The sequence below is a fragment of the Loxodonta africana genome, unplaced genomic scaffold (assembly GCF_030014295.1).
Source record: "Loxodonta africana isolate mLoxAfr1 unplaced genomic scaffold, mLoxAfr1.hap2 scaffold_85, whole genome shotgun sequence".
Taxonomy (NCBI): Eukaryota; Metazoa; Chordata; class Mammalia; order Proboscidea; family Elephantidae; genus Loxodonta; species Loxodonta africana.
Genome location: NW_026975592.1, coordinates 49547 through 121635, shown reverse-complemented (window position 1 = coordinate 121635; position 72089 = coordinate 49547). Strand labels below are relative to the sequence as shown.

The window sequence follows — 72089 nt, the reverse complement described above, 5'->3', positions numbered from 1 at the left end:
ACGTATTGGATGCTGGTTAGAGCATATACAACCTCCTGGGGAATATGGCCTTAACCCTGCAAGGTATTGCCACCTAGCTGGTGTCATAATTGTGTCTTTAGAAGGCCATTCCATTATTCTATCAAGCCAGTTGCCTCAGTTTGATGGGGAACATGGTAAGACCAGTGAATTCCATGAGAACAGGCCCATTGTTGCACTTCATGTGCTGTGGAATGAGTCCCTTGATCTGAGGTGATACCATGTGAAATACCAAGACAGTAGATAAGATATTCTGTAAGTCCATGGGTGGTATTTTTGGCAGAAACACTGCGTGCAGGGAAAGAAATCCATATCCAGAGCGTCTATTCCAGTAAGAACAAAACACTGCCTTTGCCATGATGGAAGTGGTCCAAAGTAACCAACAACCTACCACCACGTGGCTGGCTTATCACCTCGAGGGATGATGCCATATCAGGGACTCAGTGTTGTTTTGTCCTGCTGGCAGATTGGGCACTCAGCAGTGGCTGTAGCCAAGTCAGACTTGGTGAGTAGAATTCTATGTTGCTGAGTCCATATATAACTTCCATCCCTGCCATCAAGGCCACTTTTGTCTTGAGCCCATTGGGCAATGATGGGAGTGGCTGGGGAAAAATGATGACTGTTTTTCACAGAACATGTCATCCTATCCACTTCACATTAAAATCCTTCTCTGCTGAGGTCACCCTTTGATGAACCTTCACATGAGACACAAATATCTTCACTACTTTGGCCCATTCAGATAGGCCTATCTGCATGTCTCTTCCCCATAACTCCTTGTCTCCAATTTTCCAATCATGTTCCTTCCAATTCCCTGACCATCCAGGCAAACCAGTGGCCTCAGCCCATGAATCAGAACACAGTCAAATGCCTGACCATTTCTCTTTCCAAAATGCAATGGTGGAACAGGAACATGGTAGACATTTCCGTTTCAAATTGGAGGGAAAAAAGGGTAACAGGCACCAAGCAAGCCAGCAGAATACTTTACATTAGTTCTCAAGGCTTAAAAATAATCCTCTGTTCTCTGAGCCCATTTAGACACTTGTCCTGCACCCCAGACTCTGGGTGTTAGCAACACTCTCTGGATTCTGGGAGGAGGTTCCTTGGCCTTCAGCTCCGCTTTTCAGGCCCATTGGAACAGCAACTCTGCTTCCTCGACTTTGGGTGGCCTCATTTGTCTAGTCCTTCTGAGTGGTGACACTACCCCCTCAGCCCTGGCTGTGCTCATTCTTCTGCCCCTTGGGCATGGCATCCCTGCCCCCTCAGATTTGGGCAGCACACCCACCTCCATCCTGCTGGGACAAGTGAACAGTGGCCCTACACTCTGGAACCAAGTTGGTGAAGATCTTACCCTTTAAAACCTAAGAGACTGTAACTTCACCCTTTTAGATGCCAGAGGCTAAGGCAATGTTCTCCAGGAGGCTGTATATGCTCTAAGCCAGTGTTCAATATATGATGGTGTTTCTCCCATAGCCAGGATTCTTGGGAATCAAGGGGTGCATATGAGAATGGCACCACTCACTATTATACCTCAAGCTTTTAAAAGCCCAGACACTACTCATTTTACTAGAATTCAGATCACTATTTTCGTGAACTGTTACGCCAGTACATTGAGTTGTCCCAGGAAACTATAGTCTTAAGCCTGAAAACCCAGCAAATCAACGTTGAAAGGTGTTTGGTTATGTGTGTGGAGTATTCATATTTTTGTCTTCAATGAATATATGTGCCTGCACCCACATTTTTGTATTTACACATACCGATAGATACCTCTCAACTCAGCAGCAGTGGGTTATAGATACTTCTATCTGTTTTCATGTATGTACACACATATACCTACTCATACATCAATTTTCCTATATCTAGCATATGTGCTCAAACATTCTTTTTTTACTTTGGTTGTAATGTGCTGACTATATTCACATTCAAGGCCACTTTTCTCATCACTGAAAATAACTAGTCTCTGCTACATAAACCTTATTTTCCCTAACCCCTTCCCTGGTAACCATCAATGAATATTGGTCTCACTATATCTGTGCTTGTCATCTTATAAAGGAAGGACCATACAATATTTGTCCTTGTATGCTTGATTTATTTCGCTTAGCATTATAACTTCCTGATCCATCCATGCTATAATACGATTCATGGACGCATTTTTTTTTTTTATGGTTGCCCAGTATTCCATTGTATGTATGTGCCACAATTTGTTTATCAATGGATCCTTTGTTGGGCAATTCAGTTGTTTCCATTTATTTGCTATTTTGAATAAAGCAGCAATGAACGGAGCTGGGCATATATCCACTTGTGCCATTATTTTTAAGGTTTTATGGTACACACCCCCTACATGTCTGTCAGTTTGTTGGACTGTCAGAGCTTGCATATTGCTGTGATGCTGGAAGCTATGCCACCAGTATTCAGATACCAGCAGGGTCATCCATGTCAGACGGGTTTCAGCAGAGCTTCCAGATTAAGACAAACTAGGAAGCAGGACCCGGCAGTCTACTTCAGAACAGAATTAGCCAGTAAAAACCTTATGCATCCCAGCAAAACACATCTGGTATAGTGCCGGAAGATGAGACCGCAAGGTTGAAAGACACTCAAAAGACAACTGGAGAAGAGCTGCCTCCTCAAAGTAGAGTCGACCTTAATGCCCTGGAGTCAAGCTTTTGGGACCTTCATTTACTGACGTGGCATGACTCAAAATGAGAGGAAACAACTGCAAACAGCCGTTACTGTCTGGAATATGGAGTAAGTGAAGTGTGAATCTAGGAAAATTGGAAATTGTCAAAAATGAAATGGGATGCATAAACAGCAATATCCTAGGCATCAGTAACTGAAATGGATTGGTATTGGCCGTGTCGAATCAGACAATCATATGGTCTACTGTGCTGGGAATGACAACTTGAAGAGGAATGACATTGCATTCATGGTCAAAAAGAACATTTCCTGATCTATCCTGAAGTACAGTGCTGTCAGTGATAGGATCATATCCATACATCTACAAGGAAGACCAGTTAATATTACTATTATTCAAATTTATGCAAGAACCAGAGGCCAAAGATGAAGAAATTGAGGATTTTTACCAGCTTCTACAGTCTGAAATTGATTGAATATTCAATCAGGATGCACTGATAATTACTGGTGATTGGATTGCAAAAGTTGGAAAAAAAAAGGACAAATAGTTGGAAAATATGGCCTTGGTGATAGAAATTATGATGGAGACCCTGGGATAGAATTTTGGAAGATCAACAACCTTTCCATTGTAAATGCCCTTTTTCACCAACATAAATGGCTACTATACATGTGAACCTCACAGATGGAATACACCAGAATCAAATTGACTACATCTGTGGAAAGAGATGATGGAAAAGCTCAATATCATCAGTCAAAACAAGGCCAGAGGTCAGCTATGGAACAGACCATCAACTGCTCACTTGCAAGTCCTAGTTGAAACTGAAGAAAATTAGAGCAAATCCATGAGAGCCAAAGTACAACCTTGGGTATATCCCACCTGAATTTACAGACTATCTCATGAATAGATGTGACACGTTGAATACTAACGAACGAATACCAGACCAGTTGTGGAATGACACCAAGGACATGTACCTGAAGAAAGCAAGAGGTCATTAAGAAGACAGATAAGAAAGAAAAGACCAAAATGGATATCAGAAGAGACTCTGAAACTTGCTCTTGAATGTCTAGCAGCTAAAGCAAAAGGAAGAAATGATGAAGTAAAAGAACTGAACAGAATATTTCAAAGGGCAACTCAAGAATAAAAAGTATTATACTGATATGTGCAAAGAGCTGGAGATAGAAAACCAAAAGGGAAGAAATTGTTTGGCATTTCTCAAGCTGAAAGAACTGATGAAAAAATTCATGCATCAAGTTGCAATACTGAAGGCTTCTATGGGGAAAATGTAAAACGATGCAGAAAGACTCCAAAGAAGATCGAAGGCATACACGAAGCCATTACACCAAAAAGAATTGGTTGATGTTCAACTGATTCAAGAGGTAGCATATGATCAGGAACTGATGATACTGAAGGAAGAAGTCCAAGTTGCACTGAAGGCTTTGGCGAAAAACAAGGATCCAATGATTGAGGGAATATCAATTGAGATGTTTGAACAAACGGATGCAGCACTGGAAGCACTCACTCCTCTAACTTCCGAGAAATTTGGAAGACAGCTACCTGACCAACTGACTGGAAGAGATAAATATTTATGCCTATTCCCAAGAAAGGTGATCCAACAGAATGTGGAAATTATCAAACAATATCATTAATATCACACAAAAGCAAAATTTTGCTGAAGATTATTCAAAACCAGTATATCGACAGGGAAATGCTAGAAATTCTGGCTGGATTCAGTAGAGCACATGGAACCAGGGATATCATTGCTGATGTCAGATGGATCCTGGCTGAAAGCAGAGAATACCAGAAGGATGTTTACCTGTGTTTTCTTGACTCTGCAAAGGCATTGGACTGTGTAGATCATAGCAAATTATGGATAACATTGTGAAGTATGGGAATTCCAGAACACTTAATTGTGCTCATGAGGAACCTGTACATAGATCGAGAGGCAGTTGTTTGGACATAACAAGGGGATACTGAGTGGTTTAAAGTCAGGAAAGATGTGCATCAGGGTTGCATCCTTTCACCATACCTATATAATCTGTGCGCTTAGCAAATATTCTGAGAAGCTGGACTATATGAAGAAGAACGGGGCATCAGGATTGGAGGAAGACTCATTAACAACCTACGTTATGCAGATGACACAACCTGTCTTACTGAAAGCGAAGAGGACTTGAAGCACTTAGGGATCAAAGACCACAGCCTTCAGTATGGATTACACCTCAACATAAAGAAAACAAAAATCCTCACAACTGGACCAATAAGCAACATCGTGATAAACTGAGAAAAGACTGAAGTTGTAAAGAATTTTATTTTACTTGGATCCATAATCAATATCCATAGAAACAGCACTTAAGAAATCAAAAGACACATTGTTTTGGGTAAATCTGCTGCAAAGGACCTCTTTAAAGTGTTGAAAAGCAAAGATGTCACCTTAAAGACCAAGGTGCACCTGACCCAAGCCATGGTATTTTCAATCGCATCATATGCATGTGAAAGCCGAACAATGAATTAGGAAGACCAAAGAAGAATTGATGCTTTTGAATTGTGGCATTGGCGAAGAATATTGAATATACTGTGAAGTCGCAAAAGAATGAACAAATCTGCCTTGGAAGTGGTAGAACCAGAATGCTCCTTAGAAGCAAGGATGGTGAGACTGCAACTTACATGCTTTGGACATGTTGTCAGGAGGGATCAGTCCCTGGAGAAGGACATCATGCTTGGTAAATTAGACAGTCAGTGGGAAAGAGGAAGACCCTCAAGGAGATGAATTGACATGGTGGCTGCAATAATGGGCTAAAGCATAACAATGATTGTGAGCATGGCACAGGCACAGGCAGTATTTCATTCTGTGGTATATAGAGTGGCTATGAGTTGGAATCGACTCGACTGCACCTAACAACAACAGGATACATACGGTGGTTAAGAGCTTGGCTGCTAATCAAAAGGTCAGCAGTTCAAATCTTGTTTTATTGCACTGGCTAGGACTTCCAGTAGAATGTTGAATAAGAGTGATGATAATGGGCATCGTTGTCTCATTCTCTTTCTGAACGGGAAGACTCAGCCTTTTTCCTTTCAGTATAATGTTGGCTGTTGTTGCTGCATATATGCCCTTAATTATGCTGAGAAATTTCTCTTTTCCTATTTTTCTGAAGCTTTTTTTAATCAGAAAAAGGATGCTGAATTTTATCAAATGCATTTTTCCATAAATTGATATGATCATGTATTTATTTTCCTTTTTTTTTATGTTGTGGGTTAAACTGATTTTCTAATGGTGAACCACCCTTGTAATACTAGTACAAATCTCAATTTATCATGGTCTCTGATTTTTTTTTATATGTTGCTTAAGTTTGCTGACTAGAATTTTGTTGAAAAGTTTTGTATCTATTTTCATAAGGATATTCATCTGTAATTTTCAATTTTCATGATTTCTTTACGTAGTTTGTGTATCGGGTAATGCTGGCTTCATAGAGTTTGGTAGTTTGGTAGTGTTCCTCTTTATTTTTTAAAAATAATTTTTATTGTGCTTTAAGTGAAAGTTTACAAATCAAGTCAGTCTCTCACATATAAACTTACATACACCTTTCTACGTACTCCCACTTACTCTCCCCCTAATGAGTCAGCCCGCTCCCTCCTTCCAGTCCCTCCTTTTGTGACCGTTTTAACAGTTTCTAACCCCCTCTACCCTCCCATCTCCGCTCTGGACAGAAGATGCCAACGTAGTCTCAAGTGTCCACCTGATGCAAGTAGCTCACTCCTGATCAGCATCTCTCTCCAACCCACTATCCAGTCCAATCCATGTCTGATTAGTTGGCTTAGGGAATGGTTCCTGTCCTGGGCCAACAGAAGGTTTGGGGACCATGACTGCAGGGATTCTTCTAGTCTTACCCACCCAGCCCAGTTCTAGTCTTAGTCAGACCATTAAGTCTGGTCTTTTTATGAGAATTTGGGGTCTGCATCCCACTGTTCTCCTGCTCCCTCAGGGGTTCTCTGTTGTGCTCCCTGTCAGGGCAGTCATCAGTTGTGGCCAGGCACCATCTAGCTCCTCTGGTCTCAGGATGATGTAGTCTCTAGTTCATGTACCCCTTTCTGTCTCTTGGGCTCTTAATTACCTTGTGACATTCTCCTTTGATCCTGGTGAGCTGAGACTCATCGGTGTATCTTAGATGGCTGCTTGCAACCGTTTAAGACCTGAGACGTCACACTTCAAAGTGGGATGCAGAATGTTTTCTTAATAGGATTTATTTTGCTAATTGACTTAGATGTCCCCTGAAGCCATAGTCCCCAAACACCTGCCCTTGCTCCACAAACCTTTGAAGCATTCAGTTTATTCAGGAAACTGCTTTTGGTCCAGTCCAGTTGTGCTGACCTCCCCTGTATTGAGTGTTGTCCTTCCCTTCACCTAAAGTAGTTATCTACTATCTAAGTAGTAAATAACCCTCTCCCACACTCCCTTCCTCAGCCCTCTCATAGCCACAAAAAAATGTGTTCTGAGTTTAAACTATTTCTCAAAATCTTACAATATTGGTCTTATACGATATTTGTCCATTTGCATTGGACTAATTTCACTTAGAATAATGCCTTCCAGGTTCCTCCATGTTATGAAGTGTTTCATAGATTCATCACTGTTCTTTATCGATGCATACTATTCCATTGTGTGAATATACCATAATTTATTTATCCATTCATCCATTGATGGACACCTTGGTTGCTTCCAGCTTTTTGCTATTGTAAACAGTGCTGCAATAAACATGGGTGTGCATATACCTGTTCGTGTAAAGGCTCTTATTTCTCTACAATATATTCTGAGGAGTGGGATTGCTGGGTCATATGGTAGTTCTATTTCTAGCTTTTTAAGGAAATACCAGATCCATTTCCAAAGTGGTTGTACCATTTGACATTCCCACCAGCAGTGTATTAGTGTTCCAATCTCGCTGCAGCCTCTCCAACATTTATTAGTTTGTGTTTTTTGGATTAATTGCAGCCTTGTTGGAGTGAGATGGAATCTCATCGTAGTTTTAATTTCCATTTCTCTAATGGCTAATGATTGAGAGCATTTCCTAATGTATCTGTTAGCAGCCTGAATACCTTCTTTAGTGAAGTGCCTATTCATATCCTTTCCCCAATTTTTAATTGGGTTGTTTGTCTTTTTGTGGTTGAGTTTTAGCAGAATCATGTAGATTTTAGAGATCAGGTGCTGGTCGGAGATGTCATAGCTGAAAATTTTTTCCCAGTCTGTAGGTGGTCTTTTTACTCTTTTGGTGAAGTCTTTAGATGAGCCTAGGTGTTTGATTTTTAGGAGCTCCCAGTTACCTGGTTTCTCTTCGTCATTTTTAGTAATGTTTTGTATTCTGTTTATGCCTTGTGTTAGGGATCCTAACATTGTCCCTATTTTTTCTTCCATGATCTTTATCGTTTTAGACTTTATGTCTAGGTCTTTGGTCCATTTGGAGTTAGTTTTTTTTTTTTAATTAACTTTTATTGAGCTTCAAGTGAACATTTACAAATCAAGTCAGACTGTCACATATAAGTTTATATACACCTTACTCCGTACTCCCACTTGCTCTCCCCCAATGAGTCAGCCCTTCCAGTCTCTCCTTTCGTGACAATTTTGCCAGCTTCCAACTCTCTCCATCCTCCCATCCCCCCTCCAGAGAGGAGATGTCAACACAGTCTCAAATGTCCACCTAGTATAATTAGCTCACTCTTCATCAGCATCTCTCTCCTACCCACTGTCCAGTTCCTTTCATGTCTGATGAGTTGTCTTCAGGAATGGTTCCTGTCCTGGGCCAACAGAAGGTTTGGGGACCATGACCGCTGGGATTCCTCTAGTCTCAGTCAGACCATTAAGTATGGTCTCCTTGTGAGAATTTGGGGTCTGCATCCCACTGTTCTCCTGCTCCCTCAGGGGTTCTCTGTTGTGCTCCCTGTCAGGGCAGTCATCGGTTGTGGCCGGGCACCAACTAGTTCTTCTGGTATCAGGATGACGTAGGTCCCTGGTTCATGTGGCCCTTTCTGTCTCTTGGGCTCTTAGTTATCGTGTGACCTTGGTGTTCTTCACCCTCCTTTGAAACAGGTGGGTTGAGACCAATTGATGCATCTTAGATGGCCGCTTGTTAACATTTAAGACCCCAGATGCCACATTTCAAAGTGGGATGCAGAATGTTTTCATAACAGAATTATTTTGCCAATTGACTCAGAAGTCCCCTTAAGCCATAGTCCCCAAACCCTCGCTCTTGCTCCCCTGACCTTTGAAGCATTCAGTTCATCCCGGAAACTTCTTTGCTTTTGGTCCAGTCCAGTTGAGCTGACCTTCCATGTATTGAGTATTGTCCTTCCCTTCACCTAAAGCAGTTCTTATCTACTAATTAATCAGTAAAAAGCCCTCTCCCAACCTCCCCCCCCCTCGTAACCACAAAAGTATGTGTTCTTCTCAGTTTATATTATTTCTCAAGATCCTATAATAGTGGTCTTATACAATATTTGTCCTTTTGCCTCTGACTAATTTCGTTCAGCATAATGCCTTCCAGGTTCCTCCATGTTATGAAATGTTTCACAGATTTGTCACTGTTCTTTATCGATGCGTAGTATTCCATTGTGTGAATATACCACAATTTATTTACCCATTCATCCGTTGATGGACACCTTGGTTGCTTCCAGCTTTTTGCTATTGTAAACAGTGCTGCAATAAACATGGGTGTGCATATATCTGTTTGTGTGAAGGCTCTTATTTCTCTACGGTATATTCCGAGGAGTGGGATTTCTGGGTTGTATGGTACTTCTATTTCTAACTTATTAAGAAAACGCCAGATAGATTTCCAAAGTGGTTGTACCATTTTACATTCCCACCAGCAGTGTAAAAGGGTTCCAATCTCTCCACAGCCTCTCCAACATTTATTATTTTGTGTTTTTTGGATTAATGCCAGCCTTGTTGGAGTGAGATGGAATCTCATCGTAGTTTTAATTTGCATTTCTCTAATGGTTAATGATCGAGAGCATTTTCTTATGTATCTGTTAGCTGCCTGAATATCCTCTTTAGTGAAGTACGTGTTCATATCCTTTGCACCACTTCTTGATTGGGTTGTTTGTCTTTTTGTGGTTGAGTTTTGACAGAATCATATAGATTTTAGAGATCAGGCGCTGGTCGGAGATGTCATAGATGAAAATTCTTTCCCAGTCTGTAGGTGGTCTTTTTACTCTTTTGGTGAAGTCTTCAGATGAGCATAGGTGTTTGATTTTTAGGAGCTCCCAGTTATCTGGTTTCTCTTCATCATTTTTGATAATGTTCTGTATTCTACGTTCTCCCTATTTTTTCTTCCATGATCTTTATCGTTTTAGTCTTTATGTTTAGGTCTCTTATCCACATGGAGTTAGTTTTTGTGCATGGTGTGAGGTATGGGTCCTGTTTCATTTTTTTGCAAATGGATATCCAGTTATGCCAGCACCATTTGTTAAAAAGACTATCTTTTCCCCAATTAACTGACACAAATATCAGCTGCTCATATGTGGATGGATTTGTATCTGGGTTCTCAATTCTGTTCCACTGGTCTGTGTGTCTGTTGTTTTACCAGTACCAGGCTGTTTTGACTACTGTAGCTGTATAATAGGTTCTGAAATCAGGTAGAGTGAGGCCTCCCACTTTCTTCTTCTTTTTCAGTAATGCTTTGCTTATCCGAGGCTTCTTTCCCTTCCATATGAAGTTGGTGATTTGTTTCTCTATTACATTAAAAAATGACATTGGAATTTGGATCGGAAGTGCATTGTATGTATAGATGGATTTTGGTAGAACAGACATTTTTACTATGTTAAGTCTTCCTATCCATGAGCAAGGTATGTTTTTCCACTTAAGTATGTCCTTTTGAATTTCTTGTAGTAGAGCTTTGTAGTTTTCTTTGTATAGGTCTTTTACATCCTTGGTAAGATTTATTCCTAAGTGTTTTTGTCTTCTTGGGGGCTACCGTGAATGGTATTGATTTGGTGATTTCCTCTTCGATGTTCCTTTTGTTGATGTAGAGGAATCCAAGTGATTTTTGTATGTTTATCTTATAACCTGAGACTCTGCCAAACTCTTCTATTAGTTTCAGTAGTTTTCTGGAGGATTCCTTAGGGTTTTCTGTGTATAAGATCCTGTCATCTGCAAATAGAGATAATTTTACTTCCTCCTTGCCAATCCGGATGCCCTTTATTTCTTTGTCTAGCCTAATTACCCTGGCTAGGACCTCTAGCACAATGTTGAATAAGAGTGGTGATAAAGGGCATCCTTGTCTGGTTCCCATTCTCCAGGGAAATGCTTTCAGGCTATCTCCGTTTAGGGTGATGTTGGCTGTTGGCTTTGTATAGACGGCCTTTATTATGTTGAGGAATTTTCCTTCAATTCCTATTTTGGTGAGAGTTTTTATCATAAATGGGTGTTGGACTTTGTCAAATGCCTTTTCTGCATCAATTGATAAGATCATGTGGTTTTTGTCTTTTGTTTTATTTATGTGGTGGATTACATTAATGGTTTTTCTAATATTAAACCAGACTTGCATAAAAAAAAAAGACTTGCATACCTGGGATAAATCCCACTTGGTCGTGGTGAATTATTTTTTTGATATCTTGTTGAATTCTATTGGCTAGAATTTTGTTGAGAATCTTTGCATCTATGTTCATGAGGGATATAGATCTGTAATTTTCTTTTTTTGTGATGTCTTTACCTGGTTTTGGTATCAGGGAGATGGTGGCTTCACAGAATGAGTTAGGTAGTATTCCGTCATTTTTATGCTTTGAAATACCTTTAATAGTAGCGGTGTTAACTCTTCTCTGAAAGATTGGTAGAACTCTGCAGTATAGCCATCCGGGCCAGGGCTTTCTTTTGTTGGGAGTTTTTTCATTACCGTTTCAATCTCTTTTTTTTGTTATGGGTCTATTTAGTTGTTCTACTTCTGATTGTGATAGTTTACGTAAGTAGTGTTTTTCCAGGAATTCACCCATTTCTTCTAGGTTTGCAAATTTGTTAGAGTACAATTTTTTGTAATAATCTGATATGATTCTTTTAATTTCAGTTGGATCTGTTGTGATGTGGCCCTTCTCGTTTCTTATTCAGGTTATTTGTTTCCTTTCCTGTATTTCTTTAGTCAGTGTGGCCAATGGTTTATCAATTTTGTTAATTTTTTCGAAGAACCAGCTTTTGGCGTTGTTAATTCTTTCAATTGTGTTTCTTTTCTCTAATTCATTTAGTTCAGCTCTAATTTTTATTATTTGTTTTCTTCTGGTGCCTGATGGATTCTTTTGTTGCTCACTTTCTATTTGTTCAAGTTGTAGGGACAGTACTCTGATTTTGGCTCTTCTTCTTTTTGTATGTGTGCATTTATCGATATAAATTGGCCTCTGAGCACTGCTTTTGCTGTATCCCAGAGGTTTTGATAGGAAGTATTTTCATTCTCGTTGCATTCTATGAATTTCCTTATTCCCTCCTTAATGTCTTCTATGACCCAGTCTTTTTTCAGGAAGGTATTGTTCAGTTTCCAAGTATTTGATTTCTTTTCCCTAATTCTTCTGTTATTGATTTCCTCTTTTATGGCCTTGTGGTCTGAGAAGATGCTTTGTAATATTTCGATGTTTTGGATTCTGCAAAGGTTTGTTTTATGACCTAATATGTGGTCTATTCTAGAGAATGTTCCATGTGTGGTAGGAAAAAAAGTATACTTTGCAGCAGTTGGGTGGAGAGTTCTGTATAAGTCAATGAGGTCAATTTGGTTGATTGTTGTAATTAGATCTTCCGTGTCTCTATTGAGCTTCTTACTGGATGTCCTATCCTTCTCCGAAAGTGGTGTGTTGAAGTCTCCTACTATAATTGTGGAGGTGTCTATCTCACTTTTCAGTTCTGTTAAAATTTGATTTATGTATCTTGCAGCCCTGTCATTGGGTGCATAAATATTTAATACGGTTATATCTTCCTGGTCAATTGTCCATTTTATCATTATGTAGTGTCCTTCTTTATCCTTTGTGGTGGATTTAAGTTTAAAGTCTGTTTTTTCAGAAATTAATACTGTTACTCCTTTTTTGCTTATTGTTTGCTTGATATATTTTTTTCCATCCTTTGAGTTTTAGTTTGTTTGTGTCTTTAAGTCTAAGGTGTGTCTCTTGTAGGCAGCATATAGACGGATCCTGTTTCTTTATCCAGTCTGAGACTCTCTGTCTCTTTATTGGTGCATTTAGTCCATTTACATTCAGCGTAATTATAGATAAGTAAGTGTTTAGTGTTGACGTTTTGATGCCTTTTTATGTGTGTTGTTGACAATTTCATTTTTCCACTTATTTTTTTGTGCTGAGACGTTTTGGTTTGTAAATTGTGTGTTTCTCATTTTCATAGTAGTTGAATTTATGTTTGCTGAGTCGTTACGTTTTTCTTGGTTTTTATTTTGAGTTATGGAGTTGTTATAACTCTTTGTGGTTACCTTAATATTTACCCCTATTTTTCTAAGTAAAAACCTAACTTGTATTGTCCTCTATCGCCTTGTATCCCTCTCCATATGGCGGTTCTATGCCACCTGTATTTAGTCCCTCTTTTTGATTATTGTGATCTTTTACATATTGACTTCAATGATTCCGTGTTTTGAGCATTTTTTTTTATTTAATCTTAATTTGTTTTTGTGATTTCCCTATTTGAGTTGATATCAGGATGTTCTCTTCTGTGACCTTGTGTTGTGCTGGTATCTGATATTATTGGTTTTCTGACCAATTTCCTTTAGTATTTCTTGTAGCTTTGGTTTGGTTTTTGCAAATTCTCTAAGCTTCTGTTTATCTGTAAATATCTTAATTTCACCTTCATATTTCAGAGAGAGTTTTGTTGGATATGTGATCCTTGGCTGGCAGTTTTTCTCCTTCAGTGCTCTGTATATGCCATCCCATTGCCTTCTTGCCTGCATGGTTTTTGCTGAGTAGTCTGAACTTATTGATTCTCCCTTGTAGGAGACCTTTCTTTTATCCCTGACTGCTTTTAAAATTTTCTCTTTATCTTTGGTTTTGGCAAGTTTGATGATAGTAAGTCTTTGTGTTTTTCTTTTTGGATCAATCTTAAATGGGGTTCAATGAGCATCTTGGATAGTTATCCTTTCGTCTTTCATGATGTCAAGGAAGTTTTCTGTCAGCAGATCTTCAACTTTTCTCTCTGTGTTTTCTGTCCTCCCTCCCTGTTCTGGGACTCCAATCACATGCAAGTTATCCTTCTTGATAGAGTCCCACATGATTCTTAGGGTTTCTTCATTTTTTTTTTAATTCTTTTATCTGATTTTTTTTCAGCTATGTTGGTGTTAATTCCCTGGTCCTCCAGATTTCCCACTCTGCATTCTAATTGCTCGAGTCTGCTCCTCTGACTTCCTTTTGTGTTGTCTAATTCTGTAATTTTATTGTTAATCTTTTGGGTTTCTGCATGCTGTCTCTCTATGGATTCTTGCAACTTATTAATTTTTCTACTACGTTCTTGAATAATCTTTTTGAGTTCTTCAACTGTTTTATCAGTGTGTTCCTTGGCTTTTTCTTCAGTTTGTCTTATTTCATTTCTGAGGTCCTCCCTGATGTCTTGAAGCATTCTGTAAATTAGTTTTTTATATTCTATATCTGATAATTCCAGGATTGTATCTTCATTTGGGAAAGATTTTGATTCTTTTGTTTGGGGGGTTGTAGAAGCAGTCATGGTCTGCTTCTTTATGTGGTTTGATATCAACTGCTGTCTCCGTGCCATCACTAAGATATTGTAGTGATTTATTCTATATTTGCTCACTGAGTCTTATCTTGTTTTGTATTCTTTCAATATACTTGGATGGGCTACTAGATTGCGCTGTCTTGATTGTTGCAGCCCTTGACTTACTTATGACCTATTACCAGCTAGTTTGGGCTGTTGCCAGATATATATGCCTGAGTCTATTCACTATTCTTGAGTAGAATTTGATTTTGGGTCATCAAGTGTGTGCTGCACCCTAAACACCTATCCACCTTGAGAAGTAGTGGTGATAATTGTGTGCACCAGATTCTATTAGCAGCTGGGGTTCACACTGCAGGGGGGCAGGATGCTGACAGGCTTCCCCCAAGTGTCAGTGTGGTAGGTGTGTCTCTATTCCTAAAGCACCTTGGTTGGAGGGCTCTGCAGCTTTACCTTAGGCCCCCAATGCAAGTACCTCTACAGATTGGTAGGTGTCACCCTCCTTAGACCCCTAAGGCAGGAGGCTAGGTGGTCAGGTGGGAGCTTCAGCCCTCAGTTCCCTGTTTTGGGTCAGTGAGGGCTCTGTTGAATATGCAGAGATATCAGGCCTGGGAAACTTGTTTTTCCAGTAAATCCGCTAAAAAAAAATGCAGTCAGATCCCTATCAGAAATGCCTTTGCATTGTAATAGCCACCTTGTTCCCTGTAGGATGAAAGCCGGAGATATGGATCACATGTGCTTGGCTGGAGCTGGTTCTGTGTTTTTAGTCCAATTAGGGAAGGATTTTTGGTCCCTGGGTTTTTTGTGGTTGCTTCTCTCAGGCCGGAAGAATGGGTTAGGAAAAGACCAAAAAAAAAAAAAAAAAAAAGGGAAAAGAAAAGCCGTGGAGCAGTTCTCCCTCTGGCTCAGGAAATTCCAATGTTAATGAAGCCGCCTGGGAAGGGGAAGGGAGGTTTCAGAAAAACAGGAGAGGGTATCACCCCGGAATATAGACAAAGTTGCTTATCTTGCTTGGGATGACTATTTTATCTGTGATTCCTGAGGGGTGTGTCACCTATGTATGCTGGCTGGGTAGAGATTGCCCCTGAGGGTCTGGCCCACAGAAGCCGCGGTCAGTTCCTCCACTGCCAATCCAAAGCCCAGTGTCAAGGTTCCCCAGCTGGGATGCTGCACTCCTGGCTTCAAAACCAGTCGCTGCCTCCCGGGAACTTCTCCTCCCACCAGCCGCGTTGCAGCGCCACCTGCGTGGACTGGCTGGGCCCCCTCCCGGTGTCAGGTCAGGGGTGTACGGCTGCGCCCAATGTTTGCACCTTCACAGGATATCCTGGTCAGCTCCCCTGCGCCCAGTCCAAAGCCCAGTGTCAAAGTTCCCCAGCTGGGACGCTGCACTCCCAGCTCCAATACCAGCCGCTGCCTCCCGGCGACTTCTCCTTCTGCCAGCCGCGTCGCCGTGCCACACACGTTGACCGGCTGGGCCCCCTCCCGAGGTCAGTTCCGGGGGTAGTGCTCTGGCCCGTGTTTGCACCATCACAGGATGTTGTGTTCAGCTCTCCTGTGCCCAATCCTAAGCCCGGCGCCAAGGTTACCTGACTGGGACGCTGGCTCCAGGCTCCGAAAACAGTCGCTGCTTCCCTGTAGTTGTTCGTTCTCGGTTTCTGTCACTCAGGTCAACTCTTTAAATCTGTGTTTGTTGTTCAGGTTTGTAGATTGTCATGTATGTGATCGATTCACTTGTTTTTCTGAGTCTTTGTTGCAAGAGGGATCTGATGTAGCGTCTACCTAGTCAGCCATCTTGGCCCCCTTCCTGGAGTTAGTTTTTGAGCATGGTGTGAGGTATGGGTCCTGTTTCAATTTTTTTGCAGATGGATATCCAGTTATGCCAGCACCATTTATTAAAAAGACTATCTTTTCCCCAGTTAACTGACACTGGGCCTTTGTCAGATATCAGCTGCTCATATGTGGACGGATTTATATTTGGGTTCTCAATTCTGTTCCATTGGTCTATGTGTCTGTTGTTGTACCAGTACCAGGCTGTTTTAACTACTGTGGCTGTATAATATGTTCTCAAATTAGGTAGAATGAGGCCTCCCGCTTCATTCTTTTCCATCAATGCTTTTCTTATCTGGGGCTTCTTTCCCTTCCATATGAAGTTGGTGATTTGTTTCTCCATCATATTAAAAAAAGTGTCTTTGGAATTTGGAACAGAAGTGCATTGTATATATAGATAGCTTTTAGTAGAATAGACATTTTACTGTTAATCTTCCTATCCCTGAGCAAAGTATGTTTTCCCACTTATGCAGGTCCTTTTTAGTTTCTTGAAGTAGTACCTTGTAGTTTTCTTTGTGTAGGTCTTTTACGTCTTCGGTAAGCTTTATTCCTAAGTATTTTGTTTTCTTGTGGGCTACTGTGAATGGTATTGATTTGGTGATTTCCTCTTCGATGTTCTTTTTGTTGGTGTAGAGGAATCCAGCTGATTTTTGTATGTTTATCTTGTAACCTGAAACTCTGCTAAACTCTTCTCTTAGCTTCAGTATTTTTCTTGAGGATTCCTTAGGGTTTTCTGTGTATAAAATCACGTCATCTTCTAATAGAGATAATTTTACTTCTTCCTTGCCAGTCTGGATGCCCTTTATTTCTATGTCTAGCCTAATTTCTCTCTCTAGGACCTCCAACACAATGTTGAATAAGAGTGGTGATAAAGGGCATCCTTGTCTGGTTCCCATTCTCAGGGGAAATGCTTTCAGGCTCTGTCCATTTAGGGTGATGTTGGCTGTTGGTTTTGTGTAAATGCCCTTTATTATGTTGAGGAATTTTCCTTCAATTCCTATTTTGCTGAGAGTTTTTCTCATGAATGGGTGTTGGACTTTGTCAAATGCCTTTTTTCATGTATTGATAAGATCATGTGATTTTTGTCTTTTGTTTTATTTATATGGTGGATTACATTAATTATTTTTCTAATGTTGAACCAATCTTCAATACTTGGTATAAATCCCACTTGGTCACAACGGGTTATTTTTGTGATATGTTGTTGAATTCTATTGGCTAGAATTTTGTTGAGAATTTTTGCATCTATGGTCATAAGGGATATAGGTCTGTAATTTTCTTTTTTTGTGTGTGGTGTCTTTACCTGGTTTTGGTATCAGGGATATGCTGGCTTCATAGAATAAGTTAGGGAGTATTCCATCCTTCCCTATGCTTTGAAATACCTTTAGTAGTAGTGGTGTTAACTCTTCTCTGAAAGTTTGGTAGAACTCTGCAGCGAAGCCATCCAGGCCAGGGTTTTTTTTTGTTGTTGTTGGGTGTTCTTTTGCTTACCTTTTCCATCTCTTTTTTTTTGTTTGTTATGGGTCTACTTAATTGTTCTACTTCTGATCGTGTTAGTTTAGGTAGGTGGTGTGTTTCTAGGAATTCACCCATTTCTTCTAGGTTCTCAAATTTGTTAGAGTACAATTTTTCATAGTAATCTGATATGATTGTTTTAATTTCATTGGGGTCTGTTGTCATATGGCCCACCGCATTTCTTATTCGGGTTATTGGTTTCCTTTCCTGTATTTCTTTTGTCGGTCTGGCCAATAGTTTATCAATTTTTTAAAATTTTTTCAAAGAACCAGCTTTTGGCTTTGTTAATTCTTTCAATTGTTTTTCTGTTCTTTATTTCATTTAATTCTGCTCTAGTTTTTATTATTTTTTTTTTTCTGGTGCCTGATGGATTCTTTTGTTGCTCCCTTTCTATTTGTTCCAGTTATAGGGACAGTTCTCTCATTCTAGCTCTTTCTTCTTTACATATGTGTGCATTTATTGATATAAATTGACCTCTGATCTCTCCTTTCACTGTGTCCCAGAGGTTTTGATAGGAAGTATTTTCATTTTCATTGCATTCTATGAATTTCTTTATTCCCTCCTTAATGTCTTCTATAACCCAGTCTTTTTTGAGCAGAGTATTGTTTTTATTGTTCAGTTTCCAAGTGTTTGATTTCTTTTCCCTGATTTTTCTGTGATTGATTTCTACTTTTATGGCCTTATGGCTTGAGAAGATGCTTTGTAATATTTTGATGTTATGGATTCTGCAAAGGTTTGTTTTATGAGCTAATATGTGATCTATTCTAGAGAATGTTCCATGTGCACTAGAAAAAAAAGTATACTCTGCAGCTGTTGGGTGGAGTGTTCTGTATAAGTCTATGAGGTCAGGTTGGTTGATTGTAGCAATTAGATCTTCTGTGTCTCTATTGAGCTTCTTACTGGAAGTCCTATCCTTCTCCGAAAGTGGTGTGTTGAATTCTCCTACTATAATTGTGGAGGTGTCTATCTCACTTTTCAGTTCTGTTAAAGTTTGTATTATGTATCTTGTGGCCCTGTCATTGGGTGCATAAATATTTAATAAGGTTATATCTTCCTGGTCAATTGTCCCTTTAATCATTATGTAGCGTCCTTCTTTATCCTTTGTGGTGGATTTAACTTTAAAGTCTATTTCGTCTGAAATTAGTACTGCCACTCCTAATTTTTTTTGATTGTTGTTTGCTCGATATATTTTTTTCCATTCTTTGAGTTTTAGTTTGTGTCTCTAAGTCTAAGGTGTATCTCTTTTAGGCAGCATATAGACGGATCGTGTTTTTTTTTATCCAGTCTGCAACTCTCTGTCTCTTTATTGGTGCATTTAGTCCATTTATATTCACTAGGTGGTTTGGGTGGAGCTTCAGCCCTCAGTTCCCTGCTGTGGATCAGTGAGGGCTCTGTTTAATAGGTAGAGAGGTATCAGACCTCCAGAACTTGTCTTTCCACTGCTCAGCTAAAACAATTACAGTCAGATCTCTATCAGAATTGCCTTTGCAGTATAATAGCCACCTTGTTCTCTGTAGGGATGAAAGCCAAAGACTGTGGATCTTTTATGCTTGGCTGGATCTTATTCTGTATTTTTATTCCAGTTTAGGGAAGTCGGGGAAGGATTTTTCCCTCTGGGTTGTTAATTGCTTCTTCTCTCAGGCCAGGAGAATGGGTTGGGAAAAAAAAAAAAAAAAACCTGCAGAGCACTTCACTTGCTTGCCCAGGAAATTCCAATTTTAATGAAGCCACCTGGGGCAGAGAGGGGAGGGATCAGATAGATAGGAGAGAGTAGCACAATATAGACAAAGTTACTTGTCTTGCTTGGCAATGACTGTTTTATCTGATATTTCAGAGGGGCATGTAGCCTGTGTGCATTGGCTGGGTCGAGATTGCCCCTGAGGGTCAAGCCTGCATCCTGTGCTTCCGCCTTCTCAGGAAGCCATGATCAGCTCCTCTGCTCCTAGTCCAAAGCCCAGCACCAAGGTTTTCTGGCTGGGACGCTGCACTCCAGGCTCCAAAACCAGTTGCTGTTTCCCCATGATTTCTCCTTCCCCTGTCAGCTGCGTCTTTGTGCAGCCTGCATGCACTGGCTGGGTTTCCGCCGAGGTTACTTCCTGGGGCTAAGGCTGCGTCCCAAGCTTACACCATCTCAGGAAGCCATGATCAGCTCCTCTGTGTTTAGTCCAAAGCCTGGTGCCAAGGTTTTCTGACTGGGATGCTGGCTACAGGCTCCAAAAACAGTCACTGCTTCCCCGTGGTTGCTCATTCTCTTGTCAGCCACATCAGCATGCAGCCTGCTTGCTCTGGCTGAGTCTCTACCGAGGTTACTCCAGGGGGTTAGGGGTTAGGGCTGTGTCCCATGCTTGGCCCGTCTCAGGAAGCCGCAATCAGCCCCACACTCTGGCACAAGGGAGCTGCGAGGGCTCAAGGCTGTGGTGCGAGATGCCGGTTCCAGAAGCGGTGGCTTCTTCAAGGTGCGGCTTTTTGCTCCCCTGTCACACAGGTCAGCTCCTTAGTTCTGTGTTTGATGGTCAGGGTTCATAGATTGTCATGTATGTGCTGGATTCGCTTGTTTTTCCAAGTCTTTGTTGCAAGAGGGATATGAGGTAGTTCTACCTACTCAGCCATCTTGGCCCCGCCCCTCTTTATGTTTTTAATGAGATTAAGTAGGATTGGTGTCAACTCTTACCTGAATTTCTGGTAGAATTCTCCAGTGTAGCCATCTAGTCATGGGCCTTTTTCTGTTGGCAGATTTTTGATGATATCGTCTGTCTCTTTTTTTGTCATGAGTGTGTTTAAATTTTCTACCTCTCTTTTCGTTAGTTTGGGTAGGTAGCATTTTCATAGGAATTTGTCCATTTCATCTATGTTTTCAAATTTGTTGTGGTAAAGTTTTTCACAGTAATCACCTTCATAGTAATGACCTTCTTTATATCTGTTGGATCTGTTATAATGTCACTAATTTCATTTCTTCATTAGGTTATTTGCCTCTTCTGTTTTTTTTGTTTTTTTTTTTTTTTTGGTCAATCTAGCCAGTGGTTTGTCTATTTTACTGTGATGAGACTTTTTGTTTTCTTCCTTATTTATTCTCAATGTTTCCTTTTGGTTGCCACACGTATTACATTCTACAACTTACAATTACAATAATATTTAACATATGAATAACATTTAAAATATAACCTTAAACTAGTAAATCTATTCCTGGTATGCACTTCCCTCCCGCATTTACGTTGGTGTGTCTCCATTAACATCAATATACAATTTTTTTTTATTAGTTTACTTTGTACTTACTTCTTACAAACTTGATGTGCTGTTTGAAGGATTTAATCATTGAATTTATTTCCTAAAAATATCATATACTTGGTCCTAATGATTGCATTTTTTGTTGCATTTTTTTGGAGAACTCTCTTATTTTTTTAATTTTCCCCCTAGATATAGAAACAAGTATTTATTTAATGCTCTTGACTTTCCATTTGGAGTATTCTCTTGAATAATACATACGGAGCTGCTCTTGTTGTTTTTGTTAGGTGCTGTCCAGTTGGTTTTGACTCATAGCAACTCCATGTATAACAGAATGAAATACTGCTCAGCCCTGAACCATTCTTACCCTTGTGGCTATGTTTGACCTCATTATTGAAGCCACTGTGTCAATACATCTTGTCGAGGATCTTCCTCTTTTTACTCACCCTCTGCTTTATCAAGCATGATGTTCTTCTCCAGGGACTGGTCCTTCCTGACAACATGTCCAAAGTAAATGGGATGAAGCCTCCCCATCTTTGCTTCTAATGAGCATCCTGGCTGTAGGTTTTCCAAGACAGATTTGTTCATTCTTTTGTCAGTCCATGGTATATTCAATATCCTTCACCAACACCACAGTTCAAATGCATCAACTCTTCTTCAGTCTTCTCTGTTCATTGTGCAGAATTTGCATACCTATGAGGCGATTGAAAATACCATGCTTGAGTAGGGCACTCCTTAGTCTTACAAGTGACGTGTTTGCTTTTTAACAGTTTAAGTAGGTCTTTTGCAGCACATTTACCCAAAGCAATGTGTCTTTTGATTTCTTGATTGCTTCTTCCATGGATATTGATTGTGGAATTGAAAAATGAAACTGAAATTGAAATGAAATTCTTGACGATTTCAATCTTTTCTTCGTTTATCATGATATTGCTTATTGGTCCAGTTGTGAGGATCTTTTTTTTATTATTATTATTGTGTCTTAGATGATTTACAGAGCAGTTTCTCATTAAACAATTAATATACATATTGTTTTGCAACACTGGTCGCTGACAACATGTCAACACTCTCCGCTTCCTGAACACAGGTTCCCCACTGCCAGCTATCCTGTCTCCTATGTTCTTGTTCTTCTCCCTGGGCTGGTGTGTCCGTTTAGTCTCATTTTGTTTTATGGGCCTGTCTAATCTTTGGCTGAAGGCTGAACCTCAGGAGTGTCTTCAGTACTGAGTTAAAAGGCTGTCTGGGGGCCATATTCTTGGGGTTTTTCCAGTCTCTTTCACGCCAATAAGTCTGGTCTTTTTTTGTGAGTTAGAATTTTGTTCTACGTTTTTCTCCAGCTCTATTTAGGACCTTCTATTTTTTTTTTTTTTATTGTGATCCCTGTCAGAGCAGTCAGTGGTGGTAGCCAGGCATCATCTAGTTGTGCTGCACTCAGTCTGGTGAAGGATCTGGTAATTGTGGTCCATTAGTCCTTTGGAGTAATCTTTCCCCTGTGTCTTTGGTTTTCTTCATTCTCCCTTGCTCCAGACAGAGTGGGACCAGTGGAGTATCTTAGATGGCCCCTCACAAGCTTTTAGGGCTTCAGATGTTACTTAGCAAAGTAGGATGTAGAATATTTTCTTTATAAACTGTCTTATGCCATGTGAGTTAGATGTCCCCCAAGACTGTGGTTCCCAGCCCTCAGCCCAGTAATTCAGTCCCTCAGGGAGTTCAGATGTGTCTGTGAAACTTCTGTGACCTTGCCTTAGTCAAGTGGTGCTGACTTCCCCAATATTGTGTACAGTCTTACCCTTTACCAAGGTTATCACTTATCTATTGTCTATTTAGTATTTTTCCCTCCCCACCCAGCCCTCCTTTGTAACCATCAAAGTTTGTTTCTTTCTATGTGCGAACTTTTCTTGGTTTTTTACAATAGTGGTCTCATACAGTATTTTTCCTTTTGTGTTGACTTATTTCTCTCAGCATAATGCCTTCTAGACTTATCCCTGTTGAAAGATGTATCATGAATCTTTTTCTTTATGTTATGGTATAATCCATATTGAAGGCTGTAGTCTTTGATCTCAGTCACTGAGTGTTTCAGGCTCTCTTCACTTTTAGCAAGCAAGGTTGTGTCATCAGCATATCATGAGCTTCCTCCAATCAGATGCTCTGTTCTTCTACATACAGCCCAGTTTCTCAGATTATTTCCTTGCCACACAGATTGAGTAAATATGGTGGAAGAATACAACCCTGACATCTTCCTTTCCTGATTTTAAACCTCCGAGTATCACTTTGTCCTGTTCAAATAATTGCCTCTTGGTCTATGTACAGGTTCTCCATGAGTACAAAGTGTTCTTGAATTCCCATTCTCCTCAATTTTACCCATAATTTGTTATTATCCACACAATAAAATGCCTTTGCATAGTCAGTAAAACAAAGGTAAATATCTTTCTGGTATTCTGCTTTCAGTCAAACTCTATCTGACAATAGCAGTGATACCCTTTGTTCCAAGTCCTCATCCAAATCCGGCTCAACTTCTGGCAGTTCCCTGTCCATGAACCCATGCAACTATTTTTGAATTATGTTCAGCAAAACTTTACTTACGTGTGATATTAATGATATTGTTCTATAATTTCCACATTTAATTGGGTCACCTTTCTTTGGAATGTGTGCAAATATGAATATCTTCCACTTGGTTGACCAATTATCTATCTTCCAAATTTCTTGGCACAGATGAATTAGTGCTTCTATAGTTGCAACTTTTTGTTGAAACCTCTAAATTGGTATCCTGTCAATTCCTTGAGCTTTGTTTTTTGCCAATGTATTTAGTGTAGCTTGGACATCTTCCTTCATTGGTTCTTGAGCATATGCTACCTCCCGAAATGGTTGAAAGTTGGCCAATTATTTTGGTACGGTGATTCTGTGTATTTCTTCAGTTTTCTTTTGATGCTTCTTGGGTAGTTCAGTATTTTGCCCACAGACTTTTTCGTTATTGCAACTAGAGCCTTTATTTTTTTCTTCAGCTCCTTCATCTTGAGAAATGTCAAGCATGTTGTTCCCTTTTGTTTCTCCTTCATACATCTGTCAATTTGTCCTACTGCATTAGCTTGTATGTTGCTGTGATGCTGCTAAATATGTCATCAGTATTTCAAATACCAGCAGGATTACCCATGGTTGACAGGTTTCAGTGGAGTATTCTAGAGTTTGAGGGGGCATGTAGGTCAATTGGCATAACAAAGTTTATTAAGAAAATGTTCTACATCCCACTTTGGGAGTGGCATCTGGGGTCTTAAAAGCTAGCAAGTGGCCATCTAAGATGCATTAATTAGTCCCAACCCACCTGGAACAAAGAAGAATGAAGAACACTAAAGTCACAAGGAAAATATGAGTCAAGAGACAGAAAGGGCCACATAAACCAGAGACTCCATCAGCCTGAGACTGGAAGAACAAGATGGTGCCTGGCTACCACCAATTACCTCCCTGACAGGGAACGTATCAGAGAGTCCCTGATGGAGCAGGAGAAATTGAAGTGCAGAACTCAAATTCAGATTCTAGTAAAAAGACCAGACTTAATGGTCTGACTGAGCCTGGAGGGATCCCAGAGGACTTGGCTCCTGTACTCTCTGTTAGCCTAAAACTAAAACCATTCCTGAAGTCAACTCTTCACGCATAGATTAGATTGGACTATAAGACATAAAATGCTACTGGTGAAGAGAGTACTTCTTAGCTCAGGTAGATACATGAGGCTAAGTGGGCAGCTCCTGTCACAAGGCAAGATGAGGAGACAGAGGGATAAGAGAGCTGGTTGAATGGACACAGGAAATACAGGGTGAAGAGGAGGAACGTGCACTCACATTACAGGGAGAGCAACTAGGGTCACATAACTATGTGCTTATAAGTTTTGGTATGAGAAACTGATGTGATCTGTAAACTTTCTTTAAAACACAATTAAAAAAAAAAAAAGAATTCCTGGTTGGCAATTGTTTCCTTTCAGTATTTTCTGTATGTCTGTCTCTCCATTGTCTTCAGGCTTCTAGAGTTGCTGGGGAGAAATCTGCAATAATTGTCATGAAAGCACCTTGGTATGTTATTTTATGCTTTTCTCTTTCTGCTTTCAGAATTATCTCCTTGTACTTGGTTTTCAAGAATTTTATTAAGATATGGTGTGGAGTTGCTCTTTTTTTTGTCTCATTTAGTTGGGGTTTGTGTAGCTTTCTGTATGTAGAGGCTTGGTTCTCTCTTCAGATCTGGAAAATTCTCTCAAATTATATCTCAGAAAATCATTTCCATGTATTGTTGTCATGGTGCTCTGGGATTCGAATAATTCTAATTTTAGGTTTCTTAACTGAATCTCATATTTCCTTTAGTGTTTGTTCACTTTTCTTTGCTCTTTTCTCTTGAGACTTGATAAGTTCAGTTAATTTGTCTTCTAATTCATTTATTCTGTCTTCCATATGTTCAACTCTATTGTTGAGTGTTTCTCTTGCTTTTCGTGATTCATTTGTTTTATTCTTCAGTTCCAGTAGTTTTCTTTTTTGATGTTTTCGGTTTCCACATTAAGTCTTTCACTCTGTTGTTCCATTTGTTTCCCTGTCTCTGCTAATTTGTTTTTTTGTGTGCTTTTTGCTTTCTTTAAACATATTTTTCACCATAGTCTGATAATTATTAATTCTTTGTGTTAGTCTGGCCTCCACAGTAGAATTTCCCTTTTCTTCTTGTTTTGCTTTTGACTGGTCTTTCTTCTTTTATGATTTTGTATGTTTTACTATTTTTTTGTTGAACTTGCACCATTTGGTTATCTTTGTTATTTTATGTTAAATCTTTTATTTTTGTTTCATGGGAAAACTTTTTGGTTGTACTCGCTGGTGTCCCAGGGCCAAGTGCACGTCTCCCAAACAGAAGACCAGGACCCTCACCACCAGCTGCTCCTTGGGACAAAGGTGTAGTAGCCTGCCTCTACAAAGACTTACAGCACTGGAAACGACATAGTGGAGCTCCACTCAGCCTCACAATATTGCTATGAGTCAGAAGTGAGCTTGGTATTGTCTTCTGAAATCTGCTAGACAGCACTCTTATCCTTAGGCTTTTTTTCATTGCTGACCCAGTAATTCTGAATGCTTGAACTCTGGAATTCAATAATCATGTGTGGGAGGGAGGGAGTTGTTTAGCTGCCCTCAGATGCTGATGTAAGTGGTGGAGTTTGAGTTTCTTTGGCAAAAATGGGCTCTCTGTATATTTCCCCCATGGGTGCACCTGCCCACAGTGGAACAATTTTCTTTCTGTTTTGCCCTGTCAGTCTGAAGAATTCCTCTAGCCCTACTGCCCTTGCTGTTCCTCTGGTCATAGGTAGTTCCTGCCCATGTTGGGGCTCATTGAGATTCAACAGCATTTTCTCACTTCACCATGGTCTCCCTTTGCCTCTTTCCAATTGCTTCTCCTGAGAACTCCCAAAGGCATTTTATGCACCTTTTAAAAAATTAGGCTATTGCTTCCTCATATGAGTCCCTTTTCTGTGATTCCTGTTAGGGCTGTTTCCCAGCTCTATCCCAAAGTGACTCCAAAGAGAGAGCATTTCAGATGTTAGCGTGGAGCTTCTCCCAGCTACTGTGCTCTCCCTGCACCTCCTCTTCCCCATGTCTAGACTTATCCCAAATCTTCTATACCTCAGATGCTGTCTGGAGTTCTTGATCCAGCTCCAGAAACATTGCTTTGGCTTAGAATAATTATATCGTTAGATTGTAGTTTTGTTTGCTTATGACTGTGGGTGTGTTTAATTAATGAATTTATTTTTATTGTGTCTGGATAGTATACTTGACAAAGCAATAAGTTGGCAGCACTTTGTTGCTAGTCAAAGTTATTTTGAAATTATTTGGAAAATAATTGTTTTGGAATGAATTAAATCCCAAAACTTTGGGATTGGGCTTGTAATAAACCTGTATCATGAAGGCTAGTTTATTTTATGAGACACAATGCCTTGTCTCTTTTTTTTTTTCTGCCTTAAGAAAACCACTTAATTCTGTTTCATCTGAGGATACTTGTAATGAATCTGTTTAAACTGTCACTATCAGAATCAATAAATTTTATGACGGTGTGTTTTTTTCTCTCTCAGTTCAATGTGAGCAATGCTGTCAACTCATCTTAGAAAAGGTCTTTCTGATTTGTTAACTTGACTTTAAAGTTATTCTGTTGTATGTCACTAGTGATTTCCAAACATGTGGAGGAAGCATTCAGTCTCTGTTGGGAGACACAGGTGGATGTGTTGTGTGATAAAGGGAAATAATTCTTATCTGAAGGTTTTGTCATGGATTCTGCAGATCTTATGATTGAGCACCTTTGCACTTGAAACAAATGAAAATGTTGAGAAAGAGTGAGGAAAAGGATCATTATACCACTGTATAAACAAGAAGCAACATCATGATAAATGGAGAAAAGATTGAAGTTGTCAAGGATTTCATTTTACTTGAGTCAACAATAAACACCCATGGAAACAGCAGTCAAGAAATCATATGACAAATTGCATTGGACGATCTTCTGCAAAAACATCTTATAAACCAAATCAAAAACCCAAATCTATTGCTGTCGAGTCAATTCTGACTCATCGTGACCCGGCAGGACAGAGTAGAACTGGCCCATAGAGTTTCCAAGTAGCACCTGGTGGATTTGAACTGCTGACCCTTTGGTTAGCAGCCATAGCACTTAACCATTCCACCACCAGGATTTCAGACATCTTATAAAGTGTCTATTATTAAAATAGTGTTGTCTTTTGACAAAGAGATGTTCAAGAGCCATATGGCGATCTTTCCTTAGCCATATGATGAAAAGATGAATTGGATCACTTTCTTACTCCACACATCAAAACAGGTTACGAAAATAAGGTTTAAAATTTAGATTACGTGAATATACAGAAACTTCATAACAAAAACAAGAGAGAATAAATTAAAATTAAAAAAAATGAGAAATCACCAACTCTATCACAGAGTTGAATAGAAAATGAAAATTAGTCCTATAGAAAAATGGACATAAGATATGATTAAAGAGTCCACATTAAAGAAAAACAAATAGTTCTAAAAGGTATCAAGAGTTGTTCAACTGGACTCATAATAATAGAAGCACAAATGAAAACTACACTTAGACATCATTTCTCACCTACTAGAATAGCACATAGCATTCAGTCAATTTATATTTAATAATTATGTCTCCTATTGATACACATATCTTGATTGTCGAGCAGCTAAAGCAAAAGGAAGAATTGATGAAGTAAATGAACTGAACAGTAGATTTCAAAGGGCCTCTTGAGACGACAAAATAAAGTATTATAATAACATGTGCAAAGAGCTGGAGATGGAAAACCAAAAGGGAAGAACATGATCAGCATTTCCCAAGCTGAAAGAACTGAAGAAAAAATTTAATCCTCGAGTTGCAATAGTGAATATTTTCCATGGGGAAAATATTAAATGATGCAGGAAGTATCAAAAGAAGATGGAAGGAATACACAGAGTCATTATACCAAAAAGAATTAGTCAATATTCAACCATTTCAAGAGGTGGCATATGATCGATCAGGAACTGATGCTACTGAAGGAAGAAGTCCAAGCTGCTCTGATGGCACTGGCAAAAAACAAGGCTCCAGGAATTGACGGAATATCAATTGAGATGTTTCAACAAACAGATGCAGCACTAGAGGTGCTCACTTGTCCATGCCAAGAAATATGGAAGACAGCTTCCTGGCCAACTGATTGGAAGAGATCCATATTTATGACTATTCCCAAGAAAGGTGATCCAACTGAAGGTGGAAATTATAGAACAATATCATTAATATCACATGCAAGCAAAATTCTGCTGAAGATCATTCCAAAATGGCTGCAGCAGTACATCAACAGGGAACTGCCAGAAATTCAGGCCAGTTTTAGAAGAGGACATGGAACCAGGGATATCATTGCTGATGTCAGATGGATCCTGGCTGAAAGCAGAGAATACCAGAAGAATGTTTACCTGTGTTTTATTGATTATGCAAAGGCATTTGACTGTGTGGATCGTAACAAACTATGGATAACACTGGGAAGAATTGGAATTCCAGAACACTTAATTGTGCTCATGAGGAACCTTTACGTAGTTCAAGAGGCAGTTGTCTGAATAGAACAAGGGGATATTGATTGGTTTAAAGTCAGGAAAGGTGTGCATCAGGGTTGTATTCTTTCACCATACCTATTTAATCTGTATGCTGAACAAATAATATGAGAAGCTGGACAATATGAAGATGAACGGGGCATCAGGATTAGAGGAAGACTCATTAACAACCTGCGTTATGCAGATGACACAAACTTGTTTGCTGAAAGTGAAGAGGACTTGAAGCACTTACTCATGAAGATCAAAGACCACAGACTTCAGTATGGATTACACCTCAAACTAAAGAAAACAAAAATCCTCACAAGTGGACCAATGAGCAACATCAGGATAAATGGAGAAAAGAAGGAAGTTGTCAAGGATTTCATTTTACTTGGATCCACAATCAACAACCATGGAAGCAGCAGTTAGAAATCAAAAGACGCATTGCATTGGGTAAATCTGCTGCAAAGGACCTCTTTGAAATATTGAAGAGCGAAGATGTCACCCTGAAAACTAAGGTGTGTCTTCCCAAGCCATGGTATCTTCAATCACATCATATGCATGTGAAAGCTGGACAATGAATAAGGAAGACTGCAGAAAAGTTTACGCCTTTGAATTGTGGTGTTGACGAAGAATATTGAGTATACCATGGACTGCCAAAAGAATGAACAAATCTGTCTTAGAAGAAGTACAACCAGAATGCTCCTTAGAAGCAAGGATGGCGAGACTGTGTCTTACATACTTTGGACATTTTGTCAGGAGGAATCAGTCCCTGGAGAAGGACATCATGCTTGGCAGAGTACAGGGTCAGTGGAAAAGAGGAAGAGCCTCAACAAGGTGGATTGACACAGTGGCTGCAACAATGAGCTCAAGCATAACAACAATTGTAAGGATGGCACAGGACCAGGCAGTGTTTCGTTCTGCTGTGCATAGATTCGCTGAGTCAGAACTGACTCAACGGCACATAACAACAAAATAACAACATTGATACACATAACTGATAACTGTGGGAGAGTATGGGAATGTTCAGGAGACTGGGGAAGATGACTTTGAAATATATATTGTTGCTTATAAAATGTCCCTAATGATACTATAATATTCCTCCTGGTTTTCTAGTACAGCTGAGAAAGGTAGTTAATTTTAATTGTTTATTTTTTGTCCTCTAGAGAATGAGGCAAGAGATAGTCTCTAGGGTTCATGACTCAAGGTTGTGAGTACAGATGTAATATGGCATACACTTCACTCCCATCCAAGTTTCCCAGATGCAGGAGAAGCCTTCCCTTTGCCATTAGCAGGTTTGTTTTAAAATTCTAAAGTCATAGTGTTATTAACTTCAGTGTCGTGTATCCAGGAAACAACTAATGGGTAATATGTAACCTTTAGATGTAGAGAGTTCATGAGGAATATAGAGCCATAGCAAAAGGTGCATATCTGATCATACAAGGAACAGAATGTGCACCCTTTATGCACAGCTGTGCGTAGAGGACTTGACCCCTCAATAATAGTGCCCTGGATGACAGATACCTGAGGTGGGGGAATAGATGTGCCCTGACAGTTTTGGGAATGTGTGTTTTCTTACTTTTGTAAATTTTTGGAGCAGTCGTCAAGGTACAATAGACAGGCATTTAAGCAGAACGGAATAATCAGTGATTAGACAGAATCTTTCATAAAAAATGATATTTATCTAGCAATTTATCAATCAACTTATCTGTCATCTATCTATCTACCTATCAATCTATCTTTCAAGCTTCAATTAAGATTATAAAGCATGTCATGAAGAACAGGTGTCTACTGAGACCAAAAGAACAATGAAATGGGAGGAAATTATATGGAAGAAGATTTTAGCTCTCCTATCTTTATTTCCTGGACTAAATGAGAAGATATATTTATTATTAATTTAGCATCCATATTTAGGAGAAAAAAGGGCAATGACGTTAAAGACATGAGTTTGATCAAAATTAAGGTTCAAATGTCTTAGATAAATAAAATATGGTGTTAAAAATGTTATGATTAAAATTACTGTATGTGTGATGCTTTGGCTTTTGAGCGCTCAGATTTATACAGGAACATGATAGGATCATTGAGGATCTCAGTCCAGCACAAAACCTGATACCTTTATTTCTTGGCCATTTGATAATGATTTGTTAGGTTTCAGAATAAGAGATAAACTTATAAGAAATCATAGACAGAAAAAATTTCCAAGTATGTTGGGATGTGAGAGGTGCTGGCTACCAATTCTAGAAATACAATGATTCCTTTACATCACTGTTTTTACATGAAATGACTTAAACATGCACTACTACTCCATGCTTTTATCTTCTACAGACATAATATAGGGACAGAATGAGTATTCTAGGTGTGTTGAAGGAAGAGAATTAAGCTGGAGATACTTTGGGAATGGGAATTTCTCAGTCACAGTGTCTTTATTCCTGGTGTATAAACATCTCTAAATCCCATTCTCCTGTGTATCATCTGGATGCTGCCCTCAAGTATATCGTTGTGGCACATAACAATGTCAGTGGAATACTTCCCATATTTAGAGTCCCTAGTTTGCTCACAAATTAAAGGGAGTGATCATTGATAAAGGAAATATATTAGTAGGTAGATCTCTAAAATGGGCCAGTGTTTGGGTGGGAAATGCATACATGGTTGGGGGTCATAGGCTGGTCTTTATCTGCAGGTCACTGGGAAAGTCAAAGCTTCTTCTGGTTTGTATTATGCCATCTCTAGAGTAAGGATGTGGACCAGAATATTTTTATTTTTTCATCTGTTCTAATTTCTTTCTATTCCTGAAGCAATGAGAAAGAATAGGAACTTAAAAAAAAAAATACCCTATTGGACAGAATAGAAGTGCCCCTTTGGGTTTCCAAGGCTGTAAATCTTTCCAGAACAGAGTGCCACCGCTTTCTCCTGCAGAGCAGCTGGTTGGTTCAAACCCCTGAAACTTTGGATAGCAGTGGAGCACTTTTAATCACTGAGCTGCCCAGGGTCCTGACTGGAATTTAGGATTTCCTAATCGGAAAAAACATTAAAAAAAAAAACAGCTTGGAATCATGATGGCCCCATATGTGTAAGAGTAGAACTATCCTCCAAAACGTTTTCAATGGCTGACTTTTCTGAAGTAGTTCACTAGCCCTTTATTCAAAGGCTCCACTGGGTGGACTGGAACCTCCAAACTTTTGGATAGGCCGCCAAGGGCATTAACCATTGGCACCACTTAGGCTGATGAAACAAATTAATTAAGATTTATTTTGGTATCAGGTTTACTGTGTCAGAAAGAAAAAACTAAGGCTAACATACTGTGCAGCATTAACAATAAAAACACAAATGGGAAATGTTAAGGCTGTCCATTCTTTATGTCCATAGTGTGTACATGTACTGTGTTAGTTGATAAAATAATTTAGACAATTCTGATTTTTGTTATTGACTGTGGAGCGGACATAATTTGTCACTGCATCAGGTGGGGCTTGTCTTTTATGAGCTTATAATATTCAAGGAGAACTGAAAGTGTTAAGTGAGGATTTGATTTAAAATTACCATATAATCCCAGGAGGCTTGGTGGCATAGTGGTTAAGAGATTAACTGCTAACCATAAGGCTGGCAGTATGAATCCAGCCGCTCCTTGGAAACCCTATGGGGCAATTCAATCTGTCCTATAGAGTCACTACATGTCAAAATTGTCTCGATGGCAATGAATTTTTATGCAATCCCTAAATCTCATCTTATATATTCATAAATACAAAAAACTAGACTCAAGACCTTAAATAAATAAAATTTGGTTCAATAGTTTTTCTTAAGAAAATTTAAAAAAATAACATGTTTTAAAATTTTGGTTTAGCATTTATTAGTTAATAAACACATAGATTCTGAAAGAGACATCTCTTCCAGTCTTAGCAAAGGATAGTTGACTAAGCTTCCTGTATCGTTCCTATGTTTATTTATTTATTTATTTATTTCCAGGACTGACTTTTAGATTTCAATGAACTGAAGCCATGTTAGTGCCAGAGAGAAATAGAAGCACAGCCACGTTCACCCTTTTGGGCTTCTCAGATTGCCCAGAACTGCAGGTTCCCCTTTTCCTGGTTTTTCTGGCCATCTACAGTGTCACTGTTGTAGGAAATCTTGGGATGATGGTAATCATCAAAATTAACCCCAAACTTCACATCCCCATGTACTTTTTCCTCAGCCACCTCTCATTTGTGGATTTCTGCTCTTCCTCGATCATTGCTCCCAAAATGCTGGGGAACCTAGTTGCAGAAGACAGAAGCATTTCATTTTTAGGATGTGTAGTACAATTCTTTTTGTTTTGTACCTTTGTGGTGACTGAAATCTTTTTATTAGCTGTAATGGCCTATGACCGTTTTGTGGCCATTTGCAACTCTCTGCTGTACACAGTTGCCATGTCCCAGAGACTCTGTGTTATGCTGGTGGCAGGATCATATACTTGGGGAGTAGGGTGTTCCTTGATGCTCACATGCTCTGCTTTGAAATTATCTTTTCATGGTTCCAACACAATCAGTCACTTCTTCTGCGAGTTCTCCTCGCTTCTCTCCCTTTCCTGCTCTGATACTTCTCTCAGCCTGTTGTTGCTTTTCATCTTTGCTACTTTTAATATGGTGAGTACATTACTCATCATTCTCACTTCTTATGTGTTTATTGTTGTCACCATTTTGAAAATGAGTTCAGCCAGTGGGCGTTGTAAGACATTCTCTACCTGTGCCTCTCATCTGACTGCCATCACCATCTTCCATGGCACCATCCTCTCCCTCTACTGTGTGCCCAACTCCAAAAACTCCAGGCACACCATCAAAGTTGCCTCTGTGTTTTACACAGTGGTGATCCCCATGTTAAATCCCTTGATCTACAGTCTGAGGAATAAGGATGTCAAGAATACAGTCAACAAGTTAATGGACACTAGAGTCTTTTCTCATTGAGCATATTATTTTAGTAGAATTTGTCCCTAACCTTTAAATAAAGTGTGTCCAAAAAGGCCATTTTAGAAGATACATTTAAGATTAATACTTAATTTTTGCACAATGGCAAGTACGTGGATATTGTTTCAAGAAGACTAAATTTGGCTTTGTCTCTTCATTGCAGGAAAAGTTCAGCATCTCTCTCATCTTTAGTTTTAAACCTATGCAAATTGTGAGAACATTAACTGGTTCATAATCTGATAGTGAGGAACAAAAGATAATATAGATATGTGGGGCACCTTGCATAATCTGAATAAACATTAATTTCATCCCACTTTCTCATTAAGTACTTGAAATATAGTAGTTTCTCAGTAAACACACATTTTTTGATGACATATCTACAAATGGCAGTAAAGGTAAGACATAGGCTTTGTCCTCAAGGAATGCATAATTTGGTGGTAATGCTGGCACAATAAAGAAAGGGGCTGTTGTAAAAGGCAGGCTAGAAGAAATATCTTAAAAGTTTTGAGCAAGGAATAGTTCAAATCCACTTAGAGACATTAGAAATAATCTTCATAAAAGAGGTATTATTTGAAGTTGGCCTGGAGAATGGGCAGGATTTTAGGAGACACATTTCAGTGAAGAAGGCATCTTATTCAGGAGAGAATGGAATAAACAATCTCGAGGAAATAAGAATGTAACATTGAGTCAGTCAATTATTATCGAGTGAATACTGTGTAATGTATGTGTGTGCTTGCACCCGTGTGTTCGTGTGTAGTATGTTATATTCAGGTTATTTTGGCATGACTGCAAATTTGAATAAATATTGTCTATACCCTGACCGTGTTTTCAAAAGAGCTCCGGTGTGACAGAATGATAAGTTTGATAGGCTGCACCACAGGCTTAGAAATGGATCTCAGAAAACCATTATATGCAAAAAGTAGCGACATCAAGTGCCTGCCCTATTTGTTTGTCAGTTAGTTTGCCCACCCAGCCATTGCAAATGTTATGTATAATTTATTTATCTATTTTTTGAACATGGGCGTAATTACTGAATCCTGCTCAACAGAACTCTCAATTTGACCAATTTGCCAACGCAGCCTACGTTTGTGAATTATTTTGGCTAACAAAGGTGGCAAAAAAGACATTGAAGCAAATTCCAAACCTTTGAGAGATTTCAGGATTTTACACAGACTATTGAAAAAAAAAAAAAAGAAACCTGGGAAGCTGCCACATGAACAAACACAGATTAGACTATTGAGTAAAGAGGGAAAAATAACCCAGTTGCCCACTCCTTCCATTATACTCTCTGACACTTAGCCCACCACCAGATTCAAGGGTGAGAAACTCTTATGTCAGCTGACCTGCCAGTTGATCTCATAGACCTAAGTAAGCTGAGCCCAGATCAGCCAAACACAGACCAGATCAGCAGAACTGCCCACCTGACCTGTATAATAGTGAGCAGTAATAATGATTGTTGTTTTAATAAATACATTTTTGCATGTTTTCTTTGTATAGTCAGTAGAGTCACTCACTTTCTCAGGTTCTGGCAAGGTTACCAAAAATATATTCCCATGGTTTATCATATGACAATTTAGGGTATTGGTTATTCTTCCACTTAGAGACCCCTTGCTTAAGACAATGCAATTAAAACATTCAGAAAATATTAAAATAGTATAATGTCATTGACAATTGCTAATATAATATTTTATAAAATGGAATTATCCTGTATGCTTTAAATTCATTTACATCAACGGTTTGGAGATTCACATTGAGATTATTCAATTCATGGATTGTGATCATGACATGAATCTCATTCAATATTTTAAATTTAAATCAACCTTTAAGCACACGTCCCATCTCTTTAAGATAAATACATAAACAAGATAACTTTGTCATGTTTTGCCTACAAGATTTAATGAATCACTGCCAGTTATGTTTTTTTTTTTCCCTCATTCTTTTAGAATTTTGCTATCATTAGACTCTCTTTCTCAGGAGACATGCATTCAGTAACAATAGTTTGTGGTTGAACTTTGAAAAAATAATCTAGTAAACAAATACTGTCATTTACTATATATCAGAATTCAACGTATCATCATATGGGTTAAAACATGTGTCTAATAGCAATCATTTCCATGGAAAGAAATATGCATAAACAAAGACAAAGCCATTTTCTTCCTAGAATGCACTGTGCAGTTCTATTTGTTTTGTAATTATGCAAACACTGAGGTGATCCTGCTGGCCGAGATGGCCTACAACTGATTTGAGACCACCTGCAACATACTGCTGTACAAGGTCATCATGTCCCAGAAACTCTGTAAAGAGCTGTTGCCTGGCTGATATCTCTGAGGAGCCGTATGTTCTACTGATTTGCATGTGTTTAGCTCTTGAGATCCTGTCCTAGCTCTCAATCATGAGTAAACACTACTTCTGCAGTCAAACCCTTTCCTTATCACTTGCTTGATCTGCTGTCTCTATGAATGAAGTGCTGTTGGACATTTTCAATTCCGACTCATAGCCACCCTATAGGACAGAGTAGAACTGCCCCATAGAGTTTCGATGGAGGATCTGGTGGATTTGAACGGCCAACCATTCGGTTAGCAGCTGTAGCTCTTAACCACTATGCTACCAGGGTTTCCATTGTACATTGTGGCTGCTGTCAATGAGATCATCACTATCATTGCCATCCTTACCTCCTACTTGTTTATTCTCATCACCATCTCGAGGATGTGCTCTGCAAAGGAAAGACATAAAGCCTTTTCCACCTGTGCCCACCACCTCACAGCCATCGTTGTCTTCCATGGAACAATACTTTCCATTCATTTCAGGCCCACCCCTGGCAGCAGTCTGGACACTGACAAGAAGGCCACGGTGTACCATACTGCAGTGATAACCCCGTTGAACCCCCTGACTATAGCCTGAGAAACAAGTATGTGAAAAAAGCTGTCAAGAAAATGGTGGAATTCAACTTATTTTCGGAGGAAACATTTTCTTCACTGGACTTAGGGTTTCAAAAGGGACCTTTAAGGAGGGGTTTGAATTTGGAAGGAAATGGATGAAATGGACAAGGGAGGAGGATCCAGGGTACTATTCATACTTCTTTGTTTTCTACTGAGCTTTAAGGCTTATCATAAAATTTCCAGTATCATACAGAAAGTAATTCAAATGCATCTGCTGTTTCCCCCCTATCTCTAAATGCTAAGTGTTTTGGTGGAGTCTGTGGGATTGTATTAGTCCTTACTTTTTTTTGTTTTGTTTTGTGATTTTCTAACAAAATGCTCATAAACACACTTAACTTTTCAACACCGTTAACACTTCTAATAATTTTTAATGAACTTATGTTTTTTTTCATCTAGGGAATGATATACGTTTGTCTGATACAATCATGCACTTTTTTTTTAATTTGGAGAATGTTCAAATGAATGAAAATATCTTTAACATTTCCCATAATGCACCATGGTAAAAAAAAAAAAAGGGACCCCAAATTCCTTGCCTCAGTCATCCTGTAATCCAAGGGCTATGTGATTCACTGTGAGAGGCATATTTGTAGATTTGCCAGCCTATTCAAGGAAGGAGGAGCTGTACATAGACATCTGGGCAATATTCCAGAATTGTATCTATTATTATTATTTTATTCATTTTTTTGCTGAAAATTTGCACAGCAACTTAGGTTTCTGTTTTAAATTTTCTGACTGTTTTATCCTGGTCAGTAGAAAATTTATTCAGTGACATTAGGTACATTCATCACAATGTATTAACATTCTCCTTAATTGTGTTCTGATTGTTCCACTTCTAGTGCTCTAGTTTCCCTTCCCCCTTACCTTCTCATTTTTGCTTTTGAATAATTGTTGACCTTTTGGTCTCATACTGATGATTTTTTAGCAGATCACTGATCATACAGGTAATATCCTTTATTTTGTGTGACACTCTGTTATTTAGCTAAAAGTTGATCTCAGGGGATAGATTCAGTTCTAGGTTTAAAGAGTGTCTCAGGATGACAGTCTCAGAGAATCATTTGTTTTCTGTTGTTCCAGGTTGTCTGGTTTTGCAGTTTTGTTTGTGTGTGTGTGTCTTAGTAAAAATTTGAGTTTGGCTCCATGGTTTTCTCTCATCCTGTCTGTTACCATCTATTGTGACCTCATTCAGAATGGTCAATGGTGGTAGTCTGGCAGCATCTAGCTCTTCTGGTCTCAAGGTGGATGAAGTTGTAGTTCATGTAGGTTTGGTTCTTCTCTGCTCTTTTGGTTACTTTCTGACTATTTTGCTCCTAGTCAGTAGAGAGCTGTAGTTTGTGTCTTAGATGGCTAATCACAGGTTTTAAGACCACAGACATCTTCACTTCTCTAGGATTCAGATCATTATTGTGAACTATGTTATGTCAATTGACTGAATTGTCCCATGAGATTATGGTCCTAAAAGTTCAAATCCAGAACATCAGTGTTGGCAGTTGTCTGGTAATATATGAGGAGTTCCCCTGTTTGTGTCTTCAGTGAATATATGTGCCTACACCCAAATATTTGTGTTTACACACACCTATAGATACTTCTATCTGTTCTCACCTACGTACAAACCTATGCTTACACATATAATGATTTGCATATTTCCATCCCTATGTGCTCAGTCTTTTTTGCTTTGGTTGTGCTGTGCTCACTACCTCCACATTCACTGCCATTTTTCTCTGTACCCAAAATACCTAGTCTCTATAAACTGTTAATTTTCCACCATTTTCCTCCTTGGAAACCAACACTGGACATTGGTCTCTTTATATTTATCTATTTTTGTCATCTTAAAAAAGAAGGATCAATCATGGGGAGCCCTCAGGCACCATTCCAGTTAGTGGTGGCGGTGGGCTGGTACTAGCATATGGCTGCAGTTTCCTCAGGAGAAGCAGCCAGCCACACAGCCTACTCACACCTCTGGAACAGAAACAGAACAGTGCTCTCAGCAAATCTAAGTACTTGAGTATATTTTACTGAGTTCCCCGCCCCCCGCCCCGTTCCCAAGATGGCTTCAGTGGCTGACTTCCCTGGGCCTGAGAAAGGCCTGGTTGAGTGCCTAGAGCCATCCTCCCGGCCTTGGAGAAGGAATAAATTTGCAACTGTGGGAAAAAATAAATTGCCAGATCCACTAATCGGGGGAGTTCAGGACAGAAACTGCTCCTGTCCAGGCATAAATGGTCCATGGACTTTGAGTACCTTTCCCCATGGACCTGTGTGGGCTTATTTGAGGAGACTAGACTCCAACCATTTCAGCTGTGTGGTGAAGCAGTGGGTGTTTCCTGTTTGACATTGCCTTGCCTATTAAACAGGGTCCTCACCTACCCACACCAGAGGCCTAAGGACTGATAGCTCCACTCAGGTCACACAGCCACCCACGACAGGTGTCCAAGGATAAATGATACCTCCCAGTCCTTATGACCAAAAACACTGGGTGCCCATGGTCCTTCTGTAGAACCCACCTACCTGTACACCCTAGAGAACAGGGACACACTTTCCTCAGAGACACAGAGGGGTTGATTCTCAGCCCCTGCCTTGTTCAGAGTGTGACTCCCTGTTGCAACCAGATACTGGTAACTACACCAACCACCCCTGCCCCTCTAAGACTGTAGGGCAGAGCCTGTAGCACACACTTCCCGATCAGATACCTGGACACTTGAGCTGAATTCATATAAGAAAAGTGAATGGACTCCTAGACTGATATACCTGATAACAGCTCTAACCATCTGGGGACAGGACATCAGAGCTCCAAAGGTGAAAATCACCAAGCTAGGTCACTCAAGCAAACTATTTGGGCATATCAAAACAAAACAAAGCAAGAAGCTACAACATAGTAAGCAAACATAAAAAGAACTAGTACAATAACTTATAGATGACTTGGAGACAAATGTCAATATCAAGTCACGTAAAGAAACAAACCATGATTACCTCAACAAACTCTCAGAACAAAGAATCAAGGGATCTTCTAGATGAAAGTACTTTCCCGGAATTACCAGAGGCAGAACATAAAAGATTAATATACAGAACCCTTCAAGACATCAAGGAGGAAATAAGGCAATATGCAGAACAAGCCAAGGAACACACAGATAAAGCAACTGAAGAAATTAGAAAGATTATTCAGGAACATAATGAAAAATTTAATAAGCCGGAAAAATCCATAGAGAGACAGCAATCAGAAATTCAGAAGATTAACAATAAAATTCCAGAAGTAGAAAACTCAATAGAAAGTCAGAGAAGCAGATTTGAGCAAGTGGAAGGCAGAATTTCTGAGCTTGAAGATAAAGCACTTGGCACTAATATATTTGAAGAAAAATCAGATAAAAGAATTAAAAAAAAAATAAGAAACCTTAAGAATCATGTTGACCCTATCAAGAGAAATAACCTACAAGTGATTAGAGTACCAGAACAGGGAGTGATAACAGAAAACACAGAGAGAATTGTTGAAGATTTGTTGGCAGAGAAATTCCCTATTATCATGAAAGATGAGAAGATATCTATCCAAGATACTTATCGAACTCCACATAAGGTAGATTTTAAAAGAAAATCACCAAGACATATTATAATTACACTTGCCAAAACCAAAGATAAAGAGAGAATTTTAAGAGCAGCTAGGGATAAACGAAAAGTCACCTACAAAGGAGAGCCAATAAGAATAAGCTCAGACTCCTCAGCAGAAACCACACAGGCAAGAAGTCAATGGGATAACTTACACAAAAATTGTAGGAAAAAAATTGCCAGCCAAGAGTCATATATCCAGCAAAACTGTCTCTCAACTGCAAAGGTGAAATTAGGACATTTCCAGATAAACAGACTTTTAGGAAATTTGTAAAAATCAAACCAAAACTTTAAGAAATACTAAAAGGAGTTCTTTGGTTAGAAAATCATTAATATCAGGCATCAACCCAAGACTAGAATACTGGGCAGAAAAATTAGATGTCAACCCAGACAAGGAAATCAAAAAAGTAAATCAAGATAAAAAAAAATGCTCAAAAACAGGATAACAGTGATGTTATCATGTAAAAGAAGATGACATTAAAACAATAAAGAGAGACTAAGAAATGTAGTCATAGATCTTCCATATGGAGAGGAAGATAAGGCGATACAAAGAAATAAAAGAAAAGTTTAAATTTAGAAAAGTAGGGGTAAATAATAAGATAACCACAAAGGAGACAAACTATGCTACACACCAAATTAAAATTCAAGAAAAAAATAGAGACTCAGTAGAAACAAAATAAAAAAATACTGATATAAGCAATGGACAATATGTAAAGATAACCTATTTAACAAATAAAATTCAGTGGGAAAAAGAAGCTGCCAACAACACACAAAAAAATGACCTCAAAATGATAGCACTGAATTCATAAATATCCATAATTGCAATGAACGTGAATGGACTAAATGCACCAATAAAGAGACAGAGAGTGGCAGAATGGATTAAAAAGCACAACCCATCTATATGCTGCCTACAAAGACACACCTTAGAAACAAACAAGCTAAAACTCAAAGGATGGAAAAAATATATCAAGCAAACAACAAACAAAAAAGAGCAGGAGTGGCAATAATAATTTCTGACAAAATAGACTTTAAAATTAAATCCACCACAAAAGATAAGGAAGAACGCTATATAATTATTAAAGGAACAATATACCAAGAAGATATAACTATATTAAACATTTATACACGAAGTAAGAGGGATGCAAGATAAATAAAACAAACTCTATCAGCATTGAAAAGTGAGAGAGACAGCTCCACAATAATAGTAGAAGGCTTCAACACACCACTTTTAGTGAAGGACAGGACATCCAGAAAGAAGCTCAATAAAGACACAGAAGATCTAAATGCCACAATCAACCAACTTGACATCATAGACATACAGAACACTCCACCCAATAGCAATAAAGTATACTTTCTTTTCCTGTGCCCATGGAACATTCTCTAGAATAGACCACACATTAGGTCATAAAGCAAGCCTTAGCAGAATGCAAAACATCGAAATATTACAAAGCATCTTCTCTGACCATAAGGCCAGAAAAGTGGAAATCAATAACAGAAAAAGCAGGGGAAAGAAATCAAACACTTGGAAACTGCTGAAAAAAGACTGGATTATAGAGGACACTGAGGATGAAATAAAGAAATTCATAGAATCCAAGGAGAATGAAAACACTTCCTATCAAAACCTTTGGGACACAGCAAAAGCAGTGCTCACAGGTCAATTTATAACAAAAAATACGCACATCCAAAAAGAAAAAGAGGCCGAAATCAAAGAATTATCCTTACAACTTGAACAAATAGAAAGAGAGCAACAAAAGAAACCCATAGGCACCAGAAGAAAACAAATAATAAAATTAGAGCAGAATTAAATGAAATAGAAAACAGAAAAACAATTGAAAGAATGAACAGGACCAAAAGCTATTTTTTGAAAAAAATAAAAAAAATAAACCATTGGTCAAGTTGACAAAAGAAAAAAGGAGAGGAAGCAAATAACCCAAACAAGAAATGAGATGGGTGACATTACAACAGACCCAACTGAAATTAAAAGAATCATATCAGATTACTATGAAAAATTGTACTCTAACAAATTTGAAAACTTAGAAGAAATGGATAAATGCCTAGAAACACACTAACTACCTAAACTAACACAAACTGAGATTGAACAACTGAATCCCCACCCCAGTGCTGTCGAGTCGATTCCAATTCATAGCGACACTATGGGACAACTGAATAGACCCATAATAAAAGAAGAGATTGAAAAAGTAATCAAAAAACTCCCAACAACAACAACAAAAAAGCCCTGGCCCGGGCAACTTCACTGCACAGTTCTATCAAAATAGCAGAGAAGAGTTAACACCACTACTACTAAAGGTATTTCATAGCATAAAAAAGGATTGAATACTCTCAAATTCATTCTATGAAGCCACCATACCCCTGATACAAAAACCAGGTAAAGAGAGCTATATCACTCCTGAACTTAGATGCAAAAAACCTGAATAAAATTCTAGCTAATAAATTTCAACAACATATCAAAAAAAATAATTCGCCAGGACCAGGTAGGTAGGGATTATTCCACATTAGAAAAACAAATGATGCAATCCATCGTATAAATAAAAAAAAAGACAAGAATCACATTATTTTATCAACTGAGGCAGAAAAGGTATTTAACAAAGTTCAACACCATTCATGATAAAAATGGTCCGCAAAATAGAAATAGAAGGAAAATTCCTCAACATAATAGAGGGCATTTATACAAAGCCAATAGCGAACACCATGCTAAATGGAGAGAGCCTGAAAGCATTCCCCTTGAGATTGGGAACCAGGCAAGGATGCCCTTTATCACCACTCTTATTCGACATTGCGCTGGAGGCCCTTGACAGAGCGATTAGGCTAGATAAAGAAATAAAGGGCATCCGGATTGGCAAGGAAGAAGCAAAATTATCTGTATTTTCGGATGACATGATCTTATGCACAGAAAACCCTAAGGAATCCTCCAGAAAACTACTGAAACTAATAGAAGAGTTCAGCAGAGTATCGGGATACAAGATAAATATTAAAAAATTAGTTGGATTCCTCTACGCCAACAAAAAGAACAGCGAAGAGGAAATCACCAAATCAATTGCATTTACAGTAGCCCCCAAGAAGATAAAATACATAGGAATAAATCTTACCAGAGATATAAAAGACTTATACTAAGAAAATTACAAAAAACTTCTGCAAGAAACCAAAAGAGACCTACGTAACTGGAAAAACATAACTTGCTCATGGATAGGAAGACTTAACATTATAAAAATGTTCTACCAAAAGCAATCTATATATTTAATGCAATTCTGATCCAAATCCCAATGACATTTTTTAAAGGGATGGAGAAAGAAATCACCAACTTCATATGGAAGGGAAAGAGGCCCCAGATAAGTAATGCATTACTGAAGAAGAAGAACAAAGTGGGAGGCCTTACTGATTTTAGAACCTATTATACTGCCACAGTAGTCAAAACAGCCTAGTACTGGTACAACAGGCACATAGACCAATGGAACAGAATTGAGAATCCAGACACAAACACATCCGCATATGAGCAGCTGATATTTGACAAAGGCCCCAAAAGAGTTAAATGGGAAAAGACAGTCTTTTTAACAAATGGTTCTGGCATAACTGGATATCCATCTCCAAAAATGAAACAAGCCCCATACCTCACTACATGCACAAAAACAAGCTCAAAATGGATCAAAGACCAAAATATAAAATTTGAAACAATAAAGATCATAGAAGAAAAAATAGGGACAACATTAGGAGTCCTAATAAACAGTATACAAAACATTATTAACAATGCAGAAGAAAAACTGGGTAACTGGGAGCTCCTAAAAACGAAACACCTATGCTCATCCAAAGACTTCAGAAAAGAGCAAAAAGGTTACCCACAGACTGGGAAGAACTCTTTAGCTATGACATTTCTGATCAGCGCCTGATCTCTAAAATCTACACGATACTGCAAAAACTCAACTGCAAAAAGACAAATAACTCAATTAAAAAATGGGCAAAAGATATGAACAGACACTTCACTAAAGAAGACATTCAGGTAGCTAACAGATATGTGAGGAAATGTTCACCATCATTAGCCATTAGAGAAATGAAAATCAAAGCTACAGTGAGATTTCTTCTCACTCCAGAAAGGCTGGCATTAATCCAAAAAACCCAAAACAACAAATGTTGGAGAGGCTGTGGAGTGATTGGAACACTTATACACTGCTGATGGGAATGTAAAATGTTACAATCACTTAGGAAATCGATTTGGCGCTTCCTTAAAAAGCTAGAAATAGAACTACCATACGATCTAGCAATCCCACTTTCAGGAATATATCCTAGAGAAATAAGACCCTTTACGTGAATAGATATATGCACATCCATGTTCACTACAGCACTGTTTACAAAAGCAAAAAGATGGAAGCAACCAAGGTGCCCTCAAGAGATGAATGGATAAATAAATTATGGTATATTCACACAATGGAATACTATGCATCAATAAAGAACATGAATCTGTGAAACATTTCATAACATGGAGGAATCTGGAAGGCATTATGCTGAGTGAAATTATTCAGTTGCAAAAGGACAAATATTGTATAAGACCACTATTATAAGAACTCGAGATATAGTTTAAACAGAGAAGAAAATATTCTTTGATGGTTACAAGAGAGGGGGGAGGAAAGGAGGGTGGGAGAGGGGAATTCACTAACTAGATAGTACATAAGAACTACTTTAGGTGATGGGAAAGACAACATACAATACAGGCAAGGTCAGCACAATTGGACTAAACCAAAAGCAAAGAAGTTTCCTGAATATACTAAATGCTTCGAAGGCCAGCTTAGCAGGGGTGGGGGTTTGGGGACCATGGTTTCAGGGGGCATCTAAGTCGATTGGCATAATAAAATCTATTTTAAGAAAACATTCTGCATCCCATTTTGGAGAGCAACATCTAGGGTCATGCACATTAGCAAGTGGCCGTCTAAGATGCATTAAATTTTCTCAGTCCTCCTGGATCAGAGGAGAGTGAAGAACACGAAGGACACAACCGAATTACAAGCCCAAGAGAAAGAAAGAGCCTCATAAACCAGAGACTATGTCAGCCTGAGACCAGAAGAGCTAGATGGTGCCTGGCTACAACTGATGACTGCCCTGAAAGGGAACAGAACAGAGAACCTCTGAGGGAACAGGAGAGCAGTGGGATGCAGATCCCAAATTCTCATAAAAAGACCAGACTTAATGGTCTGACTGAGACTAGAAAGACCCCAGTGGTCATGACTCCCAGACGTTCTGTTGACCCAGGACAGGAACCATTCCCAAAGCCAACTATTCAGGCAGGGATTGGACTGGACAATGGGTTGGAGAGGGATGCTGGCGAGAAGTGAGCTTCTTGGATCAGGTGGACACTTGAGACTATGTTGGCATCTCCTGCCTGGAGCAGAGATGAGAGAGTAGAGGGGGTCAGAAGGTGGTGAAATGGACTCGAAAAGAGAGAGTGGAGGGAGGGAGTGGGCTGTCTTATTTGGGGGAGAGAAACTGGGTGTATGTAGCAAGGTGTATATAAGCTTTTGTGTGAGAAACTGACTTGATTTATAAACTTCCACGTAAAGCACAATAAAAATTATTTTTTTTAAAAAAGAGAATCATTCAATATTTGTCCTTGTATGCTTGACTTATTTCACTTAGTATTATGCCCCTCAGGCCCATCCATGTTATAATATGCTTTGTGGAATCATCATTGTTCCTGGGAGAAGAAAATCATGCTTAGTGATGTAGAGAATCAGCAGAAAATAGGATAACCTTCACGAGATGGATTGAAACAGTGGTTGTAATGATGGGCTCAAGCTTAAAAACTATTGTGAGGAAGACACAGGACTGGGCAGTGCTTTGGTCTGCTGTCCATGAGGTTGCTATGAGTCTGAACTGACTCAATGGCACTTAACAACAGCAAGTGTTCCATTGTATGTATGTAGCACAATTTGCTTATCCACTCATCTGTTACTGCAAACTTAGGTTGTTTCCATTTATTTGTTTATGTGAATAAAGCAGCAACGAACAAAAGTGTGCACAGTATGTTTGAGTCATTATTTTTAGGTCTCTAGGACATATACCACAGTACATGGGGTTTTATGTGTTGCTGTGATGCTGGAAGCTATGTCATCGGTACTCAAATACCAGCATCAGTTACTCATGGTGGGCAGGTTTCAGCTGACCTTGCAAACTAAGAGAGACTAGGAAGGAGGACCTGGCAGTCCGCTTCTGAAAAGAATCAGTAGTAGTGGTGTTAACTCTTCTCTGAAAGTTTGTAGAACTCTGCAGAATCAGCTGGTGAAACCTTATAAATAACAGCAGAACAGGGTTTAATATACCTGCAGAAGATGAGCCCCTCAGTTTAGAAGGCTCTCAAAAGACGGCTGGGGAAGAACTGCCTCCTCAAAGTAGAGTCGCCCATGAAGACATGGATGGGCTCCAACTTTCAGGACCTTCATTTCGTGATGTGGCATGACTTAAAGGGAGAAGAGAGAGCTGCAAACATTCACTAATAAACGGAACATGGAATGTAAGAAGTATGAATCTAGGAAAACTGGACATCATCAAAAATGAAATGGAATGCATAAACATTGATATCCTAGGCATTAGTGAGCTGAAATGGAGTGGTATTGGCCATTTTGAATCAGACAATCATAGAGTCTATTATGGTGGGAATGATAACTTGAAAAGGAATGGTGTTGCATTTATTGTCAAAAAGAACACTTAGATCTATCCTGAAGTACAGCACTGTCAATGATAGGATAATATCCATACACCTAAAAGGAAGACTAGTTAATATGAGCATTATTCAAATTTGTGAACCAACCATTAAGGCCAAAGAAGAAGAAATTGAAGATTTTTACCAGCTTTCTGCAGTCTGAAATTGATCAAATATGCAATCTGGATACATTGATAACAATAAATGAAGATTGGAATGTGAAAGTTGGAAGCAAAGAAGGATCGGTAGTTGGAAAACATGGCTTTGGTGACAGAAACAATGCCAGAGATCGCATGATAGAATTTCTTGAGACCAGAGACTTCTTTATTGCAAATACCTTTTTCCACCAACAGGTGGAATATACAGGAATGAAATTGACTACAAAAGCTCAAAAACATCAGTCAGAACAAGACGACGGGACAACTGTGGGACAGACTATCAATTGCTTACATCCAAGTTCAAAGTTGAAACTGATGAAAATTAGAATAGTTGACAAGAGCTAAAGCACGACCTTAAGTGCATCTCACCTGAATTTACAGACCATCTCAAAAATAGATTTAGCATGTTGAACACTAATAACCGAAGACCAGACAAGTTGTGGAATGACATCAAGGGTATTACACATGAAGAAAGCATGAGGTCATTAAAAAGAAAAAAAAAAAAAGACCAAAGTGGATGTGAGAAGAGACTCTGGAAGTTGCTTTAGAATGTTGAGTAGCTAAAGCAAAAGGAAGAAACGATGAGGTAAAAGAGCTGAACAGAAGATTTAAGAGGTTGGCTTGAGAAAACAAAGTATTATAATAACATGTGCAAAGACCTAGGGATGGAAAACCAAAAAAGGAAGAACACACTCTGCGTTTCTCAAGCTGAAAGGACTGAAGAAAAAATTCAAGCCCCAAGTTGCAATATTTAAGGATTCCATGGGGAAAATATTAACCAACTCAGGAAGCACCAAAAGATGGTGGAAGGAATACACAGAGTCACTATACCGAAAGCAATTGGTCAATATTCAACCATTTCAGGAGATAAAAATGAACTAATGGTACTGGAGGAGGAAGCCCAAGCTACACTGAAGGCATTGCCAAAAAACAAGGCTTCAGGAATTGTTGGAATACCAGCTAAGATGTTTCAACAAATGGATGCAACGCTGGAAGTAGTCACTTATCTAAGTCAAGAAATTTGGAAGATGACTGCCTGGCAAATGGACAGGAAGAGATCTATATTTATGCCTATTCCTAAGAAAGGTGATGCACCAGAATGCAGAAATTATCGAACAATATCATTAATATCACACACAAGTACAATTTTGCCAAAGATCATTCAAAAGCGGCTACAACAGTATATCGACAAGGAACTGGCAGAAATTCAAGTTGGATTCAGAAGATAACGGGGAACCAGGAATATCATTACCGATGTCAGATGGATCCTGGCTGAAAACAAAAAAATACCAGAAAGATGTCTACCTGTTTTACTGACTATGCAAATGCATTTGACTTTGTGGATCAAAACCAATTATGAAGAGCATTGTGAAGAAAGTGAATTCCAGAACAATTAATCATGCTCATAAGGAACCTGTACTTAGCTCAAGAGGCAGTTGTTGGTTTAATGTCAAGAAAAGTGTGTGTCCAGGTTGCATCCTTTCACCATACTAATTCAATCTGCATGCTGAGTTAATAATCTGAGAAAATGGAATAAATGAAGAAGAATGCAGCCTCAAGATTTGAGGAAGACTCATTAACAATCTACGTTATGCAGACGACACAACCTTGCTTGCTGAAAGTAAAGAGGGCTTGAGGCACTGACTAATAATGATCCAAGGCCACAGCTTTCAGTCTGGATTATGCCTCAACATAAAAAACAAACAAAATAATCCTCACAACTGACCAATAAGCAACATCCTGGTAAACAAAGAAATTATTGAAGCTGTCAAGGATTTTATTTTACTTGGATCCACAATTAATGCCCATGGAAGCAGCAGACAAGAAATCAAAGGACACATTGCATTTGTCAGATCTGGTGCAAAAGACCTCTTTAATGTGTTCAAAACAAATATATCACTTTAAGGACTAAGGTGTTCTTGACCCAAGCCATATAGTGTTTTTGATCCCTGATAAGCATGAGAGAGCTGAGCAAGGAATAAGCAGAAGAATGGACACTTCTGAGTTATGATGTTGGTGAAGAATATTGTATGTCCATGGACTGCTAAAAGAATGAACAGATCTGTATTATAAGAAGTACAGTTAGAATGCTATTTATAAGTGATGACGGCGAGACTTCATCTCTCACAGTTTGGACATGTTATCCAGACGGACCAGTCCTGCAGAAGGACATCACGCTTGGTAAAAACCCTCCATCTTTTTAAAGGTCAGCAAAAAAGAGGAAGACCCTCAACAAGATGGATTGACACAGTGCCTGTAACAATGGGCTTCAAGCATAACAACAATCACGAGGCTGGCACAGGAGCAGGGTGTGTTTTGTTCTGTTGTATGTAAGGTCACTATGAGTCAGGACAGACTGGACGGCACCTACAACAACAGCGTGGATGAGCAGCCTTACACTGGAAACAATCAGCTTAGGCTGAGAAGGAGAGAGGAAAAGGATGGTTATTCCACTGCATATATGGTGACACAGAGGTTCAATGAATTCGAGAATCACAAAAGTTTATATAACCAGAAATGATCGGTTGATGACAGAAATTCAGCTCTTTGACCCCAATTCCAGTGCGCTTTCATCCTATTATTTCACTCAGTCTAAGAGATCATTCAAATTAAATTGCCCTTCAGAAGGAACAATTGTGGTCATTTCAATATCTCTAGTTTATACCTGAATATTATTTATTCAAAGGCTACATTAGCAGTATTATCAGGTCTGAAAATCATTCTAAGATGTTTTTATTCTAATGGACACTTATTTGGACAAAGATGAATGTAATATAAAATTCCTTCGGGATCACCGAAGAATCATACTTTAAAATTTCTTTTCTGGTGCACCCATGAATGAGTAAACAATCACAGAAATTCAGGAAAAGAAAAAAAGACTGAAAAAATAAAATAAACCAAATTAGAGTAGGAAGGCTCATCCTAAAAAGTTTAAAGTAAATTACAGAGTTTCTATTATTAAACTGGAACCCTGGTAGCTCAGTGGATAAGAATATGGCTGTTAACCAAAAGGTCACCATTTTGAAACCACCAGTCACTCCTTGGAAATCCTATGGGGCAATTCCACTCTGTCCTATAGGGTCACTATGAGTCAGAAACAACTCGACAACAGGTTTTTGTTTGTTTGTTTGTTTTGATTTATTATTAAAATATTATTATATTGGGACAAACAGACATTCAAGAGTCATATGAACATCTTTCTTTAGCCATATGAGAAAGATGAAATTGTATCTCTTTCTTACTCCATACATCAAAACAGGTTCTGAAATCAAAGTTGAAAATTTAGATGACATGAACATACAGAGTCTTCACTGGAAAAACAAAAGGAAATAAATTAAATTGATGAAAGAATAATTGAGGAAACAATCTCCACTTATATCACACAGAGGAGAAAACAACAATTAGTCCTATAGGAAAAATTGGATAGAAGGTACCATTAAAGTGTCCAAATTAAAGGAATACAAATAACTCTAAAATGTTTGAACAATTGGGCTCATACTAATAGAAGGACAAATGAAAACTGCCTTTAGATATCATTGTCACCTATCTGAATGGCACATAATCATCAGTCAATTATTATTTGACGATTATGAGCTCTATGGATACATAGGCTTGATAACTACCGGAGAGGATGGGAGTGTTCAGGAGACTTGGAAAAATGAATTTAAATATAAAGTATTTCTTATAAGGTGTTCTTAATGATAATAATACAGCAGAAAAAGGTAGAAAATTTTAATTGTTGAGTTTTTGTCCTCTAGAGATTGAAGTAACAGATAGTCTCTAGAGTTCATGTTCCAAGGTTGTGACACAGATATAAGACGCATATACTTTACTCTCAAGTTCCCCAGAGGCAGGAGAGGCCTTCTCTTGCCATTAGCAGGTTTGTTTTAAGATTTAAAAACATAATGGTATTAACTTCAAAGTAGGGTATCTAGGAAACAACTTGAAAGGGGGAAAATATAAACGTTAGAGGTAGAGAGTTCTTGAGGAATACCAGGCCATCACAAAAGGTACTTGTCTGAACATGCAAGGAACAGGAGGATGTGCAGCCCTTATGCAGAGCTTTGCATAGAGAGGACTTGGCTCCTCAATAATAGTGCCCTGAATGACAGGTACCTTGGGTGGGGTAATATAGGAGGCTTGAGAGATTTGAGAATGTACATTTTCATATTTTGTAAATTTTTGGAGCAGTTGTCAAGGAAGAGTAGAAAAGCATTTAAGCAGAGTGGAATAATCAGAGATTGGATAGGATCTTCAGTAAAAAAAAATCTATCTATCTATCTATCTATCTATCTATCTATCTATCTATCTATCTATCTATCTATCTATCTATCTGTCTATCTATCTATCTATCATCTATCTTTCCAGCTTTAACTAATTACACAGCATATAGCAGACAGTACATGTATCCCCTGAGAGCAAAAGAACAATAAAATGGGAGGAAATTAGAGGAAGAAATTTTAGCTATACTATTTCCTTGACTGAATTGGAAAATACATTTATCATCAATTTAATATCAACATTCAAGACAGAAAAGATCCATTACATTAAAGACATGTATTTGATTAAATTTAAGATTTAAATGCCTTAGATAAATGAAATGTATTGTTAAGGAAAAAAATGTGATATTTAAAATGACTAATCGTGTGATGGGATTGCCTTTTGAGGTCGTCTTCAACACTCGGCTTTATATAGGAACAGGATAGGGCAGTTGAGCGACACAGTACAGCACATGCCCTGACATCTTTATTTCAGGACCATCTGAAAATGATGTGTTAAGTTTCAGAATCAGAGACAAACCTAGCACAAATCATAGACAGAGAAGGAGTTTCCCATTATGTTGGGATCTAAGAGGTGCTGGGCACCAATTCTGGAAATACAATGATTCTTTTGTATTACTGTTTTCTCATGAAATGACTTAATCGTGCAGTACAGTTCCATGTATTAACTCTTATAGATACATAATACAGGGACAGAATGAGTATCCTGATGTGTTGAAGGAAGAGAAGTGAATGGGAGAGACTGTGGAATTGGGAAATTCTAAGTCCAAGAGTCTTTAGTTATTCCTGTGTTTCATCTGGATGCTGCTCTCTACTATATCTCTGTGGCACATAACAGTGTCATTGGACTATTTCCCATAATTTTAGAGTCTCATAATTTAAGGAGGTGATCATTAACAAGAGAAATACATTACTAGATAGACTTATAAGATGGACCACTGTATGGGGTTGAGAAATTAATACATGGCTGGGGATCATAGACTGGATTTTATCTGCATGTTGTTGTGAAATTTGAGGCGTCTTCTGACTGCTGTTATGCCATCTTTAGAATAAGGATGTAGACTGGATTATATTTATCATCTGCTCTAGTCTTTTTATTCCTCAAACAATGAGGGAGAACTGGAACTCAGAACAATCAGATTTGAAGAATGAAAAAATGTTACCGACAAGTCGACTTGGAATCATGGGGACCTCCTGAGTGTGAGTAGAACTGTGCTCCATAAATTTTTCGGTGTCTGATTTTTCAGAATTACATCACCAACCCAGTTTTCAAAGGTGCTTGTGGGTGGACAGGAACCTTCAAATTTTGGGTATCTAGCCAAAGGCATTAACCAAAGGTGTCACACAGGCTGCTAAAAAGTAATTGAGTTTTATTTTGATATGAGTGATACTGTGTCAGAAAGAAAAACATACATTAAAGTACTACACAGAATTAAAATAAAAACACAAATGAGAAGTGTTAAGGCTGTCCATTCTTTTTTTATCAGCAAAAGAAAAGCTTTTTATTCAGGACCTGAAACCCATTTTGCAGTGGTCTCAATTTTTTCCAAAGTGTATTAACTTCTATATTGTGTACCTTACAACTTGAAATCTTCTACAGATGCTATTGGGCATAACACTGTATAGGTTTCAAGCATGAAACCAAATATCACAAGAGGTTTAAAAGCACTTGAATTTTCTTTCCCAGATAACCACAACATTTGTTCATTGTATTAATGACTAGGAGCAAAATTGCACCTAACAACACTCTTTTTTTTTAAACAATTTTTATTTCACTTTCTTTTTGAGTGAAAGTTTACAAATCAAGACAGTCTGTCACATATAAGCTTATATACACCTTAATCCATACTCCCACTTACTCTCCCCCTAATGAGTCAGCCCGCTCCCTCCTTCTAGTCTCTCCTTTTGTGATGGTTTTGTCAGTTTCTAACCCTCTCTACCCTCCCATATCCCCTCCAGACAGGAGATGCCAACAGTCTCAAGTGTCCACCTGATACAAGTAGCTCACTCCTCATCAGCATCTCTCTGCAAACCATTGTCCCGTCCAATCCATGTCTGATGAGTTGGCATCGGGAATGGTTCCTGTCCTGCGCCAACAGAAGGTTTGGGGACCATGACCGCTGGGATTCTTCTAGTCTCAGTCAGACCATTAAGTCTGGTCTTTTTATGAGAATTTGGGGTCTGCATCCCACTGTTCTCCTGCTCCTTCAGGGGTTCTCTGTTGTGCTCCCTGTCAGGACACTCATCGGTTGTGGCCGGGCACCATCTAGTTCTTCTGGTCTCAGGATGATGTAAGTCTCTGGTTCATGTGGCCCTTTCTGTCTCTTGGGCTCATAGTTATCCTGTGACCTTGGCGATCTTCATTCTCCTTTGCTCCAGGTGGGTTGAGACCAATTGATGCATCTTAGATGGCTGCTTGTTAACATTTAAGACCCCAGATACCACACTTCAAAGTGGGGTGCAGAATGTTTTCATAATAGAATTATTTTGCCAATTGACTTAGAAGTCCCCTAAAGCCATAGTCCCCAAACCCCCGCCCTTGCTCTGCTGGCCTTCGAAGCATTCAGTTTATCCAGAAAACTTCTTTGATTTTGGTCCAGTCCAGTTGAGCTGACCTTCCGTGTATTGAGTATTGTCCTTCCCTTCACCTAAAGTAGTTCTTATCTACAAACTAATCAGTAAATAACCCTCTCCCACCCTCCCTCCCTCCCCCCCTCGTAACCACAAAAGTATGTGTTCTTCTCAGTTTATACTATTTCTCAAGGTCTTATAATAGTGGTCTTATGCAATATTTGTCCTTTTGCATCTGACTAATTTCACTCAGCATAATGCCTTCCAGGTTCCTCTATGTTATGAAATGTTTCACAGATTCATCACTGTTCTTTATCAATGGGTAGTATCCATTGTGTGAGTATACCATAATTTATTTAACCACTCATCTGTTGATGGACACCTTGGTTGCTTCCAGCTTTTTGCTATTGCAAACAGAGCTACAATAAACATGGGTGTGCATATCTGTTCGTGTGAAGGCTCTCATTTCTCTACGGTATATTCTGAGGAGTGGGATTTCTGGGTTGTATGCTGGTTCTATGTCTAACTTATTAAGAAAAAGCCAGATAGATTTTTAAAGTGGTTGTACCATTTTACAGTCCCACCAGCAGTGTATAAGAGTTCCAATCTCTCCGCGGCCTCTCCAACATTTATTATTTTGTGTTTTTTGGATTAATGCATCTTGTTGGAGTAAGATGGAATCTCTTCGTAGTTTTAATTTGCATTTCTCTAATGGCTAATGATCGAGAGCATTTTCTCATGTATCTGTTAGCTGCCTGAATATCTTCTTTAGTGAAGTGCATGTTCATATCCTTCGCCCACTTTTTGATTGGGTTCTTTGTCTTTCTGCAGTTGAGTTTCAACAGAATCATATAGATTTTAGAGATCAGGCGCTGGTCGGAGATGTCATAGCTGAAAATTTTTTCCCAATCTGTGGGTGAGCTTGTTACTCTTTTGGCGAAGTCTTTAGATGAGCATAGGTGTTTGATTTTTAGGAGCTCCCAGTTATCTGGTTTCTCTTCGTCATTTTTGGTAATGTTTTGTATTCAGTTTATGCCTTGTATTAGGGCTCCTAGGGTTGTCCCTATTTTTTCTTCCATGATCTTTATCATTTTAGACTTTATGTTTAGGTCTTTGATCCACTTGAAGTTAATTTTTGTGCATGGTGTGAGGTATGGGTCCTGTTTCAATTTTTTGCAAATGGTTATCCAGTTATGCCAGCACCATTTGTTAAAAAGACGATCTTTTCCCCAATTAACTGACACTGGGCCTTTGTCAAATATCAGCTGCTCATATGTGGATGGATTTCTATGTGGGTTCTCAATTCTGTTCCACTGGTCTATGTGCCTGTTGTTGTACCAGTACCAGGCTCTTTTGACTACTGTGGCTATATAATATGTTCTAAAATCAGGTAGAGTGAGGCCTCCCACTTTCTTCTTCTTTTTCAGTAATGCTTTAATTACTTATCCGGGGCTTCTTTCCCTTCCATATGAAGTTGGTAATTTGTTTCTCCATCACATTAAAAAATGTCATTGGAATTTGGATTGGGAGTGCATTGTATGTATAGATGGCTTTTAGTAGAATAGACATTTTTACTACGTTAAGTCTTCTCATCCATGACCAAGGTATGTTTTTCCACTTATATACGTCCTTTTTACTTTCTTGCACTAGTACTTTGTAGTTTTCTTTGTATACAGTTTTTACATCTATGGTAAGATTTATTCCTAAAAATTTTATCTTCTTGGCGGCTACTGTGAATGGTGATTTCCTCTTCGATGTTCTTTTTGTTGATGTAGAGGAATCCAAGTGATTTTTGTATGTTTATCTTATAACCTGAGACTCTGCCAAACTCTTCTATTAGTTTCAGTAGTTTTCTGGAGGATTCCTTAGGGTTTTCTGTGTATAAGATCCTGTCATCTGCAAACAGAGATAATTTTACTTCTTCTTTGCCAATCCGGATGCCCTTTATTTCTTTGTCTAGCCTAATTGCTCTGGCTAGGACTTCTAGCACAATATTGAATAAGAGCGGTGATAAAGGCATCCTTGTCTGGTTCCCGTTCTCAAGGGAAATGCTTTCAGGCTCTCTCCATTTAGAGTGATGCTGGCTGTTGGCTTTGTATAAAAAAAAAAAAAAAAATGCCATCGAAGATGCCCTTTATTATGTTGAGGTATTTTCCTTCAGTTGCTATTTTGCTGAGAGTTTTTATCTTGAATGGGTGTTTTACTTTGTCAAATGCCTTTTCTGCATCAATTGATAAGATCATATGGTTTTTGTCTTTTGTTTTATTTATATGGTGGACTACATTATTTATTTTTCTAATATTGAAGCAAACTTGCATGTCTGGTATAAATCCCACTTGGTCGTGGTGGATTTTTTTTTTTTTTTTGATATATTGTTGAATTCTATTGGCTAGAATTCTGTTGAGGATTTTTGCAACTATGTTCATGAGGGGTATAGGTCTGTAATTTTCTTTTTTTATGGTGTCTTTTTTTTTTTTTTTTTTTACCTGGTTTTGGTATCAGGGTGATGGTGGCTTCATAGAATGAGTTGGGTAGTATTCCATCACTTTCTGTGCTTTGAAATACCTTTAGTAGTAGTGGTGTTAACTCTTCTCTGAATGTTTGGTAGAACTGTGCAATGAAGCCGTCCGGGCCAGGGCCTTTTTTTTGTTGGGAATTTTTTGATTACGTTTTCAATCTCTTTTTTTGTTATGGGTGTATTTAGTTGTTCTAATTCTGATTGTGTTAGTTTAGGTAGGTAGTCTTTTTCTAGGAATTCATCCATTTCTTCTAGGTTTGCAAATTTGTTAGAGTACAATTTTTCATAATAATCTGATATGATTCTTTTAATTTCAGATGGATGTGTTGTGATGTGGCCCATCTCGTTTCTTATTCGGGTTATTTGTTTCCTTTCCTGTATTTCTTTGGTCAGTCTGGCCAGTGGTTTATCAATTTTGTTAATTATTTCAAAGAACCAGCTTTTGGCTTTGTTAATTCTTTCAATTGTTTTTCTGTTCTCTAATTCATTTAGTTCAGCTCTAATTTTTATTATTTGTTTTCTTCTGGTGTCTGATGGATTCTTTTGTTGCTCACTTTCTATTTGTTCAAGTTGTAGGGACAGTTCTCTGATTTTGGCTCTTTCTTCTTTATGTATGTGTGCATTTATCAATATAAATTGACCTCTGAGCACTGCTTTTGCTGTGTCCCAGAGGTTTTGATAGGAAGTGTTTTTGGTCTCATTGCATTCTATGAATTTCTTTATTCCCACCTTAATGTCTTCTATAACCCGGTCTTTTTTGAGCAGGGTATTGTTCAGTTTCCAAGTATTTGATTTCTTTTCCCTGATTTTTCTGTTACTGGTTTCCACTTTTATGGCCTTGTGATCTGAGAAGGTGCTTTGATATATTTCGATGTTTTGGATTCTGCAAAGGTTTGTTTTATGACCTAATAAGTGGTCTATTCTAGAGAATGTTCCATATGAGCTAGAAAAAAAAAAGTATACTTTGCAGCTGTTGGGTGGAGTGTTCTGTATAAGTCTATGAGGTCAAGTTGGTTGATTGTAATAATTAGGTCTTCTTTGTCTCTATTGAGCTTCTTACTGGAATTCCTGTCCTTCACCAAAAGTGGTGTGTTGAAGTCTCCTACTATGACCGTGGAGGTGTCTATCTCACTTTTCAGTTCTGTTAAAGTTTGTTTTATGTATCTTGCAGCCCTGTCATTGGGTGCATCAATATTTAATATGGTTATATCTTCCTGGTCAATTTTCCCCTTAATCATTACGTAGTGTCCTTTATCCTTTGTGGTGGATTTAACTTTAAAGTCTATTTTGTCAGAAATTAATATTGCTACTCCTGCTCTTTTTTGCCTATTGTTTGCTTGATATATTTTTTTCCATCCTTTGAGTTTTAGTTTGTTTGTGTCTCTAAGTCTAAGGTGTGTCTCTTGTAGGCAGCATATAGACAGACTGTGTTTCTTTATCCAGTCTGAGACTCTCTGTCTCTTTATTGGTGCATTTAGTCCATTTATATTCAGCGTAATTATAGATAAGTATGTGTTTAGTGCTGTCATTTTGATATCTTTTTGTGTGTGTTGTTGACAATTTCATTTTTCCCCTTACTTTTTTGTGCTGAGACGTTTTTCTTTGTAAATTGTGTTCCTCATTCTCATAGTAGTTGAATTTATGTTTGCTGAGTCGTTATGTTTTTCTTGGTTTTTATTTTGAGTTATGGAATTGTTAGACCTCTTTGTGGTTACCTTATTATTTACCCCTATTTTTCTAAGTAAAAACCTAACTTGTATTGTCGTATATTGCCTTGTTTTCCTCTCCATATGGCAGTTCTATGCCTCCTGTATTTAGTCCCTCTTTTTGATTATTATGATCTTTTACATATCGACTTCAATGATTCCCTGTTTTGAGCATTTTTATCTTTTTAAAAATTAATCTTAATTTGTTTTTGTGATTTCCCTATTTGAGTTGACATCAGGATGTTCTGTTCTGTGACCTTGTGTTGTGCTGGTATCTGATATTATTGATTTTCTGACCAAACAATTTCCTTTAGTATTTCTTGTAGCTTTGGTTTGTTTTTTTACAAATTCTCTAAGCTTGTGTTTATCTGTAAATGTTTTAATTTAACCTTCGTATTTGAGAGAGAGTTTTGCTGGATATATGATCCTTGCCTGGTAGTTTTTTTTCAGTGCTCTATATATGTCATCCCATTGCCTTCTTGACTGCATGGTTTCTGCTGAGTGGTGTGAACTTATTCTTATTGCTTCTCCTTTGTAGGAGACCTTTTTTTAATCCCTGGCTTCTTTTCAAATTTTCTCTTTATCTTTGTTTTGGCAAGTTTGATGATAATATGTCTTGGTGATTTTCTTTTTGGATCAATCTTATATGTAGTTTGATGAGCTTCTTTGATAGATATCCTTTCGTCTTTCATGATGTCAGGGAAGTTTTCTTCCAACAGATCTTTAACTATTCTCTCTGTATTTTCTGTTATCTCTCCCGTTCTGGAACTCCAATCACATGCAAGTTATTCTTCTTGATAGAGTCCCGCATGATTCTTAGGGTTTCTTCATTTTTTAAAATTCTTTTATCTGATTTTTTTTTCATCTATATTGGTGTCAATTCCCTTACCCTCCAGGTCCCCCACTCTGCATTCCAGTTGCTCGATTCTGCTCCTTTGACTTCCTATTGAGTTGTCTAATTCTGTCATTTTACTGTTAACCTTTTAGATTTCTGAATGCTGTCTCTCTATGGATTCTTGCAGCTTATTAATTTTTCCACTATGTTCTTGAATAATCTTTTTGATTTCTTCAACTGCTTTATCAGTGTGTTCCTTGGCTTTTTCTGTAGATTGCCTTATTTCATTTCTGAGGTCATCCCTGATGTCTTGAAAAAAAAAAAAACATTCTGTAAATTAGTTTTTTATATTCTGCATCTGGGAATTCCAGGATTGTATCTTCATTTGGGAAAGATTTTGATTCTTTAGTTCAGGGAGTTGTAGAAGCAATCATGGTCTGCTTTTTTACGTGGTTTGATATCAACTGCTGTCTCTGAGCCATCTATAAGATATTGTAATGATTTATTTTATATTTGCTCACTGAGTCTTATCTTGTTTTGTTTTCTTTCAATATACATAGATGGGCTTCTAGATCGCACTGTCTTGATTGTTGTAGCCCTTGACTCACTTATGTCCTGTTACCAGCTGGTTTGGGCTATTACCAGATATATAAGCCTAAGATTCCCTTCAGTATTCTTGAGTAGAATCTGATTTTGGGTCACCAGGTGTGTGGTGCAGACTGTCACCTATACACCTAGAGAAGTAGTGGTGCTAGTTGTGTGCACCAGATTCTAGTAGAAGCAGGGGGTCACATCCGGGGGGGGCAGGGTGCTGACAGGCTTCCCCCAAGTGCCAGTGAGCTAGGTGTGTCCCTATTCCTAAAGCACTTTGGTGGGTGGACTCTGTAGCTGTACCTTAGGCACCCAATGCAGGTACCTCTACAGATTGGTAGGTGTCACCATCCTCAGACCCCTAAGGTAGGAGGCTAGATGGTCTGGGGGGAGCTTCAGCCCTCAGTTCTCTGTTGTGGGTCAGTGAGGGCTCTGTTTAATACACGGAGAAAGCAGACCCGGGAAACTTATCTTTCCAGTACTCCACTAAAACAATTACAGTCAGATCCCTATCAGAAATGCTTTTGCATTATAATAGCCACCTTGTTCCCTGTAGGGGTGAAAGCCCAAGACTGTGGATCTCATATGCTTGGCTGGAGCTGGTTCTGTATTTTTAGTCCAATTTCGAGAAGTCAGGGAAGGATTTTTGATCCCTGGGTTTTTTGTAGCTGCTTCTCTCAGGCCAGGAGAATGGGTTAGGAAAACACCAAAAAAAAAAAAAAAAAAAAACCCACAGAGCACTTCACTCTCTCACTCAGGAAGTTCCAATGTTATTGAAACCGCCTGGGAAGGAGAGGGGAGGGATCAGATAGATTGGAGAGAGTAGCACCCTGGAATATCGACAAAGTTACTTATCTTGCTTGGTGATGACTTTTTTATCTGAGATTCCCGAGGGGTGTGTAGCCTGTGTGCGTTGGCTGGGTTGAGATTGCCCCCAAGGGTCAGGCCCACCTCCTTTGCTTGTGCTGTCTCAGAAGCTGTGGTCAGTTCCTCCGCTCCCAGTCCAAAGCCCAGCACCAATTTCCCCTGCTGGGACGCCACACTCCAGGCTCCAAAACTAGTCGCTGCCTCCCCGTGCCTTCTCCTCCTGTCAGTGGCATTGCTCTGCCTGTGTGCACTGCCTGGGCTTCCCCCGAGGTCACTTCTGGGGGCTTGGGCTGTGTCCTGTGTTTGTGCCACCTCAGGATCCCATGCTCAGCAGCCCTGTGCCCAGGCCAAAGCCTGGCACCAAGGTTTTCTGACTGGGACGCTGGCTCCAGGCTCTGAAAACAGTCATTGCTTCACCGTGGTTGCTCATTCTCAGCCTCTGTCACTCAGGTCAACTCTTTAGATTTGTGTTTATTGGTCGGGATTCGTATATTGTCATGTATGTGATTCATTCTCTTGTTTTTCTGAGTCTTTGTTGTAAGAAGGATCCGAGGTAGCTTCTACCTAGTCAGCCATCTTGGCCTGCCACCAAGTTTGTCCACTCTTTATGTCTATAGTGTGTACATGTTATGAAATGATTAAATAATATAATTTAGGTTTTTCTGATTTTTGTTACTGACTATGAGGCTGACATAATCCAACATCAGGCTAGGCTTGTCTTCTATGAAATGATAACATTCAAGGAGAACTGAAGGTGCTACGTGAGTACTTGCCTTAAAATTACCATAAAATCTCTAAATTCTTTAAGTCATAATCATGTTTTAAAATTTTAAAAATTTACCACATTTTGGTTAATAAAAGCATAGATTCTGAAAGAGATATTCTTTCCAGTCTCAGCAAGGCGAAGTTGATCCAAGCTTCCTATATCTCCACTCTCTTTTTTTTTTTTTTTTAACTTCTAGAACTGGCTTTCAGATTTTGACAAACAGAAGCCATGTTGTTGTCAGAGTTTAATAAAAGTGGTGTCGCATTCACCCTTTTGGGCTTCTCAGATTACCCAGAAGTACAGTTACCCCTCTTCTTTGTATTTCTGTCCATCTACGGTGTCGCTGTTGTAGGGAATATTGGGATGATTGTAATCATCAAGATTAACCCCAAACTGCACACCCCCATGTACTTTTTCCTCAGCCACCTCTTATTTGTGGATTTTTGCTATTCCTCCATCGTTGCTCCTAAGATCCTGGAGAACCTAGTTGTAGAAGACAGAGCCATTTCACTTTTAGGATGGGTAGTGTAGCTCTTTTTCTTTGGTACCTTCATTGTGACTGAATCTTTTTTATTATCAGTAATGGCCTATGACTGCTTTGTGGCCATTTGCAACCCTCTGCTCTACACAGTTGCCATGTCCCATGACTCTGTGCTATGCTGGTGGTGTGATCATATGCATGGGGAGTAGTGTGTTCCTTGGTGATCACGTGCTGTACTTTCAAATTATCTTTTCGTGGTTTCAACACAATCACTTCTTCCGTGAGCTCTCCTCGGATCTCACTTTTTCTTGCTCTGATACTTCTCTCACCCAGTTACTGCTTTTTATCTTCGTCACTTTGAATCATGTGAGTACATTACTCATCATTCTCACCTCTTATGTGTTTATCATTGTCACCATCTTGAAAACGAGTTCAGCCAGTGGTCATCGTAAGGTGTTTTCTACCTGTGCCTCTCATCTGACTGCCATCACCCTCTTCCATGGCACCATCCTCTTCCTCTACTGTGTGCCCAATCCAAAAACTCCAGACACACCTTCAAAGTAGCCTCTGTGTTTTACACAGTGGTGATCCCCATGTTGAATCCCTTCATCTACAGTTTGAGGAATAAGGATGTCAAGAATACAGTCAGCAAGATGATGGACACTAAAGTCTTTTCTCATTGAACATATTGTTTTAGTAGAATTTGTCCCTAATTTGTAAATTAAATGTGTCCAAAAAACAATTTTGAAGGATATTTTAAAATTAATAGTTAATATTGTATAATGGTGAGGTTTGTGGATTTTTGGCTTAAAGAGACTAAACTTGGCTTTGTCTCTTCATTACAGGAAAAGATCAGCTATCTCTCTCATCTTTAGCTTTTAAATCTATGCAAATGTGATAAAAGGAACTGGGTCATAACCTGATAAATAAGGCCAAGAGATAATATAGCTATCATAAAGGGCACCTTGCAGAATCTGAATTAAGGTTAATTTCATCCCTCTTTCTTATAAGACACTTGGAGTATAGTAGGTTCTCATTAAACACACATTTTTTTGACTACTTATCTACAAATGGCAGTAAAGATAAAACATAGGCTTTGTCTTCAAGGAATACATAATTTGGTGGTACTGTTGGGGCAATAAAGAAAGGGTCTATTGTAAAAGGCAGACTATAATAAATACCTTAAAAGGTTTGAGGCCAGGAATAGTTCAAATCCATTCAGGGACATTAGAAATATATTTTCATAAAGAGGTATTATTTAAAGTTGGCCTGGAGAATGGGCAGGATATTAGGAGAAGGCATATCAGTGAGGAAGGCATTATATTCAGGAGAGACTAGAATGAACAAATGCCAACCAATTTTTATTGAGTAAATACAATATGTTGTACGTGTGTGTTTGTGTGTGTGTATGTATGTGTTTTCTTATACTTAGGTTATATTGGCATGAATGCAAACATAAATAAATATTGTCTGTAACATGAATATGTTTTAGAAAGAGCTCCAGTGTGACAGAATGATAAGTTAGAAAGACTTCACCAGAGGCGTAGAAATGGATCTCAGAGAACCAGTGGCTGCTCTGTGTTTTATGGTATTATTTTGGCCACCCAGCCATCACAAATGTTATATATAATTTATTTATATTTTTTGGAACATGGTCATAATTAGAGTCTTCTTCAACAGAACTCTCAATTTGACCAATCCTTGATTGAAGCCTACAGTTATTTTTTCTAGTAGAGGTGGCAAAAATTACACTGAAGTAAGTTCCAAAACTTTGAGGGATTTGAGGCTTTTCTAGACCCTCTTGGAAACCTGTGAAGCTGCCATACGAACAAACACAGACTAGAATATTGGCTAATGAGAGAAAAATAACCAGTTGCCGACTTCTTCCATTGTACTATCTGACATTTAGCACACCAGATTTGAGAATGAAACCCTCTTCTGTCAGCTGACCTGCTAGCTGATCTCACAGACCTACGTAAACTGAGCCCCGATTAGTCAAGCATAGACCTGATCAGCAGAACTGCCCACCTAACCCATATAATAAAAAAAAAATAGTGAGCAATAATAATGACTGTTGTTTTAATGAATGCATTTTTGCATAGTTTTCTGTGTGTAAGTCATTTGAGTCACTCATTTTCTCAGTTAATGGCAAGATTATCAAAAAGATTTTCCCAAGCCTTATTATATGACAATTTAGACTATTGGTTACATCGAGGCTGTTCATTTAAAAAGATACGATTAAAATTTTAGGGAAGAGCCAAGATGGTGGAATAGACAGACGTTTCCGGCGAGCCCTCTTTACAAAAAAAAGACCCAAAAAAGCAAGTGAAATCAGTATATTTATGACTAGCTAGCAACTCACAGCGTCACAAAAGCAAGCTTAGGAAACGAAAAGAGGGGCAGGGGGAGGAAGAGATGGTTCAGAAGCGGAGAGGAGTTACGGGACCGGAATCACGGGGAGCGCTCAGGCACCATTTCTGGAGCAGTGGCAGTAGGCTGGCACTAGCATTCGGCCACAGTTTCCCCAGGGAGAAGCTGCCAGCTACACATCCTACTCACAGCTCTGGAACCAGAGAAGAGCGGCACTCTCGGCAAAAACTAAGTACTTGTGTATATTTTACCACATCCCCCCACCCCCAAGCTGGCTTCAGTGGCTGAATTCCCTGGGCATGAGATAGGCACTGTTGAGTGCCTAGAGCCATCCTCCCAGCCTTGGAGAAGGGAAAAAATTGCAACTGGGGGAAAGAAAATTTGCCAGCTCCACTAACCGGGGGAGCTCAGGACAGAAGTGGCTCCTGTCCAGGCATAAATGGTCCATGGACTTTGAGCACCATTACCCTCTACATGGACCTGTGTGGGCCTATTTCAGGAGAATAGGCCCTTGTGGGCAAACTACAACCACTTCAGCTTTGTGGTGAAGACACGGGTGTTTGATGTTTGGAATTGCATTGCCTATTAAACAGGGTCCTCACCTACCCACATCAGGGGCCTAAAGACTGTTAGCTCCATTCAGGTCACCCAGCCACCCATGAGAAGTGTCCAAGGATAACTAGTACCTCCCAGTGCCTACAACCAAAACACTGTGTGCCCATTGTATGTCTGCAGAACCCACCCACCTGCACACTTTAAGGAACAGGAATATGCTTTCCTCAGAGACACTCGGGGGTTGGTTCTCAACCTCCTGCCTTGTTCAGAGCATAACCCCCTGCTACAATCTGATACTGGTACATACACCAATCACCACTGCCCCTCTAAGACTGTAGGACAGAGCCTGTACCACACACTTGATGATCAGATACCTGGAAACCTGAATTGAATTCATACAAGAAAAGTGAGTGGACTCCTAGATTGATATACCTGATAACAGGTGTAGCCATCTGGGGACAGTATGTCAGAGCTCTAAAGGCAAAAATAATCAAGGTAGCTCACTCAAGCAACCCATTTGGGCATATCAAAACAAAACAAAGCAAGAAGCTATGACACAGCAAGCAAGCATAAACTAATACAATAACTTATAGAAGGCTCGGAGACAACTGTCAATATCAAGTCACATAAAGAAATGGACCATGATCACCTCAACAAACTCTCAAAACAAAGAACCCAGGAATCTTCTAGATGAAAGTGCATTTCTGGAATTACCAGAGCGAGAATACAGAAGATTAATATACAGAACCCTTCAAGACATCAGGAAGGAAATGAAGCAATACACAGAACAAGCCAAGGAACAGACAGATGAAGTAATTGAAGAAATCACAAAGATTATTCAGGAACATAATGAAAAATTCAATAAGCTGGAAAAATCCATAGACAGAAAGCAATCAGAAATTCAGATTAACAATAAAATAACAAAGTAGACAACTCAACAGAAAGTCAGAGGAGCAGAATTGAGCAAGTAGAAGCCAGAATTTCTGAACTCGAGATAAATCACTTAGCACTAATATATTTAAAGAAAAATCAGATAAAAGATTAAAAAAAAAAAACAAAGAAACCTTAAGAATCATGTGGGACCCTATCAACAGAAATAACCTATGAGGGATTGGAGTACCAGAACAGGGATGGATAAGAGAAAATACAGAGAAAACTGTTGAAGATTTGTTGGCAGAAAACTTCCCTGATATGGTGAAAGATGAGAAGATATCTATCCAAGATGTTCATCAAACACCATATAAATTAGTGACATATTATAATCAAACTTGCCAAAACCAAAGATAAAGGGAGAATTTTAACAGCAGCTAGGGTTAAACGAAAAGTCGCCTACAAAGCAGAGCCAATAAGAATAAGCTTGGACTAGTCGGCAAAAACCATGCAGGCATGAAGGCAATGGGATGACTTATTTAAAATTTGAAGGAAAAAAATTGCCTGCCAAGAATCATATATCCAGCAAAACTGTCTCTTAAATATGAAGGTGAAATTAGGACATTTCTAGAAGAACAGAAGTTTAGGGAATTTGTAAAAACAAAACCAAAACTACAAGAAATACTACAGGGAGTCTTTTGGTTAGAAAATCAATAATATCAGGTATCAAACCAAGACTAGAACATTGGGCAGAGCAATCAGAAATCAACCCAGACAGGGAAATAAAAAAAAAAAGGAAGATTAAAAAAAAAAAAAGCTCAAAACAGGGTAACAGCAATGTTATTATATAAAAGAAGACAACATTAAAACAGTAATGAGGGATTAAGAAACATAATCATAGATCTTCCATCTGGAGAGGAAGATACGGTGATACAAAGAAATAAAAGTTAGGTTTAAATTTAGAAAAATAGAGATAAATAATAAGGTAACCACAAAGGAGACAAACTATCCTACTCATCAAAATAAAATACAAGGGAAAAATAGAGACTCAGCAGAAACATAGTCAACAACAACAAATATGAGGAAAGGACAATATATAAAGAAAATCTACACAGCACATAAAATCAAGTGGAAAAAGAAACTGTCAACACACAAAAAAACACATCAAAATGATAGCACACAAAAGGAGCTCAAAATGGATCAAAGACCGAAATATAAAATCTAAAGCTATAAAGATCATGGAAGGAAAAATAGGGACAATGTTAGGAGCCCTAATACACAGCATAAACAGTATACAAAACATTACTAATAATGCAAAAGAAAAACTAGATAACTGGGAGCTCTTAAAAATCAAACACCTATGCTCATCCAGGCTTCACCAAAAGAGAAAAAAGATTACCTGAAGACTGGGAAAGATTTTAGCTATGGCGTTTCCCATCAGCACCTGATCTCTAAAATCTACATGATACTGCAAAAACTGAACTGCAGAAAGACAAATAACCCGATTAAAAAATGGGTAAAAGATATGAACAGACACGTCACTAAAGAAGACGTTCAGGTAGCTAACAGATACATGAGGAAATGCTCACTATCATTAGCCATTAGAGAAATGCAAATCAAAACTACAATGAGATTCTATCTCACTCCAACAATGCTGGCATGAATCCAAAAAACACAAAACAATAAATTTGGGGAGGCGGTGGGGAGACTGAACATTTATACACTGCTGGTGGGAATGTGAAATGGTTCAACCATTTTGGAAATCAATTTGGCGCTTCCTTAAAAAGCTCGAAATAGAACTAGCATATGATCCAGTAATACCACTTCTTGGAATATATCCTAGAGATATAAGAGCCTTTACATGAACAGATATATGCACACCCATGTTCATTGCAGCACTGTTTACAATAGCAAAAACCTGGAAGCAACCAAGGTGCCCATCAATGCATGAATGGATAAATAAATTATGGTATATTCACACAATGGAATACTATGCATTGATAAAGAACAGTGAGGAACCTGTGAAACATTTCATAACATGGAGGAATCTGGAAGGCATTATGCTGAGTGAAATTAGTTGCAAAAGGACAAATATTGTATAAGACCACTATTACAAGAATTCAAGAGATAGTTTCAACAGAAAAGAAAATATTCTCTCGTGGTTATGAGAGGGGGGAGGAGAGAGGGTGGGAGAGGGGTATTCACTAATTAAATAATAGATAAGAACTGCTTTAGGTGACAGGAAAGATAACATACAGTACCGGTAAGTTCAGCACAACTGGACTAAACCAAAAGCAAAGAAGTTTCCAGAATAAATTGAATGCTTTGAAGGTCAGTGTAGCAGGGTCAGGGGTTTTGGAACCATGGTTTCAGGGGACATCTAAGTCAATTGTCATAATAAAATCTATTAAGAAAACATTCTGCACGCTCCCTTGGAAAGAGGTGCCTGGGATCTTAAACGCTAGCAAGCGGCCATCTAAGGTGCATCAGTTGGTCTCAAACCACCTGGATCAAAGGAGAATGAAGAACACCAAGGACACAAGGTAATTAGGAGACCAAGAGACAGAAAGGGCCACATAAACCAGAGACTACAACAGCCTGAGACCAGAAGAACTAGATGGTGCCCGGCTACAACCGATGACTGCCCTGACAGTGAACACAACAGAGAACCCCTGAGGGAGCAGGAGAGCAGTGGGATGCAGATCCAAAATTCTCCTAAAAAGACAAGGCTTAATGAGACTAGAAGGACCCTGGTGGTCATGGCCCCCAGACCTTCTGCTGGCCCAGGACAGGAACAATTTCCAAAAACAACTCTTCAGGCAGGAATTGGTTGGACAAGGATTTGGAGAGGGATGCTGGTAAGGAGTGAGCTTCTTGGATCAGGTGGACACTTGAGACTATGTTGGCATCTCCTCCCTGGAGGGGAGATGAGAGGGTAGAGGTGGTTGGAAGCTGCCAAAATGGTTGTGAAAAGAGAGAGTGGAGGGAGGGAGTGGGCTGGCTCATTTGGGGGAGACAAATTGGGATTATGTAGCAAGGTGTATATAAGTTTTTGTGTGAGAGACTGACTTGATTTGTAAACTTTCACTTAAAGAAAAATAAAAATCAAAGAAAAAAGTTTAGAAATATTTAAATATTGTAATTTCATTGAATGTTGCTAATATAATGTTTTATAAAATGGAATTACCTTGTGTGCTTTAAATTCGTTTTTATCAATAACTTGGAGATTCTCATTGAGATTATTCAATTCATGGATTATGATCATGACATGAACCCCATTTGATATATTTTATTTAATCATCCTTTAAGCACCCTTCCCATCTCTTTAAATCTAAGATAAATAAATAAGCAGCATAACCGTCTTGTGAGTGTTTTGCCTACGTGATGTAAGGAATCACCACCAGTTATGTTTTTTTTTTCCTAATGGTTTTGGAATTTTGCAATCATTAGACTCTCTTTCTCAGGAGACATGCATTTAGTAACAGTAGTTTGGGGTTGAGTTTCAAAAAAATAATCTATTCAACAAATACTGTCATCACTACTGTATATCAGAGTTCAATATATCATCATATGGGTTAAAACGCATGTCTAATACCAATCTTTTCAATGGAAAGAAATATGCATAAACAAGGACAAAGCCATTGTCTTCCTAGAATGCCTTGTGTAGTTCTATGTGCTTTGTAATTATGCAATAACTAAGGTCATCCTGCTGGCCGTGATGGACTACAACTACTTTGAGGCCCTCTTCAACACACTGCTGTACATAGTCATCATGTCCCACCTGGTGTCTGGATGATACCTGTGAGGAGCCATGTGTTCTCTGATTTGCATGTTGAGATCCTGTCCTAGTTCCCAACATGATTAAACCCTACTTCTGCAATCAATCCCTTTTCTTATCACTTGCTTGAACTGATGTCTCTATGAATGAACTGCTACACTACATTGTGGTCACCGTCAATGAGATCATCACCATTGTTGCTACCCTTACCTCCTACTTGTTTATTCTCATCACCATCTCAAGAATGTGGTCAGCAAATGCAAGACAAAAAGCCTTTTCCACCTGGGCCTCCCACCTTGCAGCCATCCTTGTCTTCCATGGAACAATACTTTTCATTCATTTCAGGCCCCACTCTGGCAGCAGTCTGGGCACTGAAAAGAGGCCATGGTGTACCTTACCGTGCTGATTGCTACACTGAATCCCCTGATTATAGCCTGAGAAGCAAGTATGAGAAAAAAGCTGTCACGAAAATCGTGGAATTCAACTCATTTTCTGAGGTACCATTTTCTTTACTGGACTTAGGTTTTCAAAAGGGACTTTTAAGTAGGGATTTGAGTTTGGATGGAAACGGATGAAATGGAAAAGGGAGAAGGATCCAGGGTGCTATGCTTGTTTCTTTATTATCTCTTCACCTTTTAGGCTTATCTTAAGATTTCCAGCACAGTCCAGAGAATAATTCGAATGCGTCTGCTGTCTCCCCACTTTCTCCAATCACTGAGTATTTTGACTGAGTTTGTGGGATTGTATTAATCCTTAATTTTTTTGTTTTGTGATTTTCTAACATAATACACGTACAGACACATGGCTTTCCAGCATTATTAATACTTCTAATAATTTTTAATGAATTTACTTTTTTTCTTCCAGGGAATGATATATATTTGTCTCATACCCTCATATAAAAAAAAAAAAAACCCTCATATACATTATAGTTATTATTTTTAATTTAGAGGAAGTTCAAGTGAATGAAAATATTTCTAACTTTCTCCAAAATGCACCGTGATAAAGGCACCCCAAATTCTGTGCTGAACTCATTTTATACTCCTGGGGCTATGTGATTCTCTGTGAGAGGCACAATTGTAGATTTGCCTGCCTGTTCATGGAAGGATGAGATCATTAAACATCTAGGAAACATTCCAGAATTGTATCTTTTTTTTCATTATTGTTTTCTTTTTTTGTGTGTGTGTGAAAATTTACACAGCAAGTTAAGTCCCTGTTTTAGTTTTCTCACCAACAGTTCAGTGACTTTAGGTACGTTTATTACAATGTGTCAACATTGTCTTTAATTGTGTTCTGATTTTCCCATTTCCCGGACTCTATTTGCCCTTATCTGTTATCTTTTCATTTTTGCTTTTGAATGATTGTTGACCTTTTGGTTTCATACTGATGGTTTTTCAGTAGATCACTGATCTGATGGGAAATATCCTTTATTTTGTGTGAAACTCTGCTATTTAGTAAAAGTTGATCTCAGGGGATTGATTGATTCAGTTCTAGGTTTAAAGAACGTCTCAGAGAAACAGTCTCGGAGCGCCCTGTTTAATATTCCAGTTTGGTTTCACTATTTATTTTATTTTTATTTATTGTGCTTTAAGTGAAATTTTACAAATCAAGTCAGTCTTTCATACAAAATATTATACACACCTTGCTATGTACTCCTAGCTGCTATCCCCCCAATAAGACAGAACACAACTCCTCTATCGTGTATTTCCTGTGTCCTTTCAACCAGCTCCTGTCTCCCTCTACCTTCTCATCTCACCTCCAGACAGGAGCTGCCCACAGGGTCTCATGTGTCTACTGGAGCCAGGAAGCTCACTCCTCACCACTATCATTTTCTGTCTTATAGTCCCAGTCCAATCCCTGTCCGAAGAGGTGGCTTCAGGAATGGTTCTAGTCTCGGCCTAACAGAGGGTCCAGAAACCATGACCTCCAGGGTCTCTCTAGTCTCAGTCAGGTCATTAAGTCTGGTCTTTCAGAAGAATTTGAGGTCTGCATACCACTGTTCTCCTGCTCCATCGGGGATTCTCTGTTGTGTTCCTGTCAGGGGAAGTCATCAGTGGTAGCTGGGCACCATCTAGTTCTTCCAGTCTCAGGCCGATGTAGTCTGGTTTATGTGGCCTGTTCTGTCTCCTGGTCTCGAATTTTCCTTACGTCTTTGGTGTTTTTCATTGTCCTTTGCTCCAGGTGGGTTGAGACCAATTGATGCATCTTAGATGGCTACTTGCTAACATTTTAGACCCCAGATGCCACTCACCAAAGTGGGATGCAGAACATTTTCTTAAAACATTTTGTTATGCCAATTGACCTAGATGTCCCCAGAAACTATGGCCCCTAGACCCCTTTCCCTGCTGTTCTGGCCTTTGAAGCACTTGGCTGTGTTCAGGAAATTTCTTTGCTTTTGGTTTAGTCCAGTGTGCTGACCTCTCCTATTTTGTGTGTTGTCTTTCCCTTCACCTAAAATAATTCTTGTCTACTATCAAATTAGTGAATACCCCTCTCTCACCCTCCCTACCCTCATAACCATCAAAGTATATTTTCTCTGTTTAATCTTTTCTTGAGCTCTTATGATAGTGATCTCATACAATACCTGGCCTTTGGTGACTAAGTAATTTCACT

The 72089-nt window shown here is 38.7% G+C and overlaps 1 protein-coding gene across 1 annotated transcript; it reads left to right on the top strand.

The window, feature by feature from the left end:
• Positions 1–32915: 32915 nt before the first annotated feature.
• LOC135230178 (olfactory receptor 5D18-like) lies at positions 32916–35137 on the top strand. The gene has a single exon (XM_064279141.1). It carries the CDS (start codon positions 32959–32961, stop codon positions 33898–33900), a length of 942 nt encoding a protein of 313 aa, XP_064135211.1. The 5' UTR covers positions 32916–32958; the 3' UTR covers positions 33901–35137.
• The last annotated feature ends 36952 nt before the right edge of the window (positions 35138–72089 follow it).

Excerpts from the sequence above, each read along its gene's own strand:
- LOC135230178 (XM_064279141.1), top strand. The coding sequence starts at position 32,959 with ATGTTAGTGCCAGAGAGAAATAGAAGCACAGCCACGTTCACCCTTTTG.